The sequence below is a fragment of the Oncorhynchus nerka genome, linkage group LG23 (assembly GCF_034236695.1).
Source record: "Oncorhynchus nerka isolate Pitt River linkage group LG23, Oner_Uvic_2.0, whole genome shotgun sequence".
NCBI lineage: Eukaryota > Metazoa > Chordata > Actinopteri > Salmoniformes > Salmonidae > Oncorhynchus > Oncorhynchus nerka.
The window spans coordinates 18,705,300-18,758,114 of NC_088418.1; the positions used below are offsets into that span (position 1 = coordinate 18,705,300).

General features: G+C 43.7%; 2 protein-coding genes across 5 annotated transcripts; both read left to right on the forward strand.

The window, feature by feature from the left end:
- The first annotated feature begins 1,282 nt into the window (after window positions 1–1,282).
- btbd16 (BTB (POZ) domain containing 16) lies at window positions 1,283–8,788 on the forward strand. Its single transcript, XM_029628715.2, has 10 exons — window positions 1,283–1,561; window positions 2,657–2,726; window positions 2,930–3,060; window positions 3,142–3,261; window positions 3,475–3,566; window positions 4,336–4,418; window positions 4,536–4,610; window positions 4,712–4,813; window positions 5,140–5,328; window positions 5,622–8,788. Exons 1-10 carry the CDS (start codon window positions 1,407–1,409, stop codon window positions 5,688–5,690), a joined length of 1,086 nt encoding a protein of 361 aa, XP_029484575.1. The 5' UTR covers window positions 1,283–1,406; the 3' UTR covers window positions 5,691–8,788.
- Window positions 8,789–10,492: 1,704 nt separating this feature from the next.
- On the forward strand, window positions 10,493–48,430 carry plekha1b (pleckstrin homology domain containing, family A (phosphoinositide binding specific) member 1b). 4 transcript variants are annotated; one of them, XM_029629074.2, is made up of 13 exons: window positions 10,493–10,634; window positions 28,376–28,549; window positions 30,868–30,924; window positions 31,119–31,164; window positions 34,344–34,441; window positions 36,055–36,177; window positions 37,075–37,215; window positions 37,719–37,787; window positions 42,771–42,835; window positions 43,176–43,239; window positions 43,409–43,498; window positions 44,162–44,219; window positions 46,206–48,430. In XM_029629074.2, the coding sequence occupies exons 2-13, from the start codon at window positions 28,409–28,411 to the stop codon at window positions 46,595–46,597; spliced, it is 1,344 nt and encodes a 447-aa protein (XP_029484934.1). In that variant the 5' UTR covers window positions 10,493–10,634; window positions 28,376–28,408; the 3' UTR covers window positions 46,598–48,430. The 4 variants fall into 4 exon arrangements, with proteins under 4 accessions (XP_029484934.1, XP_029484937.1, XP_029484938.1 ...); XM_029629077.2 differs by having other exon boundaries at window positions 44,162–44,232; window positions 46,206–46,537; XM_029629078.2 differs by having other exon boundaries at window positions 44,162–44,202; window positions 46,206–46,537.
- The last annotated feature ends 4,385 nt before the right edge of the window (window positions 48,431–52,815 follow it).

Below are 52,815 nucleotides of genomic sequence, written 5' to 3' on the forward strand. Positions count from 1 at the left end.
GCTTTAGAAGCTTCTGATAGGCTAATAGACATAATTTGAGTCAATTGGAGGTGTACCTGTGGATGTATTTCAATGCCTACATTCAAGCTCAGTGCCTCTTTGCTTGACATGATGGGAAAATCAAAAGAAATCAGCCAAGACCTCAGAAAAAAATTGTAGACCTCCACAAGTCTGGTTCATCCTTGGGAGCAATTTCTAAACGCACGAAGGTACCATGTTAATCTGTACAAACAATAGTACGCAAGTATAAACACCATGTGATCATGCAGCCGTTATACTTCTCAGGAATAATGACCATCGTTATGTTTGGAGGAAAAAGGGGGAGGCTTGCAAGCTGAAGAACACCATCCCAACTGTGAAGCACGGGAGTGGCAGCATCATGTTTTTGGGGTGCTTAACTGCAGGAGGGACTGGTGCACTTCACAAAATAGATGGCATCATGAGGAAGGAAAGTATGTGGATATATTAAAGTAACATCTCAAGACATCAGTCAGGAAGTTAAAGCTGGGTCTTCCAAATGGACAATGACCCCAATCATACTTCCAAAGTTGTGGCAAAATGGCTTAGGGACAACAAAGTCAAGGTATTGGAGTGGCCATCACAAAGTCCTGATCTTAATCCTATAGAAAATATGTGGGCAGAACTGAAAAAGTGTGTCCGAGCAAGGAGGCCTACAAACCTGACTCAGTTACACCAGCTCTGTCAGGAGGAATGGGCCAAAATTCACCCAACTTATTGTGGGAAGCTTGTGGAAGGCTACCCAAAACGTTTGACCCAAGTTAAACAATTGAAAGGCAATGCTACCAAATACTAATTGAGTGTATGTAAACTTCTGACCCACTCGGAATGTGATGAAAGAAATAGAAGCTGAAATAAATCATTCTCTCTACTATTATTCTGACATTTCACATTCTTAAAATAAAGTGGTGATCCTAACTGACCTAAGACAGGGAATTTTTACAATGATTAAATGTCAGGAATTGTGAAAAACTGAGTTTAAATGTATTTGGCTAAGATGTATGTAAACCTCTGACTTCAACTGTATGTAATCTGATTACTTCAGAAGTACAGTAGTTGTAGCATGTGCCTCTTCTTGCATGGATCAGGAAGTGGTAAGAATGGGAAAGACAAGGCATACAGCCGACCTGGCAGCAGCAACTCCAGCAGAGACAAACAGAATGGGAAGAAACCCGCAGGCCCCCTGGTCCTCCAACTCTCTGTGAAAGAAGCCACCGTCACCAAAGAGGGTAGCTACAAGAATCATACACCCATGACATACATCCAAGACAAATTTTCCCCCTCGGGGACCAATAAGTAAATCCTAATTCCCATTGACAAACAGTACATTTGGTTCAATGACAGTTCATGTACCCATATCGCTCATAAAGTATACTCACGGCTGATGAATGAAATTAATGGTCAGACTGTTAACCCTGTGGTTTCCCCCAGCCCTCTCCTTTGCCCTCAGGACCCTCTATAACCCAGAGGCATGTCCTGAACACTGGGGAGAGGGGGTGCTCTCTACCGCCGCCCTGCTGGGCCTGCCACACCTTTTCCAGAGGTGAGCCGGACTACCACACCGCACTACTAGTCCTGGGGAACCCATAGGAGTGCATATTTGTAACACTAACACACCTGATTGAACTAATCAAGTGCTTGATGAGTAGTTGAATCTGACATGCTAGTGCTGGGTTAGAACAAGTACGTGCACCCCTGTGGGTCACCAAGTTCCATGTTTGAAGGTCGCTACGCAACACTGTCCAGCAACACCGTTGGGAGGATCACTGTGTTGTAAAACAATGCTGTGGCGTGCAACAACAGGCCACCCCTCAGCCAAAACGGGTTAATGCTCTTTTCAACAAAAACAAGGCCAAGGAGGAACAGGAATTCACTTTTCCCTGCTTGTATACATGTATGTCACATTGGATAACTTGTGATACTATGATGCCTCCAGAATACACGCCCATCTCTTGTGGGACCTAATTTGGCCCAGTTGAAGTGGTTGATTCATGTCCATGAAACTGGGTGGGGATGGGTTTGAATGAGATAAATCCATGTCGACATTGGCCTTATTTCCTCAGCTTGTCCTGAATGTACTGTAAGCTTGAAATCACCAACACCCTTACAAGAGTCGCACCCGGTCACTTAGTCACCCTGGGTGCCCACATAAAAAAAACACTACAGTTTACAATAGAATACTACACTACTTACTATAGAATTCTGTAGTAAACTGTAGTATACTGTAGAGTACTATACTACACACTGTAGTATCCCTTGTTCAGTACTTACTATTGAATTTTATAGTATACTGTAGAATACTATTGTAAATACTACAGTATTATCCACAAAAAAACACTGAAATTTCAGCAAAAATATTATAGTCCACTATAGTAAATACTACAGTATTTAACTGGCATATACCCATTCCCTTCCCTCATATCCCAATTTGTGCCACCTGTAAGTGAGAAACCTACAAGCCAAGTAAAGACCATATATTGTGTTTCTTATAGCAAACTGTAAACACTACAGTAAAGTCCACAAAAACACTACATTATTCCTACCATAGTATACACTATAGTATGTTTTCATGTGGGTGTATCGTAAATAAAGCAGAAGTTTATTATGAGGTGACAGACAATATGTCTGTGATTGACAGGTGCCTAACAGAGATGATAAATAAGATCAGCTCCTCCACTGTGTGTATCTTTCATCGCGTGTCCTGCAAGGTAAGCTGCACTAGCTACAGGTGTGTGAAGTAGTACTAAAAGTTACTGCTCAAAAATATACACTAGGGGGAGCCAAATCACCTCAAACACATAAATGCACTGCTGTCTGAATATGTCCATCCACGTTTGTCTATGTGACGTTTTGCATGATGGTATATGTTTTTGTGTGTGTGTGTGTTTGCCTATTTTTCCGCGTGGTTCAGTTTAAGGAGACCAGTCTTCAGAGAGCGTGTGAGCGATGGTTGGAGCTTTACCTGGTGACTGAGTTGACATGTTTCATCTACCTGAGAGACTTACCCTTTGAACTCCTCCACAAGACCCTAAGTTCACCCAGGTAGCTAGAGTAAGGTCCAACTTAAACAACACCCTATTCTAGCCATAACTCACAATGTTGGTTTTCTATTGCCTTCTCCAGGGTCTTTGCTGCCTGTGAGTACCAGCTCCTGAAGACAGTGCTATACTGGGTATTCCTACAGTTCAACCCTGCAGCTCAGATCCTTCCCTCTCATCGGTTCATTATGACCTTCTTCTCCAGGTACTGATCACACAGAGCTCAAGGTGGTAGTCATCAGGCGTAAGTTAAATTGTATGTCGTTCAAGTGGAGGGAATTCGTAGACTACTGTCCGTGAGTAACATGTTAGGCCTGTTTGTTTGAACATTGATTCTGGTAGACATATAACTACACTGCCCCACAAGCTTATCTCTCGTTATTTATCTCTCTCACGCTCTCTCACTCTCTTACTCCAGTTGGCCAAGGGCTGGCGTCTTCTTGGAACAGCCTGTGGGACAGAGGTTCACCGTTCTCTTCCGGGCCCTTCGCTTACATGGCATCACTCAGCGTGAGTGACAACGCTAAGTCCATCGACCTTTCAAAGCTCGATGACATAACACTAAAACCTAGAAAACATCAAGTCTGTTTTGCTATTGTTCCGTTCATTTGTTAAGTTTGTGCATTAGTTCATGTACACAAGGCCTTTCATAGTACAATGTGTTCATCATTACTATGTTGCAATGGTGTAAGGGGAAGGACTCTAAACTAAAGCCAGACCTGTTGGCCGTGGCCTCGGTATGTGACTACATCACTCTGGCACCCGTGTCCGAACCATCATGCAGCTGGAGACACATAAAATGTGTTGCTGCCTGTTGCCAGAAGACCAGCGGTCCATAGGAGAGCAGCCAGTTTTAAAAAACTGTTTGATATTAAAGAACCACGCAACGTGACTCTAACCAGTATGATTCTGATAAGCAGAACTGATCAAATCATACACAGTACACACCCTGGGCCAAGTGGGCATGTTCCCAGGCAAATAACACGTTTTCATCCTTTGCTTAGATGGAATCTGATTCATTCTGAAACTGCAGATGTCTTTTCCGTTTTTATTGACTTGAGGAACTGATTGTATTCGTTAAAATTAAATGCATCTCAGACGAGTTGCAATAGATTATCATTGGTGGGTTATGATTATGTTTAGGTATTAACTGTTTTCACGTAGTTACTTTTGAATTGTTAGGAATTCATTTGTGTTAGAGTGAAAGGTTAAATGTGAGTGATATTTTGGCGAGTGAGTGTTTGCTTGATGGCGAACCCTAACCTTTGACCCCCTCCAGGAGCCCATCTAGAGGAGATGCAGCAGATCCATGTCTTTCCTCAGTCCTGGCTGCTCCTCATCTTCTCCAAGCACTACTACACTGTGAGTTCATGTAGACAGGCACACCTAAGAATATAAGAGGATCATTGGTCAAACATACTGTTTGACAATCTGCTCCTGGACGTAGCCCTTTTTCTCCCTCGTTCGCCCCCATCCCAGCTCCACAGTGGAGGAGACATGCAAGTAACAGATTTCTCCCAACAAGCAGTGCGCTTCGGCATGGTCATTGAGAGGGTAAGCCATCTCACTTAACTCTGTAACTGCAAAATGGTGCAAGTTGAAAAGGAATCAGTTGTGTTAGTCATTGGCGATATTGTCTTGGTGTCGTCCTACAGGAGCCTCAATACTGCACGCGAACCATTGGACTGTATGGCTTCTACTTCCTGCTTAAAGCAGCCAGCATGGGAGAGCTGGACTCACATGGCTTCTCTCTGCAGGTCAGGGTGCATCAACGCTGCATCTCAAATCGGGACATTTGCTCTTGAGTGCCTATGGCATGGTTCAGAGGAGGCTGGTGGGAGGAGCTATAGGAGGATGGGCTCATTGTAAAGACTGGAATGGATTAAATTAAAAGGAATGGAAACCACATTTGACTCCTTTCCATTAATTCCATTCCAGCCATTACAATGATCCCATCCTCCTATAGCTCATCCCACCAGCCTCCTCTGGCAGGGTTATAAGTAATAACCAGCAGATACATTACACCAGTAACCACTGCAGAGACTGACGGGTGAATGGCTGTGTACCTGTGTATCCACTGCAGAGACTGAGACACTGGGACCCTGCCATGTCTGTGCGGGCGTGTGAGAGGCATCCTTTCAGTATGATGACAGAGCGGGCCTTGTCCTATCAGATCAACGTGCAGGCCCATGTGCACGGGCAGTGGCAGGAGTTCAACAGTGGTCCCATCAACCAGGAGTTTGGCCTGACCAAGCGCACCTGCAAGAGCCAGGTATGGAAGGTTGAGGACGGATTGATGCAGGAACAGGGAGGAGGGAATCGGTGGCTGTGTGATTTCAGGACAGGAGATAGGGTCTAGTACTTTAATGATATGAGAATTGCAATGTTGTGATTTTTCACATTCGTTGGATACAAGTAAATTGCTATTTCTGGGGGGAAAATGTAGCTTAAACAAAGAAACTTCACAAGGTTTGACTTGGATACTAGCTAACAGGGCATTACATTTATGTAGTATTTAGAGGGGTCTACTATCTGAACTGCTGTACCTCTTCCCTCTGTGTGCAGGTGTTTAAAGTGAGGGGCCTCAGCTTGCCCATCTTTGTGACCTTTGCCCTGGCCTTCGCTGCAGTCTGATCCCCTGCCAGACAGTCACCATGGTGCTCATTATCACACATAAACATCATACTTCCTGTCTGATTAAAAGTATCCAGGAGGACTTGTCTTAGTGAGGTAGCCTTGATAGCAAAGAAGAAAGCCACTTCAGAGACGATCTGTTAGGCACGCAGCCTGTTTTAATCCAAACCATGCTAAATGCTCTGCCCGTTGACCAAATCCGGTAAAATAGTAGTCTTGGACACTTGCTTCTTCCACTGAGACAGGTATTGGTCTGTCGAGGTACAAGGGACACAATTATAGTAATATGATTCATGCACTTTCACATCACTTGGCAGTATGAGGTTGTGTCCCAAATAGAACCCTATTCCCTATACAGTTTGACCTGGGTCCTATGGGTCCTGGTCAAAAGTAGTGCACTATAAAGGGAATAGGGTGCCACTTGGGATGCAAGCTATGCCAGCTGTAATGTATCCTAACCACAAGGGGTGTTGCAAACCCTGCCCTGGAAGAGAGCTCTTTGAAGGAAGTTGTTGGCCAGTAGGTTGTCTGGAGGCTTTATAACTGTTGCTCCTTGTGGTTCAGGTCTCTACTCAACCAGGAAGCAGAGTGATGAGTCTCTCTGTGTCCGAAAAATGCTGACTGTCAGTGGGCAACATTCTGAACAGTGGAGGTACTGTAGGGTCATGTACAGCTGAGAAAACACACAGGTAGAGTTGCCCAGAAAAGCAGAGGTTTATTGGCGAACTCTAGTGAATGATAAACATGGTTTGTATTTACAGTACCAGTCAAAAGTTTGGACACACCTACTCATTCTTCAAAGTAGCCACCCTTTGCCTTGATGACAGCTTTGCACACTCTTGGCATTCTCTCAACCAACTTCATGAGGTAATCACCTGGAATGCATTTCAATTAACAGGTGTGCCTTGTTAAAAGTTAATTTGTGGAATTTCTTTCCTTAATGCATTGTGTTGTGACAAGGTAGGGGTGGAATACAGACGATAGCCCTATTTGGTAAAATACCAAGTCTATATTGTGGCAAGAACAGCTCAAATAATCAAAAATAAATGACAGTCCATCATTACTTTAAGACATGAAGGTCAGTCAATCCGGAAAATTTCAAGAAATTTTAAAGTTTCTTCAAGTGCAGACGCAAAAACCATCAAGTGCTATGATGAAACTGGCTCTCATGAGGACCGCCACAGGAAAGGAAGACCCAGAGTTACCTCTGCTGCAGAGGATAAGTTCATTAGAGTTAACTGCACCTCAGAAATTGCAGCCTAAATAAATGCTTCACAGAGTTCAAGTAACAGACACATCTCAACATCAACTGTTCAGAGGAGACTGTGTGAATCAGGCTTTCATAGTCGAATTGCTGCAAAGAAACCACTACTAAAGGACACCAATAATAAGAAGAGACTTGCTTGGGCCAAGAAACATGAGCAATGGACGTTAGACCGGTGGAAATCTGTCCTTTGGTCCGATGAGTCCAAATGTGAGATTTTTGCTTCTAACCGCTGTCTTAATGAGACGCAGAGTAGGTGAACGGATGATCTCTGCATGTGTGGTTCCCATCGTAAAACATGGCAGAGGAGGTGTGGGGGTGCTTTGCTATTGACTCTGCCAGTGATTTATTTAGAATTCAAGGCACACTTAACCAGCAAGGCTACCACAGCATTCTGCAGTGATACGCCATCCCATCTGGTTTGCGCTTAGTGGGACTATCATTTTTTTTTTCAACTGGACAATGACTCAACACACTTCCAGGCTGTGTAAGAACTATTTGACCAAGAAGTAGAGTGACAGAGAGCTGCATCAGATGAGCTGGCCTCCACAATCACCTGACCTCAACCCAATTAAGATGGTTTGGGATGAGTTGGACCATAGAGTGAAGGAAAAGCAGCCAACAAGTGCTCAGCATATGTGGGAACTCCTTCAAGACTGTTGGAAAGGCATTCTTTGTGAAGCTGGTTGAGAGAATGCCAAGAGTGTGCAAAGCTTTCATAAAGCCAGAGGTTGGCTATTTTGAAGAATCTCAAATATAAAATATATTTTGATTTGTTTAACACTTTTTTGGTTACTACATAATTGCATCTGTTATTTCATAGTTTTTATGTCTTTGCTAGTGTTCGTTTAAAAAATATATATTTTTATTATTTAACCTGAGTCGGTGTGAGTCGGTGTGTCCAAACTTTTGACTGGTTCTGTATATACACCTGGCAGGAGCACATGCTGTGATTGGCTGTTTGTAAGATGTAAAGTTTTACACTGTCAGCAGGTCCTTAGCAGGGCCTGCCAAGACTCCGATCTCTCATTTCTGTATTAGTATGAGTGATGCCAGTTCAACTAAAATGCGACACGTACATCTCAATTCCAAATGCTTGTTTGATTCATTTACAAAACGTAAGCAGGAATGGCAAATTGCACCATTCATAAAACACTTATTGTTAAGCTGTCCACTGACCTAAACTTTCTATTGCTCAAAATAGAGTACAGAAACTCAGGCCCTTCAGCTCGCCAACTCAGGAAATACAGTATGTTCCATGCATGGATATTGTTTTCAAGAGCGCTCCAATTGGATGGGGAAAAGGGAAAAGCATGGTTTCTCTGTAGTTTATGTTTTTTCACATGGGCAGACTGCCCTGAAGGAAGCAAGAGTTCAATCCAGTAGCTCCTATCGTGGACCATCCCATCCCTGGTCCAGCACTGAGTAGTTGTTTCAGACCGGACCATTGCATATTCAGAAGTGGTTACTCTGCTGCTCCATGCTGCCTAAGGCTGTGCAAAATTTCCCAACCAACAACTCCACATGAACAAATACAATAGTTTACTATGGTATAAATACTGTGGTATTACTATATTTATATACTGTAGTGTTCCCTGTAGTGTTTTTGCAGACATGACTGTAGTATGCTGTAGTATTTACTATAGTGTTTTTGTTTTATTATTTTTGATATGGAAATGGTGTCTTTGTCCTTGAGGAAACCGACCTGACAAATACAAAAACAGCAAATTGTCCATAACCAGTAGGTAGGTCTGGAGTCTAAACAGAGAGTTTAGCACTTCTGGTCCTTTCAATGATCTTTAGGAAAAAAAATAAAAGATCAGTGTTGTCTATACTTGGCATGTATGTTTCTCATTCATGGGTGGCAGGAATTGGGGGAGGGGAATGGGTGGGGTATATGCAAATTAAATACTGTAGCATTACTATAGTAAAAAAAACTGTAGTGTTTTGATGGAAACTGTACTGTTTTTGCAGACATTTCTGTGGTATTTACTACAGTCTTTTTGTGGATAATACTGTAGTATTTACTATAGTATTCTACAAAATTATGTAGTAAGTACTACACATGATTAATGGACACTACAGTGTAGAGTATAGCATTCTACAGTGTACTACAAAATTATATAGTGAATACCACACATGATTGAGGAATACTATAGTTTTTTTTTACAGTATACTATGGTTCACTACAGAATTTGATAGAATTCTATAATACGTACTATAGTATTTTATAGAAAACTGTAGTATTTTATTTTTCACTCTCAACTACTGTGCAACACCCATCATGTCAGGAATGGATGCTGTGCATAATTTACTGACCACTTCGGTGAGCTAATTGCCATAGAAAAACGGGTGTCTGCAGTCTTTTCCTCAAATCACAAGGGACTGTCATGGACTGCTTAAGCGATGGCTCAAAAAACACATTTCAACTACAGTATATCCAGATCTCTTCTTTTGAACCTGTGATCCCATTTTTAGGTTAGAGAGACTAGAAATGCACTGTAGTGTAAATGCAGTGCACAGCTCCCACAGTGAGTGTGAGTGGGTACGAGAGGGTTGTAGGTCACACTGTCTGCCCATTTTAGCATGAGTGTGCATTTTGCTCACATCGTTAAACTCTCTTAAACTCACATCTTCACAAAGACCCTACTGTCTAAACGCGGAAATGCTCTCCATCCAAGAGCAACTCGCTGCACATTAAGGACCAGTTGAGGGCTAGGAAGTTCCCCTGTGAAATGTAAAATGGTAAACCAGATGTTGTTTTCTTTTTTTTTGCATTCATCCAGTCCCAGGTTCCACCCCAATTAGTGACAATAGAGAGGGATATATGGCACATATTTCCATCAAAGTGCATCTCCTCATCTGTCAGGAAAGTGTTGATCAGGAAATAACTGGGGTACTCTGGCCAAGGATCAAAGGATTGGATCTCTTGCAGGCATCCTCTTTTACTGGGAGGCTATGTGAAGGAGTTTATTTAGAGGGGATATAAGAGCCTTTAATAGGTTTGAATTCTGCTGGCAAATGACCTTAGTGGCTTTTCAGGGAACATAATAGAATATAAGGGATCAGAATGGAGTAGAGTAGAATAGAATAGAAGTCAATAGAATATAATATAATAGAAGGGATCCGAATGGAGTAGAAGTCAACAGAGTAGAATAGAATAGAATGTAAGGGATCAGAATGGAGTAGAATAGAATAGAAGGGATCAGAAATAGAGTAGTATAGAAGTCAACAGAATAGAATGTAAGGGATCAGAAATGGAGTAGAATAGAAGTCAACATATTAGAATAGAATATACCAAATATGCAAAAGTATGATAGGTTTGAATTAATCTGTGCCATTAGAAGTTTGAAATACAGTATATGCCATTCAACATTCAACAGACACTTTTTTTTTTAAATCCAAAGCGATTTACAGTTGAACTAAGGCAGTTGAATACAATTGAATAATGTGGCCTCACAGAGGTTGGCCTGCTGCATACAAATATTAATACTACTCCTACCATAATTCTTTGCGGCACCCAAAAAAACATTGTAATCGCTCTGCTCCACGCCCCTGCCCTCTACCTAAGCATTGGGATATGTAGGAAATATCCGTGGAGAGATGGGCTGAAACTCCTTTCGGTTCGTCCTAAAAGATCTCTCAAGCGACCTATAGGATTTCCGAAAGAACATAAATATGTAAGTATTCACAAATGTTCTTTATTGTGGGAGCATTCGATGTTGGGATACAATGTAGATTGATATGCGCATGTAGCGCGCGCGAGGCACTATGAACGCAGCCTGAATGTAAATATTCTTAGCCACTTTTCCAGTAGCGGACTTCAGTCGATCATACACAGTATCAAGACACGTATCAGCAGAATATATCTTTAGAATTGAAGTTACTTCATAAATCATCATGTTACACTCTTGTTTATTGAATGATATAAATCGATGTGTTGCTCGTCACATTCAGGAAAGTGTTACGGTTGTGTGGAATGCTGAACTATCCTCCGTCTGTTATTGTTACGAACTGCTATAACAGTAGACTGACTATACATCCTACACATTCACAAACAACACGTTCATGCGCTGTAGCCCAGGCTATTTAGGCTACTATACTTACAGTATGATCTGTGTTAGCTTATCTGATATCAATACCAGCCAGCCATACCTCAATCTGTATCAATATGCCAGATTCTCCCCCTTTTAAATGTCAATTGGTAGATTTGTTTCTCATAACAAGAGTTTGATTAAATATCATGAGCTCCAGATGTTTCACTTGTGTAATAGCATAGTTAGGCCTATTGTAGCTAATATTATTATGTTAAACATACAGGTAACTGCCAAAATAAAGGAAACACCAACATAAAGTGTCTTAATAGGACGTTGGGCCACCACGAGACGCCAGAACAGCTTCAATGTACCTTGTCATAGATTCTACAAGTGTCTGGAACTCTATTGGAGGGATGTGACACCCTTCTTCCTCGAGAAATTCCATAATTTGAGTGTTTTGTTGTTGGTGGTGGAAAATGCTGTCTCAGGCGCTTCTTTTTTATACAGGTCTCATTAACAAGTGAACATGACCCTAAACATTATGGGATGTTAATTTGTTAATTTGTTAATTAACTCAGGAACCACGACTGTGTGGAAGAACCTGCTTTAAATATACTTGGTATCCCTCATTTACTCAAGTGTTTGCTTTATTTTGGCAGTTACCTCTACTTGTGATGTTTTTCTAGGTGATTGGCCTTTAATGTTTATGGTGACACCAACCACCCACTCATACAACTGGTTCACATTCAAGGATGTGTTATTTCCCTTTCCTGTCACCGAATACAATCATTGGCTTAGTTGACTGTATAGGAAGACTTACTGCTACTACTGGCTTTGGAAGGTTTGAATTACCTCTAGGTGCTCTCGGGGCAGTGTGCTATGTAGGCCTTCATAAAGGGATGCAAATTCTGTGGTTTTCATTGCACCCAGCTCCATACAATGGCAGAGAATGTTAATCCGTTTCAGGTGATAGAGGATGGCTACACATAAGCCTTCTCATTGGTTGATTGCACACATTGTATGAATGTGTGTTTGTTTTTTCTTCGTGCCTAGCAACTCACCGTTTAATGTCTCCTATTTGTCAGAATGATGAGATGGTCTTTAGAATGTATGACATCTATTTCCCTATTGCTGTCTTGTTGTCATACAGCTCAGAGTCAGACCCATGTTTATTTTGGGTTTGTGGTTGGTTTGCCTAAACTCCAAACACTCACACCCTCTCCCCATGTTTATAATGTCAATACGGGGGGTGCTACTTTTGACCAAACCCTATAGTGCATAATGGGAAATAAGATGTCATTTGAGACAGGATTGCTTTCAGATTATTATTTTTATTTTTTTAGCTCACATTAGATTAGATCACATTAAATTAGATCACATGAAATTAGGTCACACATTTTGCAGTCCATAGACTTGTGTTTTTGCGGACATAACTGTAGTATACTATAGTATTCACAGTAGTGGTTTTGCGGTCTTTACTGCAGTATTCACTGTAGTGTTTTTGCGGTCTTTACTATAGTATTCACTGTAGTGTTTTTGCAGACATAACTGTAGTATACTATAGTATTCACAGTAGTGTTTTTGCGGTCTTTACTGCAGTATTCACTGTAGTGTTTTTGCGGTCTTTACTGCAGTATTCACTGTAGTGTTTTTGCGGTCTTTACTGCAGTATTCACTGTAGTGTTTTTGCGGTCTTTACTGCAGTATTCACTGTAGTGTTTTTGCGGTCTTTACTGCAGTATTCACTGTAGTGTTTTTGCGGTCTTTACTGCATTATTCACTGTAGTGTTTTTGCGGTCTTTACTGCATTATTCACTGTAGTGTTTTTGCGCTCTTTACTGCAGTATTCACTGTAGTGTTTTTGCGGTCTTTACTGCAGTATTCACTGTAGTGTTTTTGCGGTCTTTACTGCAGTATTCACTGTAGTGTTTTTGCGGTCTTTACTGCAGTATTCACTGTCGTGTTTTTGCGGTCTTTACTGCAGTATTCACTGTCGTGTTTTTACGGTCTTTACTGCAGTATTCACTGTAGTGTTTTTGCGGTCTTTACTGCAGTATTCACTGTAGTGTTTTTGCGGACATGACTGTAGTACACTAGTATTCAATATAGGGTTTTTGCGGACATGACTGTAGTATATTGCAGTATTCACAAGTGTTTTTGAGGGGGTGAATGTAGTATACTGTAGTATTATTATTTTCTGGTCCACAGATGCCACTGCTTGTCTTTGTACCAGCAGTGCACAACTAGCTAGGCCTAAACAGCAATGTAATCTCTTCAACATTATAAGCCTCCTCCTCGGCCAGAGGTGTGAGGATTAGGTTAGCCTCAGCAGAATTCAGCTGCATAGCGTGCCGTCTGTATGTAATGAACTACCAGTGTAGAATTGAACAGTATTAGAGCAGATATCCTTTTTCCTCTTTCTACTCTGTAACGGTATTTGGGGCAACCTCGCTCACAAGGAACGAACCAATGTGTTCACCTCAAAAGACAAGACTTGAGCATTCTGTTGTTTGTCTCAATTCAGCATTTTGTCATCTGAGATTTTGGGTGAATTAGCATTTATTCGATTCCGAATTGTTCAATTGTTTGTTGTATTTTAAAGACGCTTCCAGTTGATCTGGAAATACAAAACTTGAGGCACTATTCAGAGCAGAGGTGTCTTCTTCTAGACCCCAAACATGCACAATGCTATAACATAGTAGATGCACCACTGTTATGGTTTGGGGTTTTCAGTTATTCAAAGAGTCACTGTGTGTTTTTTGGCCAAAGAAAGGAGCAACATACTAGTGCAGGTATGAAGTAAGAGGAAATGGAATTTGGCCGAAATACCCTCTTCACTCCCTTCAGTGTTGCATTGATTGGCCCTGAGCTTATAGTATATACTGTAATTCATAAACCACACCTTTTATTGTGCTGTAATTCCTTTTCCCTTATACTGTCCCTATCAGTGACAAGCCAAAGTAAGCATGTGACAATGTAGGAGTGTGTGTGTTGATAGGTATTGGTTACAGAGCGGTTGGAAACAAGAACATGAGTAAAAGTTCAGTGTGTGTGTGTGCCTTGTACGTGTGCTGTGGGTGCGTGCGTGTGTGTGTATGGTCGACTATGAAAATGTGGAAGGTCACCTCAGCCACATATTCAGGTTCTCTATTTTCTTTTTCGCTCTCTCTCTGTTTTCTGGTCCTAAAAATAATACCAAAAGCCAAATCCCCTAGAGGGCATGTGTTCAGGCAACCATGAGATTTGGGAGGCTAGGACTGAGTCACAGCTGTACACACACACACACACACACACACACACACACACACACACACACACACACACACACACACACACACACACACACAGGCACAGACACACAGACAGACAGACAGACAGAGGTGTAAGTAGGGATAAAGTCAGAGGGAGGAGGGAAGCAGATGGAGAGAGGGAAGAAGTGAGCTAGCCCTCTGAGTGTATTGCCAAGGGAATCCAGTGAATGGTCCATTAACACCCGAGCTGTAATGGATCTGTGCTGTTAGCATTCATCCCCATATCCAGAGACCCAGTCAAGGAGCATCATGTCATGACTGAATGGACACATGGAGTGGTTTTATGGTTTCACGTATCTGTCCAAAAGCCTCAGACCTGTCTTCTTGACACACTAACCCCGTAGAAATGTCTGGAGAATGAGAACGACTGAGCTCTGGGCAGTTCCATGTGAAGGAGCCATGAGCCCCAACATGGGAAGTTCATAGGAGCGTATCTAATTGTGTGTCAAATGAAAGCTAAGAATTTATTTTGAGGAAATTAAGGCATAGATACATTCTTCAACCATTATACATCTTAAAAATGAGGCATAATTAATGGCTTTGATTTCTGGTTGAACAGATTGAAAAGGGTGTTGTGGAAAAATAGAAAGAGAACAAATGTGAACGAAGATGGTCATTGATTAAGATGAGTCTAGCAACTTGCAGGTGCCGAGGCCCAGCGTGAGGGTTCAATCCCGATTTATGGCATTGTCTGGATGGCAGACCATATGATGGATATCATAAAAGTTTAACACAACCTTATCCATGGCTTTCTCCGAGGCGGGAGGTTCCCATAGATCCCTGGGAGCACGGATATCTTCGGGTGTGTTAAGACCGATGAAAACTTGAATTGACTAAATGAATGTTACTTTGTGAATTAAATTGTCTTGTTTGGATTGTTTCAAGAGTTCATAAAGAGTTCATAAAGTGCTATGGATTTATTTTTGCAGAGTTACTGTGTTATTCTGCCCATCGGACAGTGGCAGTGGTGGAAACAGTACTCAATTGTCATACTTGACTAAAAGTTCAGATATCTTAATAGAAAATGAAAGTCACCCAGCGAAATACTACTTGAGTAAAAGTCTAAAAGTATCTGGTTTTAAATGTACATAAGTATATTGGCAGAAAAAAGTAATGAAGTGTCATACTTGAGGGAAAGTAAATGGTAATCAAATTCCTTATATTAAGCAAACCAGGTGGCAGTATTGTGTTATTTATTTTCATTAACGGACAGACGGGGGCACACTCCAACACGCAGATGTGATTTACAAAAGCAATATTTGAGTTTAGTGAGTCCACCAGATCAGATTCAGTAGGGATGACAACACGTTCTTTTAATAGGTGTGTGAATTGGACCATAATTCTATCCTGCCTGAGCATTCGAAATGTAACAAGTACTTTTAGGTGTCAGGGAAAATGTATGGAAGTAAAAAAAGGACATATTTTCTTTAGGAATGTGGTGGAGTAAAAGTAAAAGTTGTCAAAAATATAAATAGTAAAGTATAGTAGATACTAGAGGTCGACCGATTAATCGATTTAAATTTAAAAAATAAAGAATAAATATTTTTTATACTTTTTATTTAACTAGGCAAGTCAGTTAAGAACACATTCTTATTTTCAATGACTGCCTAGGAACTGTGGGTTAACTGCCTTGTTCAGGGGCAGAATGACAGATTTTCAACTTGTCAGCCTAGGGGTTTCAATTTTGCAACCTTCACAGTTAACTAGTCCAACGCTCTAACCGTTGCACTCCACGAGTAGCCTGCCTGTTACACGAATGCAGTAGAAGCCAAGGTAAGTTGCTAGCTAGCATTAAACTTATCGTATAAAAAACAATCAATCATAATCACTAGTTATAAATACTAATCCAGTTTAGCAGGCAATATTAACCAGGTGAAATTGTGTCATTTCTCTTGCGTTCATTGCACGCAGAGTCAGGGTATATGCAACAGTTTGGGCTGCCTGACTCATTGCGAACTAATTTGCCAGAATTTTACGTAATTATGACATACATTGAAGGATGTGCAATGTAACAAGAATATTTAGACTTAGGGATGCCACCCGTTAGATAAAATACCGAACGGTTCCGTATTTCACTGAAATAATAAACGTTTTGTTTTCAAAATGATAGTTTCCGTATTCGATCATATTAATGACCAAAGGCTCGTATTTCTGTGTGTTATTATGTTATAATTAAGTCTGATTTGATAGAGCAGTCTGACTGAGCAGCAGCAGGCCCGTAATCATTCATTCAAACAGCACTTTTGTGCGTTTTGCCAGCAGCTCTTCGCAAGCACAGCGCTGTTTATGACTTCAAGTCTATCAGCCTAATTGCTGGTGTAACCAATGTGAAATGGCTAGCTAGTTAGCTGGGTGTGCGCTAATACTGTTTCAAACGTCACTCGCTTTTAGATTTGGAGTAGTTATTCCCCTTGCGCTACAAGGCTTTTGTGGAGCGATGGGTAACGATGCATCGAGTGTGGCTGTTGTCGATATGTTCCTGGTTTGAGCCCAGGTCGGGGCGAGGAGGGGGACGGAAGCTATACTGTTACACTGGCAATACTATAGTGCCTATAAGAACATCCAATAGTCAAAGGTATATGAAATACAAATGGTATAGAGAGAAATAGTCCTATAAATACTATATTAACTACAACCTAAAACCTCTTACCTTGGAATATTGAAGTCTCATGTTAAAAGGAACCACCAACTTTCATATGTTCTCATGTTCTGAGCAAGGAACTTAGACATTAGCTTTTTTACATGGCACATATTTTACATAGCACATATTTTACACGACACACATTTTTACATGGCACATATTACTTTCTTCTCCAACACTTTGTTTTTGCATTATTTATTTGAGGCTAAATTGATTTTATTGATGTTTTATGTTAAGTTAAAATAAGTATTAATTCAGTATTGTTGTAATTGTCATTATTACAAACAAAACATTTTTATGAAAAATCGGCCGATTAATCGGTATCCGCTTTTTTGGTCCCCCAATAATCGGTATCGGTGTTGAAAAATCATAATCGGTCGACCTCGAGTAGATACCACAAAAAAAATGTCTAAAGTAGTACTTGAAAGTATTTTTACTTAAGTACTTCACACCACTGAATGGCAGTCAGTTCAATGGGGGAGTGACAGAGATGTGCGCCCCTATCATTCAGATAAGAGTTCTGCTTATTGTTTTGGCCTAGCATAGTGATGTTAATTAGACAATGGGAGATACTGAGATTTGGCGCTCTGGGGAAAATAAAAGATTGGTGGAAACTTTGTTCATGGAGTCATTCTAAACCAATCTCCAGTGTCTGCTAAATGACTAAAGAATATTTAGAATATTGTGTATTCTTTTGACATTGAAGACTTCTGTTATGCCATTGTATTCTTATTGCATAACTGTAATAAATCGGATTACTTTTAAATGGATACGAATTATTATTTTATGTATGATGTAATGGTAAAATACTACACATAGCATATATGCTCGGCCTCTAACTGTGCAGCTCTGAGCTGAGGTTAACTCAATCATTTAATGCTGGGACATTGATCGCAAGATATTAGCTCTTTGTCTCTCAGCCTGTTAATATTAGGGTTATCTTGGACACGTAACTTATAGTATTCCGAGTGGTGATGCAAGGCTCGCTACTTTGACTAGAACCTTCGGATTCACTTATGGGCCTATAGCATTCACATGATAATGGAGTCCGATTGAATATTATATTATGGTCTTATTGCTCCTACACTAATCTCTGTCATCAAATTCACTCTTTTACAGGGGTCTTAGAAAACATCGATCACAAAAAGTCATAAAAGGTATTAGAAGTACATCAAAATACAATAATGTGGAAGTAAAGAACCCTGCTAACTAATATCAACACTTATTATTTCGTTTTGGAGAAGTGTTTTGGAATATGGGTTGGAATAATACATTGTGGCCTTTCTCTTGCAGTTTTTTCTTCTTCTTTGTATTATCTTTAACCAGATCTATTGTGTTACATTCTACTACATTCCTTTCACGTTTACACAAACTTCAAAGTGTTTCCTTTCAAATCGTACCAAGAATATGTATATCCTTGCTTCAGGGCCTGAGGCTACAGGCAGTTAGATTTGGGTATGACGTTTTAGGCGAAAATTGAAAGAAAAGGGCGGATCCTTAAAGATGCAGTAGGCCCAGAACAAAGAGGCACGTCTTACTCTTCATTGTATTCAGAGGGTGAATATCAATAGTATGCATGCCAGTCTCTCTTGGCTAAGAGTTGAGGGAAGCCTGCATCGCTTCTTGTTTTGTATTAGAAACATGAATGTGTTGGAAATTCCAAATAGTTTGCATAGTCAACTTACACACATCACTGACACACACACTTACCCTACCAGACATGCCACCAGGGGTCTTTTTCACGGTCCCCGGGTCTAGAACAAATTCAAGGAAACGTACAATATTATAAAGAGCCTTGGATCTCCCTTTCATCTCATATTGCACAAGTGAACAGCAAACCTGGTTGCAAAAAACAAATAAGCATCACCTCACGGCACAACGCCTCTCCCCCATGTGACCTACTTGTTCTATGTATGTACTGACATGTATAATATACAATATAAGCATGGCCTTATACCTTGTAATTCCATTAGAAACTTCCTCATATCTTTAAGCTGAGGAGAGAGGATAATGAAAGTCCCAGTAACAAGTAAATGTAGACCTACCAATTAGTTAGTGTTTTTACATTTTATTTGATTAATTAGTAAAGATGCACTATGGAGAAAGCGCTAATTCTAATAGTTTGCCTAATTTCAGTTTGTGACTAAACAAGCAGCTATAGTGTAGAGAATCATTGTACCATCTAAACCGCTGTGAAATATATTTTCCATAACCAAAAACATTGTATTTTCAGCTGCTTGATGCTGGTGTACAAAACCAAAAGTAAAAGACGCAAAAACGAAACTTAAGCATGGGAAGCATAAAATAGAGCACATAGAACAGACCTACCACTTCTTAGACTTGCTTTCAATGACATGACGGATCTATAACTCACATTTCAATGTACATTTGGTTGGGTCGCCCAAAAAGTCACATATTGCAGCTTTAAGTGATTAAAACTCGTAATTGGTAACAGAATTTCAGAAAAATCTGTAATGGAATTACTGCAATTGAATTGGCTAAATTGTTGTAGTCACAAACTACAGTTGGGTACCTGCTGTCCTCTCTTCCACTGGCATACTGTTATGTTCAGCTCATAACTGTTTTCTTTCTCTATCTGTCATCTGTCGGTCAAAGCAAAACTGGGAAAACCGTATGAACAACCCCTTCCTCTCACTCTACCTCTCTCTCTCTCTCTCTCTCCATTTAATGTTACCTCTCCAGACTCGTACTGACAACGACCCATGAGCCTCCTCTCTTTCCATTTACTGCATTTCCGCCCACTGAGCACCAACCAACACCGGACGTCCATGGACATTGAAAGATAGTTTACATTTGATCAGTTCGCCTTGGCTTTGATTTCAATGTCGTCAGATGTTTTTTGGGTCGGATCGGCCTAGATTTCCATGTTCACCCATGTTGATTTTTGGTCCGTTCCGGCCTTGATTTGGTGCGAATGTAGACGTCCATGATTGGTGACCGGAACCAAATCTGAACCAATCATAGATGTCTATGTTTCACCAGTTTAGACATTAAAGTACAGCACAGCACACTAGAGTAGAGTACAGATAATGTACTGTATTGTACTGTACTCTACTGTATTGTTTTGTACTGAACGATACTTTACTATACTCTACTCTACTGTACTGTCCAAACTTGTGAAACATAGACGTCTAGGACTGATTCAGATTTCCAAATTCGGTCTTGTTTAGGGGCGGAGCTCATTAGAATAATACCCAAATATGCAAAGGAGGATATTGCATATTTTTACCTTTGTGGACCTATTCAGATACATCACCATGAAGAGAATGACATTCATATCCACAATTATACAGATCAGCGACCTATGATGTAATTCCTTTTCGTTAATTCAGTTACTGGGTGTAAATCCATTCCACTTACTGTAGTTCAATAACCAAAATATTTTTTTTTAAGCTCAAGGTGCCATGTCATAGCTGACACCCCATTCCTTCTACAGAAATCTTTGAATCTTAATTCGGAGCAGATATGGCCAGATGGTGCCGACAGAAATGGTCACCTCGCGTCTAGTCCTGAGGAAACTATGCAGTAATTTTGTTTGTTTATGTATTATTTCTTACATTGTTAGCCCAGAAAATCTTAAGTGTTATTACATACAGCCGGGAAGAACTATTGGATATAGAGCAACGTCAATTTACCAACATTACGACCAGGAATACGACTTTCCCGAAGCGGATCCTTTGTTCGGACCTCCACCCTGGACATGGGATCTAATCTCAGAGGCCGACCAAAAACAACGTTGTCACCGCAGGATAAGCAGATCGAGCGGCCTCCTGGTCAGACTGAGAAGGCGAGCACACCACCCACCGCTTCCGAGCATATTAGTCGCCAATGTCCAGTCTCAAGACAACAAGGTGGACGAAATTAGGGCACGAGTTGCCTTCCAGAGAGACATCAGAGATTGTAACATTCTCTATTTCACGGAAACATGGCTCACCTGGGATATGTTGTCAGAGTCGGTACAGTCACCGGGGCTCTTCATGCGTCGCGCCGACAGAAACGAGGGGTGTGTGCCTCATGATTAACGACTCATGGTGTAACAATAACAACACACAGGAACTCAAGTCCTTTTGTTCACATGACCTAGAATTCCTTACAAATACATGCCGTCCACATTATCTCCCAAGAGAATTCTCTTCAATTATACTCACAGCCGTGTATAGCCGTGTAGAACTTCCCTGGACTCTATGTAAACTGGGTGCATTTGTTGTAGCTGGGGATTTGAGCAAAGCTATTTTGAGAACAAGGCTACCTAATTCTACCAGCACATTGACTGTTGTACCCGCTCGAGCAAAACAATGGACTACTTCTACTCTAACTTCCGCAATGCATACAAGGACTGCCCCCGCCCTCCCTTCGGCAAATCCGACCATGACTCCATCTTGCTCGTACTGTCCTGTAGGCAGAAACTCAAACAGGATGTACTCGTGACTAGAACCATTCAACGCTGGTCTGACCAATCGGAATCCACGCTTCAAGATTGTTTTGATCACGTGGACTGGAAAATGTGCCAGGAAGCCTCAGACAATAACATTGATTTATACACTGACTCTGTGAGTGCATTTGAGATGTTGTACCTACTGTGACTATTAAAACCTACCCCAACCAGAAATCGTGGAAAGACGGCGGCATTCGCGGAAAACTGAAAGCGCAAACCACCGCATTCAACCATGGAAAGAGTTCGGGAATATGGCAGAATATAAACAGCGTAGCTATTCCCTCCGCAAGGCAATCAAACAAGCAAAATGTTGGTATAGGGACAAAATGGAGACGCAATTCAATGGCCCAGACATGAGACCTATGTGGCAGGGTCTACAGGCAATTACGGACTACAAAAAGAAAACCAGCCACGTCAAGGACACCAACGTCTTGCTTCTAGACAAGCTAAACACCTTCTTTGCCCGCTTTGAGGATAATACAGTGCATCCGACACGACCCGCTATCAAGGACTGCGGGCCCCCCCTCTCCTTCTCTGTGGCTGACGTGAGCAAGACATTTAAACGCGTTAACCCTCGCAAGGCTGCTGGCCCAGACGGCATCCCTTGCCGCTTTCTCAGAGCATGCGCAGACCAGCTGGCTGGTGTGTTTACGGACATATTCAATCACTCCCTATCCCAGTCTGCTGTCCCCACATGCTTCAAGATGGCCACCATTGTTCCTGTACCCAAGGCAACGATAACTGAACTTCTGTCATCATGAAGTGCTTTGAGAGACGAGTCAAGGATCATATCACCTCCACCTTACCTGCCACCCTAGACCCACTTCAGTTTGCATACTGCCCCAACAGGTCCACAGACGATGCAATCGCCATCACACTGCTCACTGCCCTATCCCATTTGGACAAGAAGAATACCTATGTAAGTATGCTGTTCATTGACTACAGCTCAGCATTCAACACCATAGAGCCCTCCAAGCTCATCATTAAGCTCGAGATCCTGGTTCTCAACCCCGCCCTGTGCAGTTGGGTCCTGGACTTTCTGACGGGCCGTCCCCAGGTGGTGAAGGTAGGAAACAACATCTCCACTTCACTGATCCTCAACACTGGGGCCCCACAAGGGTGCATGCCCAGCCCCCTCCTGTACTCCCTGTTCAACCATGACTGCGTGGTCATGCATGCCTCCAACTCAATCATCATGTTTGCAGACGACACAACAGTAGTGGGCTTGATTACCAACAACAACGAGACAGCCTACAGGGAGGAGGTGAGGGCACTCGGAGAGTGGTATCAGGAAAACAACCTCTCACTCAACATCAACCAAACAAAGGAGATGATCGTGGACTTCAGGAAACAGCAGAGGGAGCACCCCCCATCCACATCAATGAGACAGCAGTGGAGAAGAAATTTTAAGTTCCTAGGCGTACACATCACGGACAAACTGAAATGGTCTAACCACACAGACAGCTTGGTGAAGAAGGCTCAACTTTTGGCTTGTCACCTAAAACCCTCACAAACTTTTACAGATGCACAATCGAGAGCATCCTGTTGGGCTGTATCGCCGCCTGGTACGGCAACTGCACCGCCCACAACCGCAAGGCTCTCCAGAGGAACTACCTGCCCTCCAGGACACCTACTGCACCCGATGTCACAGGAAGGCCAAAAAGATCATCAAGGACAACAACCACCCGAGCCACTGCCTGTTCACCTCGCTATCATCCAGAAGGCAAGGTCAGTATAGGTGCATCAAAGCTGGGACCGAGAGACTGAAAAACAGCTTCTATCTAAAGACCATCAGACTGTTAAAACAGCCATCACTAACATAGAGAGGCTGCTGCCAACATAGAGACCCAAATCACTGGCCACTTTAATAAATTGATTTAATAAAGGTATCGATAATCACTTTAAATAATGCCACTTTAATAATGTTTACATATCCTACATTACTCATCTCATATGTGTGTATACTGTCTTTCATACCTTCTGTTGAATCTTGCCTATGCCGTACGACCATCGTTCATTCATATATTTATATGTACATATTCTTATTTCATCCCTTTAAGGTAGTTGTATGAAGTAGTTGTTGTGAATTTGTTAGATTACTTGTTAGATATTACTGTGCTTTTGGAACTAGAAGCACAAGCATTTAGCTACACTCACATTAATACCTGCTAACCATGTGTATGTGACAAATACAATTTGATTTGATTTGATATTTAAGTTTTTGGAAAATGTGGTCGCATAAGAAACTGAGGGAGATTTTACCATAGTTCTCTTACCAAACTTTTTATCTCCACAGTTCTTCCAGTCAATGTGTTTTTATGAAATGTTCTGTGCACATTGTTCAAAATAGTCCTTGTGCATAGAGTTGTATGGTTGTTAAACTTTGAAATCAATAGCTTTTGTTTGGAATGCATTTTAAAGTGGAATTGCCCTTCTCTTTCTCTTACCTCTTACTACACGTGCCTCTGCTTCCTCATCTCACACACACACACACACACACACACACACACACACACACTGAGCTGCATTGTTTGTAACCTCACTGCAGACTCTTTCTTCCTCTTTTTCATCATTAACTTCACCCAGTGGTGGAAAAAGTACCCAATTGTCATACTTGCGTAAAATTAAAGATAACTTAGAAAATTACTCAAGTTAAAGTGAATGTTACTGTCACGTTCTGACCTTAGTTCCTTTGTTTTGTCTTTGTTTTAGTATGGTCAGGGTGTGAGTTGGGGTGGGCAGTCTATGTTCTTTTTTCTATAATTTGGGATTTCTGTGTTTGGCCTGGTATGGTTCTCAATCATAGGCAGCTGTCAATCGTTGTCCCTGATTGAGAACCATACTTAGGTAGCCTGGTTTCACCTTTGAGTTGTGGGTGATTGTTTTCTGTTGAGTGTTTGTGTATTCACCAGACAGAACTGTTTCGGTTTCGTTCGTTCATTTTGTTGTTTTTGTTCAGTGTTCTTTTACTTTATTAAAAAGATGGACACTTACCACGCTGCGCATTGGTCCTCACCTTCTTCCACCGACGACCGTTACAGTTACCCAGTAAAATACTACTTGAGTAAAAGTCTAAGAGTATTTGGTTTGAAATATACTTAGGTATCAACAGTAAATGTAATTGATGAAATATACTTAAGTATCAAAACTGAAAGTAAAAGTATAAATCATTTCAAATTCCTTTAAGCAAACCAGACAGCACTATTTTCCTGTTTTGTTATTTACGGATAGCCAGGTGCACACTCCAACACTTAGACATCCTTTACAAACAAATAAGTTGTGTTTAGTGAGTCCGCCAGATCAGAGGCAGTAGGGATGACCACTGAGAGTTGTTCTCTCGATAAGTGTGTTAATTTGACCATTTTCCTGTCCTGCTAAGCATTCAAAATGTACTTTTGGGTGTCAGGGAAAATGTGTGGAGTAAAAACTACATTTATTTTCTTTTGGAATGTAGTGAAGTAAAAGTTGTCAAAAATATAAAAAGTTAAGTACAGATAACACAATTTCTTTTTTTACTTACAGTGCATTCGGAAAGTATTCAGACCCCTTGACATTTTCCACATTTTGTTACGTTTACAGCCTTATTCTAAAATGGATAAAATAGTTTTTTCCCCCTCATCAATCTACACACAATAGCCCGTAATGACAAACAAAAACAGTTTTTTTTAAATATCACATTTACATAAGTATTCAGACCCTTTACTTAGTACTTTGTTGAAGCACCTTTGGCAACAATGACAGCCTTGAGTCTTCTTGGGTATGATTCTACAAGCTTGCCACACCTGTCTTTGCTCTCCCGTTCTTCTCTCAAGCTGTCAGGTTGGATGGGGAGCGTAGCTGCACCTCTATTTATAGGTCTCTCCAGAGATGTTCGATTGGGTTCAAGTCCTGGCTCTGGCTGGGCCACTCAAGGACATTTAGATAGGCCACTCCTGCGTTTTCTTGGCTGTGTGCTTAGGGTCGTTTCTCCTGTTGGAAGGTGAACTTTCACCTCAGTCGGCGGTCCTGAGTGCTCTGGAGCAGATTTTCATCAAGGATCTATCTGTACTTTGCTCCGTTCATCTTTCCCTCGATCCTGACTAGTCTCCCAGTCCCTGCCTCTGAAAAACATCCCCACAGCATGATGCTGCCACCACCATGCTTCACTGTAGTGATGGTGCCAGGTTTCCTCCAGGCATGACACTTGGCATTCAAGCCAATGAGTTCAATCTTGGTTTCATCAGACCAGAGAATCTTGTTTCTCATGGTCTGAGAGACTGAGGAGTGGCTTCTGTCAGGCCACTCTACCATAATGGTCTGATTGGTGGAGTGCTGCGGAGATGGTTGTCCTGGAAGTTTCTCCCATCTCCACAGAGGAACTCTGGAGCTCTGTCAGAGTTACCATCTGGTTCTTGGTCACCTCCCTGACCAAGGCCCTTCTCCCCCGATTGCTCAGTTTGGCCGTGTGGCCAGCTCTAGGTAGGGTCTTGGTGTTTCCAAACTTCTTCCATTTAAGAATGATGGAGGCCACTGTTCTTGGGAACCTTCAATGCTGAAGAAATTATTTGTGAATGGTGTTGTAGAATAATGTAATAAGATACTGTAGTATGATGCTGTAGTAGGATGGTGGTGTGTGTGTGTGTGTGTGTGTGTGTGTGTGTGTGTGTGGCATCTCCAGGGTGCCTGACCAGGATTCATTTGTTAATCCCAGGGTGTTAACTTACCAGCACTATACTGTTCCTGTCCATCAGCCTGAAACCTCAATCTTAACGCTGCATGTTAGTTATTCCCCCTGGACCAGAGGTCACGTCATTACCTAGCAGAACCTCTGAACAACAAACTCTCCTCCAATGTGGGGGGGCTACATGGGAAACTGGCCTTGGAGTGATCCCATGGAGCGGCTTGTTTGTATATAGGCCCAGGCCTTAGCCATGCTCACATTTCCTCCCCCTGGACGGACCAAGGCGGCAGGAAATGTGGACCTTTGGTCTGTGTGCCAACGTTGTGTGTGTGTGAGTGGGTGGCTGGGACTAGCTTTGAGTACCATTAACCTCTCAACACCACAAACAGGAGCTGGGGACTCAGGGGCCTGGGCCCTCTGATGTCTAAAGGCTTTGGATGGTTTGGCTATACAGGGCCACATTGGTACACAACACCACAGGGACACCATATAGCATTTTTTAAATTGTTTTAATCATTTTCGTTGTTGTACATAAAACACTGTAAAATCACCAGGAAATTAACTGTGAAAGGAGATCTGAAGTGAAAGGAATTCTGTTCCCAAGTATTCCCACGCATAAATAGAGAGGCATATGCGATCGTATCCCAATGTAATCACTAATCAAGGTTAGAAATGATTCTGTTTTTGTTTCCGTTGTAATTGGGATTCTTGGAGTCAATTTTCAGTGTACAAATATTTATAACTATGTTCCGACCCCTCAACCATCCGCTCAAGGCAAAATCAGTCCACGGCTGAATGTAATTGGGGATCCCTGCCATAAAGGCTACCCCACCTGAATGGCCTCACTACAGCACCATGGTCATGTTCTTGGCCACATAAAATGTTAAAACGTTTTGCAACTAAAATGAGCATGTCTTATTGGACAGTTCCAGGTAGTCCCTCCCAGTTTGGTCTGTTTTCTTCCATTTGGTACCTAATGAACATGACACTGGTTTGGACAGCCTCTGGTATTCAGAGTGTCATTTTAAAACCAATGCATTTTTTGGGGAATCTAATCACCAACATATCATCAAGATCATCAGCAAATGCACTTCTTAAATCTTTACACAGTGAGACAAGGACAAGGACTGTGCCGGGAGAAGTTGGGCCGTAGTTCGTTCGACTAACCTAAGGGGGAAAGTGGAGAAGGTCACTGAATGTTACCACATTAACATTTAGATGACCTGTTTTTCCTGCACTTCCTCTATACTTTATGGACAGAAACAACTTTTTCCAGAGAGGAAATTATAAAGATAGTTGGGCTTAGCCTTTGTTGAACTCATCAGTGGGGTGGAGTGATGGAGGGAGGTAGAGTCTGATGGAAGTGAAGGAGGGAGGGAATGTTGACTGTGCATGTCCCATAAAGAGTAGGAATGATGTAGTAGGATGGTCTTGTAGAAGGCGGTTGTAGAAGGCGGTTGTAGAATGATGTAGTAGGATGATGTAGTAGAAGGCGGTTGTAGAATGATGTAGTAGGATGGTGTTGTAGAAGGCAGTTGTAGAATGATGTAGTAGGATGGTCTTGTAGAAGGCGGTTGTAGAATGATGTAGTAGGATGGTGTGGTAGAAGGCGGTTGTAGAATGATGTAGTAGGATGGTGTTGTAGAAGGCAGTTGTAGAATGATGTAGTAGGATGGTCTTGTAGAATGATGTAGTAGGATGGTCTTGTAGAAGGCAGTTGTAGAATGATGTAGTAGGATGGTGTTGTAGAAGGCGGTTGTAGAATGATGTAGTAGGATGGTGTTGTAGAAGGCGGTTGTAGAATGATGTAGTAGGATGGTCTTGTAGATGTCGGTTGTAGAATGATGTAGTAGGATGGTCTTGTAGAAGGCGGTTGTAGAATGATGTAGTAGGATGGTCTTGTAGAAGGCGGTTGTAGAATGATGTAGTAGGATGGTCTTGTAGAAGGCGGTTGTAGAATGATGTAGTAGGATGGTCTTGTAGATGTCGGTTGTAGAATGATGTAGTAGGATGGTCTTGTAGAAGGCGGTTGTAGAATGATGTAGTAGAATGGCGTTGTAGGACGGCGTAGTAATTGTGTACCCCTGACAAAAACTGTAGACGACTCACTCATCTCTTCTTTGGCTGCTTAGCTGAGAGACAGACTCTCACTCCTGCTCGCTCTCTTGTCTCTCTCTGGCTCTCGTCTATCTTTCTTCCACCCCCCACCCCCACTCCTCTTACACTTATCGTCTCATCTCTCTCTCTTTCTCCACGTCCACTTCTCTTTCTCTCATCTATTTATCTCTCTCTCTCCTCCTCTCCTTATCTCCTCAGCATACAGTGGAATGAGCAGGCTGAGGTGGGGAGATGCCTTACGTGGATCGGCAGAACCGGATCTGTGGCTTCCTGGACATCGAGGAGAATGAGAACAGTGGCAAATTCCTCAGACGCTACTTTATCCTGGACACCAAGGAGGGTAGCCTGGTGTGGTACATGGACAACCCACAGGTAGGACAGCAGGGTGGTAAACACACACACACACACACACACAGAAGCTGACAGAAGCACACGCACAAATATGCAGAACAGACATAGTGTAGTTATTGACTACATACAGTACCAGTCAAAAGTTTGGGCACACCTTTATTTTTACTATTTTCTACATTGTAGAATAATAGTGAAGACATCAAAACTATTAAATAACACATGGAATCATGTAGTAACCAAATAAGTGTTAAACAAATCCAAATATATGTTATATTTGAGATTCTTCAGCCACCCTCTGGCTTGATGACAGCTTTGTACACTCTTGGCATTCTCTCATCCAGCTTTATGAGGTAGTCACCTGGAATCCATTTCAATTAACAGTTGTGCCAAGTTAAAAGTTAATTTGAGGAATTTATTTCCTTCTTATTGCATTTAAGCCAATCATTTATGTTGTGACAAGGTAGGGGTGGTATGTAGAAGATAGCACTATTTGGTAGAAGACCAACTCTATATTGTGGCAAGAACAGCTCAAATAAACAATTACTTTAAGACATCAATACTTTAAGACATAAAGGTCAGTCAATCCGGAAAATTTCAAAAACGTTGAAAGTTTCTTCAAGTGCAGTCACAAAAACCATCAAGTACTATGATGAAACTGGCTCTCATGAAGACCACCACAGGAAAGGAAGACCCAGAGTTACCTCTGCTGCAAAGGATAAGTTCATCAGAGTTACTGGCCTCTGAAATTGCAGCCCAAATAAATGCTTCTCAGAGTTCAAGTAACAGACACATCTCAACAATCAACTGTTCAGAGGAGACAGCGTGAATTAGACCTTCATGGTTGATTTGCTGCGAAGAAACCACTACTAAAGGACACCAATAATAAGAAGATAATTGCTTGGGCCAAGAAACACGAGCAATGGACATTAGACTGGTGGTAATCTGTCCTTTGGTCTGATGAGTCCAAATTTGAGATTTTTGGTTCCAACCACTGCGTCTTTGTGAGACGCATAGTAGGTCAACGGATGATCTCAGCATGTGTGGTTCCCATCGTGAAGCATGGCAGAGGAGGTGTGATAGTGTGGGGGTCCTTTGCTGGTGACACTGTCTGTGATTTATTTAGAATTCAAGGCACACTTATCCAGCATGGCTACCACAGCATTCTGCAGCGATACGCCATCCCATCTGGTTTGCATTTAGTTGGACTACCAGTTGTTTTTCAACAGGACAATGACCCAACACACCTCCAGGCTGTGTAAGGGCTATTTGACCAAGACGGAGCATGATGGAGTGCTGCATCAGATGACCTGGCCTCCACAATCACCCGACCTCAACCTATTTGAGATGGTTTGGGATGAGTTGAACCTCAGTGTGAAGGAAAAGCAGCCAACAAGTGCTCAGCACATGTGGAACTCCTTCAAGACTGTTGGAAAAGCATTCCAGATGAAGCTGGTTGAGAGAATGCCAAGAGTGTGCAAAGCTGTCATCAAGGCAGAGGGTGGCTACTTTCAAGAATCTAAAATATTAAATATATTTTGATTTGTTTAACACTTTTTTGGGGGTTACTACATGATTGCAAATGTGTTATTTCATAGTTTTGATGTCTTCGCTATAATTCTACAATGTAGAAAATAAAGAAAAAACATTGAATGAGTGGGTGTGTCCAAACTTTTGACTGGTACTGTACATTTCACGGAGGAGATCATGAGTTAGGCTATGATGCTCTCACCTCCCTCAAGTCATCAGTCTCTCATGTCTGTGTGTTTAATCAACGCATGCCTTTAGGCTGATGTCATTTCTTGAGTGGGCAGCAGCTGACACGGCCCTATGTACTTACAGTATGCACTGGAGTAGAACATTAGCGGTAGGATGAATTTAATAGTTGCTTCTGTTTGGACTGACCTAATCTCATAAAGTATTGCACTGGATTGATCCGTCTGGTCTGGCCAGACCACTCTGGGCCATCAAGAGGAAATGTGTGTGTCGTCGGCTGGGGAGATGATGCTACGTCTGGGGAAACCGAGTCGAGTTACACGTCTGCCCAGACGTCCGTCCGTCCGTCTGTCTGTCTTTCCCTCCCCCAGATATTGGTGTGAACAGAAACAATCAGACTTAATGTTTTACAGGTCTATTAAATGCATGTAATCTGTTTGGTGGGGAGTGGGAGCTCAGTGAGGAATACCTGTACAAAGACAGACTGGGTTATGCCCTCAAAAAATGATATCATTTATTGATGCTGCCCTGGGCTCTGAATTAATAATTTCAGTTTAGTTTCCATCTCCTTCTCCAAGACTTGAAAATCATTTAATGTCTTTATCACTGTTGAATCCTCTGTTTAGAACCTGCCCAAAGGAGCTGAAAATGTTGGCTCCCTCAAACTCACCTACATCTCCAAGGTCAGTCAAGTTGTCCAATAATGTTATTGAATTAAATCCTGTCTGACAGACACAGACATGGCCAACCACAGTCTTAGGTGTGAACATCTGTCTCATTCTCTCTCTCTCTCTCTCTCTCTCTCTCTCTCTCTCTCCCTCTCTTGCTCTCTCGCTCTCGCTCTCTCTCTCTCTCGCTCTCTCTCTTCCCCCTCTAGGTGAGTGATGCCACAAAGCTGCGACCAAAGGCGGAGTTCTGCTTCGGTAAGTCCTAAAACCTTTGGATTTGATTCAGTGTTTGTAAAACATTACTGCTAGTTGTGTATATGAGTATGTTTATGTATTGTCCCTCTAGGAGTGTGCTGTCTGCTGGGTTCTGTGAAAGAGGAAGCATTGGGAGGAAAGTGGGGGGGCACTGGGCAGGGAGTGTGGGGGGGGGGGGAGTAGGGGGCAGCTTGTAGCAAAGACACCGTTGACCTTTAGCTATTGAACTAGAATGATTTTATTTAGTTCACTAAGGTCGATGATGTGAGCCCCCCGTCAGTAATTGTTTCACTGTTCACCTGTCCCCTCTTTCCATAGATTCCCTCCCCCCTCCCTCCCTCGCGGGGGTTTGAAAGGGACCATTTTCTGTATGACGTGCTGTTGTTCAACAGTCCCTTTGTCCCTCAGCGGCCCCAGTCAAGAGTATACAGTAGCTCCCCCACTCAATAGAAGGAAGCAGTAGGATGACCCACCAGTGACCGCCAAGAGCTGGCTCGACCCAACCATGTTGTTCGATGAGCGGGGGTGTCGAGTTTGGGTCATGGGTGGGGGTCTTTCCTGCATGACAGGATGCTGGAGTCCAAATCGGAACCCCCCTCTCTAAAACTCTGGGATATTTTTAACCTAGGTATTTGCATGATCCAGGTCCACTTTTGGATAGTCTCATCAATCTATTCCAGTACTGTAGTTTTACGATTACCTGACTGTCCAAATATGAGGAAAACCTACCTCAGCCCTGACTGAGTCTAGTGTGTGTATACACGTGCATTTGCATTTGAGTGTGTGGGTTGGTGCGCTTTGGTGAATCATTGTGAGGATCACAAAACTGAGACATTGAATAGGACGGTGGAAGACAGTCCACTGGTATTATGTCTCCTTGAATAGGACGGTGGAAGACAGTCCACTGGTATTATGTCTCCTTGAATAGGACGGTGGAAGACAGTCCACTGTTATTATGTCTCCTTGAATAGGACGGTGGAAGACAGTCCACTGGTATTATGTCTCCTTGAATAGGACGGTGGAAGACAGTCCACTGTTATTATGTCTCCTTGAATAGGACGGTGGAAGACAGTCCACTGGTATTATGTCTCCTTGAATAGGACGGTAGAAGACAGTCCACTGGTATTATGTCTCCTTGAATAGGATGGTGGAAGACAGTCCACTGGTATTATGTCTCCTTGAATAGGACAGTAGAAGACGGTCCACTGGTATTATGTCTCCTTGAATAGGATGGTGGAAGACGGTCCACTGGTATTATGTCTCCTTGAATAGGACGGTAGAAGACGGTCCACTGGTATTATGTCTCCTTGAATAGGACGGTGGAAGACGGTCCACTGGTATTATGTCTCCTTGAATAGGACGCTGGAAGACGGTCCACTGTTATTATGTCTCCTTGAATAGGACGGTGGAAGACGGTCCACTGGTATTATGTCTCCTTGAATAGGACGGTGGAAGACAGTCCACTGGTATTATGTCTCCTTGAATAGGACGGTGGAAGACAGTCCACTGGTATTATGTCTCCTTGAATAGGACGGTGGAAGACAGTCCACTGGTATTATGTCTCCTTGAATAGGACGGTAGAAGACAGTCCACTGGTATTATGTCTCCTTGAATAGGACGGTAGAAGACAGTCCACTGGTATTATGTCTCCTTGAATAGGACGGTAGAAGACAGTCCACTGGTATTATGGCTCCTTGAATAGGACGGTGGAAGACAGTCCACTGGTATTATGGCTCCTTGAATAGGACAGTAGAAGACAGTCCACTGGTATTATGTCTCCTTGAATAGGACGGTAGAAGACAGTCCACTGGTATTATGTCTCCTTGAATAGGACGGTGGAAGACAGTCCACTGGTATTATGTCTCCTTGAATAGGACGGTGGAAGACAGTCCACTGGTATTATGTCTCCTTGAATAGGACAGTAGAAGACAGTCCACTGGTATTATGTCTCCTTGAATAGGACGGTGGAAGACGGTCCACTGGTATTATGTCTCTGTTAGGGAGGGGAAACATAATACTGCCGGACAAAGGTTGTGTTCCAAATGCCACCCTATTCCTGATAGGGAAAATGGAAATGTCTCTCTCTGGATTCTGAACATGGGACTCAGCCGAGCACTCTAAACAGCATGTGTCAGACTACTTAGCAGAAATATGTTAGTGAAATACAGAGATGCATAATTAAACTCTGCTAATGGGCCTAACTGACAGAAGTGCTGCTGTGGCGCTTAAAGGCGCTGCATGATCAATCCAACGTCTGCATTGGCCATGCAGCGTTTACGGTGATAGTGCCTCTGCAGAAGGCAGGGCAGAGGTGTTGTGAAGGAAGTTGTCAGGGAAGTGAGGCTGTGTTTATACAGGACCTCCCGCCCCACCTACAGTCAACCAGTCATGTCAATGCGGAGCTATTGATTTGGGTGGTGCACGGCAATGCAGTACGGAGCACAATTTGGCCTCTGGAGGCGCCACAATTGTGTCACACCATCCATATGGCGGCCCGAACACATTTTGGGACACACACCTTGACTTTTCTCACATTTAGTTACATCTCTGCCCCTCATCTCTGACCCTCTCTCCCACTCCCTCTCTCTGCCCCTCCCCTCCTCTCTCTCTCTCTCTCTCTCTCCTGACCCCCCTCACTCTCCTGCCCCTCTCCCCCCCCCCTCTCTCTCTCTCTCTCTCTCTCTGCCCCCCCCCTCACTCTCCTGCCCTCTCTCTCTCTCTCTCTCTCTCTCTCTCTCTCTCTCTCTCTCTCTCTCTCTCTCTCTCTCTCTCTCCTGCCCCCTCACTCTCCTGCCCCTCCCCCTCTCTCTCTCCCCCTCCCCCTCTCTGCCCCTCTCTCTCTCTCTCTCTCTCTCTCTCTCTCTCTCTCTCTCCTGCCCCTCTCTCCTCTCTCTCTCTCTCTCTCTCTCCCCTCCCTCTCTCTGCCCCTCCCCTCTCTCTCTCTCTCTCTCTCCTGCCCCCCTCACTCTCCTGCCCCTCCCCCTCTCTCTCTCCCCCTCCCTCTCTCTGCCCCTCTCTCTCTCTCTCTCTCTCTCTCTCTCTCTCTCTCCTGCCCCCCCTCACTCTCCTGCCCCCCCCTCTCTCTCTCTCTCTCTCCTGCCCCCCTCACTCTCCTGCCCCTCTCTCTCTCTCTCCCCCTCTCTCTCTCTCTCTCTCTCTCCCCCTCTCTCTCTCCCCAGTCATCAATGCTGGTATGAGGAAGTTCTACCTCCAGGCCAATGATCAGCAGGATCTGGTAGAGTGGGTCAACGTGCTCAACAATGCCACCAAGATCACAGTGAGTCCCCTGCCCTGTCTCTTGTCATAAGTCTCCCGTAGTACAATACCGTTTCCATCTCAACACCGGCTAGGAAAGGACCTGTGATTCAGAATTAGGATGTGTTATCCCAGTTCAGCTGGCGTGAGTGAGTGGGATGGAGGAGGATGACAAGGCCGGCATACCTCACGTGTGTCTACTGTCAAGTCAACAGTGGAGAGAAAGACATTATGAAGCACTCATCTGCTGGACCCAGGAACCCCTGTTTGTTCCCTACAGGGCATCCAAACCCCTCTGGGCGGGGGATCTTTTCTCTTACTGTGTCACTGAGGGCCCATCTGACTGGCCCTCACAGATACAGACACACACACGGACACACACACAGGCAGGCACGTACATAGACACACACTCGCCTTGCACAAATGTAAACGCAAACACACACACAAGCAAGCAAGCACACAGGCACGCACACACACACACACACACACACACCAAAGCACACAGGACAAAGGGGAAGGCGAGTGCTCTGAGTCACGGACTGTTGCTACAGAAAAGGAAGTAATGGGACAGCACAGAACAGGGCAGAACAGAACAGAACAGGGCAGAACAGAACAGGGCAGAACAGAACGGGGCAGAACAGAACAGGGCAGAACAGAACAGGGCAGAACAGAACGGGGGAGAACAAGACAGGACAGGGCAGAACAGAACAGGGCAGAACAGAACGGGGGAGAACAAGACAGGACAGGGCAGGACAGAACAGGGCAGAACAGAACGGGGGAGAACAAGACAGGACAGGGCAGGACAGAACAGTGTGCTTTCACTGGGATTCACTGGAGAGGATGTTCCTCTCTAATTCCTCTTATAAACTGGGTGGTTTGAGCCGTGAATGCTGATTGGCTGACAGCCAAGGTTTATCAGACCGTATACCACGGGTATGACAAAACATTTTTTTTATTGCTTTAATTATGTTGGTAACCAGTTTATAATAGCAATAAGGTACCTTGGGAGTTGCGTCGTGCCTAAGAACAGCCCTTAGCCTTGGTATATTGGCCATATACCACACCCCCCGTGCCTTATTGCTTAATTAAACCACATCCATGTATGGAACATGGACTGGGCGTTAAGTATAAAGTAACATAATAATAAGTTATGTAATAACTTCACAATATACGCACTGTATTGAAGTTTCATCAAACTCTGTTGACTCATGTTCTCTTTACTGAGTTTAGTCCTGCCGCTGACACTGTAACACAGTCTCACAGTCCACTCAACAAGGTCACGCACACAGACGCACACACACTCACACATATTGTACCACACACTTCTACAGACGGCTGTCAATGTTTGACTGTGTGTGTGTGTGCACTGGAGTGTGATACCTGGCCTGAGCGCACACACACACACACACACACACACACACACACACACACCAATCGATTACCCCAGTCACCACTCAGTGTAGCAGTTTCTCTCTTGAGCCCCCAGGCTAGAGTTGATGGAAAATAGACTAACGAGCAGGCAGGGAGTACATCATCATGTCACTACAGAGACCGCTGAGGGACACATCTAACAAGGTTTTGGGGCATGTTGGCCCGATGCACTCTGGGAGTTGATGTTTATTTGACATGTTCCAGGTGCCAAAGTCGGGGGATGGCCAGCCCAGTGCAGAGATGACCCAGGAGGGGCTGGGTGCCACAAAGCAGATCTCCTATAAGACAGAGATCATAGGTGGAGTACCCATCATCACTGCCACACAGGTAAGGAAGATGCACCAGTCTGGCCCAGCACTAACCAGGCCCTAACCAAACATCAGTAAGGTTGCAAACATTCAGGAAACTTTACCAACATTCTCAGATTTTCCAGATGTCCCAGATGGGATATTCCTGGAATCAAGAAGGAATAAGCAGGATATCCTGGATTCCCTCACCTGGGATTTCTGGAAAACCTGGGGGAGTTTCTGAAAATCTGCAACCCTTAACACGAGTAAATAGACATATCTGACATATGTTTGAAGGCCATTTGCTCAGCTGTGGCTTGGAACAGTTCAGTCCAATCTGTCAAATTGGGACAGTAACAAGCAACATTCCATAACTGAGTTTTTGTTCCCTTAGTAACTTGATTTCAGCCATGTTAATCAGCTATATAAATAGATGGTCTGACTGAATAGAAATGTCCATGGATCAGGCGATCTTTTAGATAGTGACAGACATTGAACTTAATGTTCCTCTGAGGAGGAGCTCACTGTGTGGTGTGTTTTCTGGTACGTATGAGCGGTACCAGTCATATCCTGTCTTGTGCTGGTATATGGTATGTAGCAAGGCCTCTTAAAAAACACGGGCTGAAAGTGAAAAGTTACATCCAGATGCACAAGCTATGATGTCACTTCCTGTGTGGGCAGTGGCGGTGCAGTGGTCTGGCCTCAACTTCAGATTATGGAACAGCCAGTGAATTCGCTATCATTATTGTTTGCTGTAAACACACATTTATAGTCACTGGAGATGAAGATATGGTGGGGGGCTTGCCACACACACGTATGGGATTGTGTGTGTGTGTATTTGTGTCTGTCTGTCGTGTGTGTGTGTGTGTGTGTGTGTGTGTGTGTGTGTGTGTGTGTGTGTGTTTGTACACTTACCTGTGTGTGTCCTGCGGTGCAGGAGCAGGGCGACGGGGGGCAGAACGGAGCAGAGCGGGGGGGCCAGCGGAAGGCCCACAGCCAGCTGCCCTACTTCCTGGGGCGAGGGGCGCAGGACCAGGCGCTCATCAAGGCTGGATACTGTGTGAAGCAGGGAGCCGTGGTGAGTAGAGACGGTACAGACAGTGGGCGAACTCTTCCCGGTGCTGTAGCACTAGAAGCCCGCACTAGGACCATGGTCGCGTTCGTAACGGAACTCAATGGAAAACGTTTTTGCCGTGTGGTTCCTAATGAGTACACCACAAGCTCAGAGGGATTCTCCCTCAGCTACAAGCTTTTTATACTAGCGGAATTCCTGGCTGTGTGTGTGTGTGTCGACCTATAGGATTATGATGTGTTGGAGTTGGATAGCAGCAGGCATCTGACCAGCTGTTTCATAGGGTGAATTATATCCCTCATCGTTGTCCTGCCTTTGACCTAACTTCTCTTAGCTAATCTATTAATGGAACATATTAACCACAGTAATCCAGACATTCTAAAGCAACCAGTGGCCCTATACAATGTCGGAATAGCTATCAATTAGCAGAATTCTTAGCAAGTCAAAAGGATTTGGAGGAGCTGGAAATGTTGACTGCCATCTGTGATGTTTTCCTTTCTCTTCCGCAGATGAAGAACTGGAAGAGGAGATACTTCTTACTGGAGGAGAACGCAGTCAGCTACTTTAAGTCAGACCTGGTTAGTGGGAATGTGTCTCTGTCCTCTCCTCCTTCTGTGGGCGGCTGTGATTAAGGTGACACACACTCCACACAAAATTACCTTGAGCCACCCACGCCAACACACACCCACACACAATTCAAAGGAGCTGCCTGACCCCGTTGGCTAGCAGCTCGTCTTTGTTTTGCACCTGTGTTTCACAGACCCCTAGAGCTCCGGACAGACACACACAGATTAGATAAGAGCCGACTCCAGGTCTGTGCATTGTTGCAGGCTCCCAAAGCTCTTGGCACAGCTACTAATAAATAGGACTTCCAAATGGACAAGCTGGGTTTTGATTCATCATCCATGCTGGCCCAGATTCTCAGCATTTCTATTCTGTACTGTAGCTAGATGAATGCAAGATTGTTGATAAATCTGTTTGTCCCACTCACATTCTGCACCTCCTCTCTCATGGTCTGAGAGGTAGAGAACGAGTTCAGACAAGAGGGACAAGTTTTCTCCCTCCTTTACTCCCTACGTTTTTAGGATAAGGAGTGGATTGTGTAGTGAATGAGCTTGTCTCCCATTGGCCCTAACAGATTTTTGGACAATTTAGAATGTTACACACCACGTATAGCCACGGGTATGCAGCATAAGGGCATAAGGCGAGACCCAGATGCAGACATGGGAGGCAAATGGTTTGAGTCTTTGATATTTATTATAATCCAAAATGGTAGGCAATAGAATGGTCATGGATAGGCAAAAGGTCAAAACCAGTTCAGAGTCCAGGAGGTACAGAGTTGCAGGCAGGCTCGACATCAAGGCAGGCAGGTACAGAGTCCAGAAACAGGCAAGGGTCAAAACCGGCAGGACTAGCAAAAAGAGAATAGGAAAAGTAGGAACACGGGAAAACCACGCTGGTTGACTTGAACATACAAGACGAACTGGCACAAAGAGACAGGAAACACAGGGATAAATACACCGGGGAAAATAAGCGACACCTGGAGGAGGTGGAGACAATCACAAGGACAGGTGAAACAGATCAGGGCGTGACAAAATTGTCAGAAAATCTGAAAATGGTGGTGGAAAATTGTGTTTTATTAAGACATAGTGGTGGGAAAGTATCCAATTGTCATACTTGAGTAAAAGTAAAGGTTTTAATATACTTAAATATCAAAAGTAAATGTAATTGCTAAAATATACTTAAGTGTTAAAAGTAAAAGTATTTATAATTAATTAAATAATTCATAATTAAGTAAACCAGATGGCACCATTTAAAAAAATACATTTTTACGGATAGCCAGGGCACACTCCAACACTCAGGCATCATTTATAAATGAAGCATTTTTTTTAGTGAGTCCCCCAGATCAGAGCCAATAGGGATGACCAGGGATGTTGTCTTGATAAGTGCATGAATTGGACCATTTTCCTGTTGTGCCAAGCATTAGAAAGGTAACAAGTAATTTTGGGTGTCAGGAAAAGGCCAAAACGGCATCCCCAGCCACGTCCTCAGAGAATGCGCAGACCAGCTGGCTGGTGTGTTTACGGAATATTCAATCAAGCCTTATCCCAGTCTGCTGTTCCCACATTCTTCAAGAGGGCCACCATTGTTCCTGTTCCCAAGAAAGCTAAGGTAAATGAGCTAAACGACTACCGCCCCGTAGCACTCACTTCCGTCATCATGAAGTGCTTTGAGAGACTAGTCAAGGACCATATCACCTTCACCTTACCCGACACCCTAGACCCACTCCAATTTGCTTACCGCCCCAATAGGTCCACAGACGACGCAATCGCAACCACACTGCACACTGCCCTAACCCATCTGGGCAAGAGGAATACCTATGTGAGAATGCTGTTCATCGACTACAGCTCAGCATTTAACACCATAGTACCCTCCAAACTCGTCATCAAGCTCGAGACCCTGGGTCTCGACCCCGCCCTGTGCAACTGGGTACTGGACTTCCTGATGGGCCGCCCTGGGGGTAGGTAACAACATCTCCACCCCGCTGTTCCTCAACACTGGGGCCCCACAAGGGTGCGTTCTGAACCCTCTCCTGTTTCTCTGTTCACCCACGACTGCGTGGCCATGCACGCATCCAACTCAATCATCAAGTTTGCGGACGACACTACAGTGGTAGGCTTGATTACCAACAACGACGAGACGGCCTACAGGGAGGAGGTGAGGGCCCTCGGAGTGTGGTGCCAGGAAAATAACCTCACACTCAACGTCAACAAAACAAAGGAGATGATTGTGGACTTCAGGAAACAGCAGAGGGAGCACCCCCCTATCCACATCGACGGGACAGTAGTGGAGAGGGTAGTAAGTTTTAAGTTCCTCGGCGTACACATCACGGACAAACTGAATTGGTCCACCCAACAGACAGCGTTGTGGAGAAGGCGCAGCAGTGCCTCTTCAACCTCAGGAGGCTGAAGAAATTTGGCTTGTCACCAAAAGCACTCACAACCTTCTACAGATGCACAATCGAGAGCATCCTGTCGGGCTGTATCACCGCCTGGTACGGCAACTGCTCCGCCCACAACCGTAAGGCTCTCCAGAGGGTAGTGAGGTCTGCACAACGCATCACCGGGGGCAAACTACCTGCCCTCCAGGACACCTACACCACCCGATGTCACAGGAAGGCCATAAAGATCATCACAACAACCACCCGAGCCACTGCCTGTTCACCTCGCTATCATCCAGAAGGCGAGGTCAGTTCAGGTGCATCAAAGCAGGGACCGAGAGACTGAAAAACAGCTTCTATCTCAAGGCCATCAGACTGTTAAACAGCCACCACTAACATTGAGTGGCTGCTGCCAACATACTGACTCAACTCCAACCACTTTAGTAATGAAAATGGATGTAAAAATGTATCACTAGCACTTTAAACAATGCCACTTAATATAATATAATGTTTACATACCCTACATTACTCTTCTCATATGTATATGTATATACTGTACTCTATATCATCTACTGCATCTTTATGTAATACATGTATCACTAGCAACTTTAACTATGCCACTTTGTTTACATACTCATCTCATATGTATATACTGCACTCAATACCATCCACTGCATCTTGCCTATGCCGCTCTGTACCATCACTCATTCATATATCTTTATGTACATATTCTTTATCCCCTTACACTTGTGTGTATAAGGTAGTTGTTGTGGAATTGTTAGGTTAGATTACCCATTGGTTATTACTGCATTGTCGGAACTAGAAGCACAAGCATTTCGCTACACTCGCATTAATCTGCTAACCATGTATATGTGACAAATAAGATTTGATTTGATTTGATGAAGGATGTTTTATGTACGAGACGGTCCACGGGGGAAACAAGTGTATTACCGGGAATACACATTAATCCTAGACGATAGTGCAGATCTAGCGAGCACTATTGGATGTCTCGGCTAGGCCTGGGTGTGTTCTCTCTCCAGACCACTTAATCTCTCCATCCTCTCCTACTAAAGTACCATTAGGGCCTCTAACCCAGGGCCAAAGACATGCAGAGATACGTCTCTTATAGAGATTATGCTGTAATTGAGCCAGTGTGTGTGTGCGTGCGTCCGTGCGCGGTGTTATAGGGAGACAGGGGTGTTCCCTTTAGGGATTTTGCGTCCAAACCGTTCAAAAGTTTGGGGTCACTTAGAAATGTCCTTGTTTTTGAAAGAAAAGCAAATGTTTTGTCCATTAAAATAGCATCAAATTGATCAGAAATACAGTGTAGACATTATTAATGTTGTAAATGACTATTGTTGCTGGAAACTGCAGATTTTTTAATGGAATATCTACATAGGCGTACAGAGGCCCATTATCAGCAACCATCACTCCTGTGCTCCAATGGCACATTGTGTTAGCTAATCCACGTTTATCATTTTAAAAGACTAATTGATCATTAGAAAACCGTTTTGCAATTATGTTAGCACAGCTGAAAACTGTTGTTCTGATTAAAGAAGCAATAAAACTGGCCTTCTTTAGACTTGTCGAGTATCTGGAGCATCAGCATTTGTGGGTTCGATTACAGGCTCAAAATGGCCAGAAACAAAGACCTTTCTTCTGAAACTCGTCAGTCTATTCTTGTTCTGAGAAATTAAGGCTATTCCATGCGAGAAATTGCCAAGAAACTGAAGATCTCGTACAACGCTGTGTACTACTCCCTTCACAGAACAGCACAAACTGGCCCTAACCAGAATAGAAAGCGGATTGGGAGTCCCCGGTGCACAACTGAGCAAGAGGACAAGTACATTAGAGTGTCTAGTTTGAGAAACAGATGCCTCACAAGTCCTCAACTGGCAGCTTCATTAAATAGTCCTCAACTCTTTCTATTCTGGTTAGAGCCAGTTTGCGCTGTTCTGTGAAGGGAGTAGTACACAGCGCTGTACGAGATCTTGAGTTTCTTGCAAAAGGGTTTTATAATGATCAATTAGCCTTTTAAAATGATAAACTTGGATAAGCTAACACAACGTGCCATTGGAACACAGAAGTGATGGTTGCTGATAATGGGCCTCTGTACGCCTATGTAGATATCCCATTAAAAATCATCTGTTTCCAGCTACAATAGTCATTTACAACATTAACAATGTCGACACATCAATTTGATGTTATTATAATGGACAAAAAATTTGCTTTTCTTTCAAAAATAAGGACATTTCTAAGTGTGTGTGTGTGCGTGTGTGTGTGTGTGCGTGCTGCCGTTGTGCCAGAGCCTCTGGAGGCTTCCCCTGTGTAACTCTACCCTGCTTTATGGTTTAGCAGGATGAGAGAAAGAATTGCATACAGTTATTAGGCTTCAATCTGGACAGGGATCCTATTAGTATAGCATAATGCCAATGATCATGAATACTCCCCTTCTACCTTCTCTGTGTCCTCTCTATTCAATGAACATCAGGAACTAGCACTTGGGTTGTCATGCTCCATTAGGCTTTACTTTTAGTTGTTGCCATGTTGTCATGTTGTCAGGTGAATTACGTCTTGTATAAATGTTCTGTCTCTCGCTCTCTCTCTCGCTCTCTCTCAGGAGAGGGAGCCTCTGCGTGTGATCCCGCTGAAAGAGGTTCACAAAGTTCAGGAGTGCAAACAGAGGTCAGTGTCTTTTTCACGTTAGTCACTGAGCTGAACAGGTTGGCTATTGACGTTGACAGGCATAGTGCCAAAGTGAACGGGACATGGCATGTCTCCCAAATGGCACCCTATTCCTTATTTAGAACACTGCTTTTGACCAGGAATAGAGTGCCATTTGGGACGCAGACATGGCTAACAACTGTAGCGTGCTCACCGATAGGAATACATGTTGGACATGGACCAACAGAGTGGGCTTACCGTCGCCCTTTGATGGCGATGCACTCTTGCATTCACACCCAGTGATTCCTGTCACTGGGATGTTGGAATATTATTGAAAGTGGTGTCATCTCTTTCCATCCAGTGACTTAATGCAGAGGGACAATCTATTTGAAGTCGTCACAAGCTCAAGGACCTTCTACATGCAGGTGGGACATGTTCTTTCTCAGGGTAATAGATGAACATATAGATTTCATTCCAGCAAAACTGACGAAGAGATACAGTCAGTGTTCCTTGCCATTGTCACCCAGTGACCTCCTCCTTTTCTCTCTGTTTCCTACGTGTCTCCTCTTCTTCCTCCCCCTCCTCCCTTTCTAGTCGGACAGTCCAGAGGAGATGCACAGCTGGATCAAGGCCATCTCAGGAGCCATTGTGGCCCAGCGGGGGCCTGGACGCTCAGCTGCCTCTGTACGTATTCAGTCTGGGGCTGGGCCTGAGCCACTGGTCCTGCATACTGGTTCTGCATGACCAATGGGGTGTCGACACTTTAGTTGTAGCCAAGGGCTTGATGGTTAGTTGGATCAGGTGTGGGTCAGAGTAAAAGCCTGCACGTCCTGTAGACCAGTATTGGAGATCTCTGCTCGGAGGGGAGATACTTTACTGTCTTTGGAGGAAATCCATGTTTGAGTCTACATCCGTGTCTCTAGTTTCCAGATGTTTCTGTCTGTTGAAGAGCAAACATTAAAATCCGGTTTGGATGTAACCCATTCACCCACCCACCACCCCAGCTTACAAACTGGACATCACAGTTAGATTTCTGTACCTGTGTGCCGCCTTGATTTTCCTAATTGTTTTGTTGGTTTCCATGTTCTATTTTTGCATTGACATAATTATAGTACACAAGGCAGTATTCAATCTCTACTCACAACCAGGTGATGCAGCTAGATCCACACTTCAAACCCCCAACCAACGGGTACCCTAACACACACACACCTACACACACACACACACACACCCCAGCCCCTCTCCTGTTCTCTCTCTAATCCCTTCCTCTCTCAGCCGGAGTGTCCTCCCCCTCCTCCTCCCATTCTTTCTCCTCTAATGAAGATGTGCACTACTGTGTTCTTGCAGATGCGTCAGGCCCGTCGGCTGTCGAACCCTTGTATACAGAGGTATACATTCCGCAATGGTGAATGCAGCACGTATGTGAGCCCCCGTGTCAGTCAAGCAGCTTCCTCTGTTTGTTTTGCAGACGTAGTCCTAGGTTGCATCTGAAATGGCACCCTTTTCCCTATTTAGTGTACTGCTTTTGACCAGGACCCAAAATAAGTGCACTATATACGGAATAGGGTGCCATTTCGGACACAGCCCTAGTCTAATGTAGTGGAATGGAGCTTTGATGATTGCTTAATCCCCTCTGAAACTCTCAAGCAAGCCCATTTAATAGATAACTTCCATATCATGCTTGAGTGCTGATCATTAGCCCCTCCCCCTTCTCCATCCTAACCTGTCTGGACAGGCATAATCTAATCTGCCATTGATTGGTCAGACTAACTCGCCTGGTCCACATGACCTCACTCCTCCTCCTCCTTCCGGAGCTTAGTATGGTCTGGTCCTGACCAGGCTTCTTTGAAAACCCCCTCTATGTCATTGTTGGTTTTCAGTACCTTCTGCCTCTTCTTCCTCCATCCTCATCCGGCAGGTAGCCTAGTGGTTAGAGTGTTGGGCCAGTAACCGAAAGGTTGCTACTTTGAATCCCCGAGTTGACAGGGTAAAAATCTGTCGTTCTGCCCCTGAACAAGGCAGTTAACACACTGTTCCTAGGCTGTCATTGTAAATAAGAATTTGTTCTTAACTGACTTGCCTAGTTGAATAGAAAAATCCCACTTTAATGCATTTATAACTGATTTTGTGACCTCCAGTCTGCGTGTCTGTTCCTTTATACAGATAATACAGTCATCTGGCCTCCATATAGAACCGTCTTGCGTCACTGGGTTCCAATGTAGCTTGGGAAGCTGTAGTGAAGTAGCCTGTAGTACAGTTACCGGTAGCTGCTAGCTAGGTCTGGTAGCTGCTAGCTAGGTCTGGTAGCTGCTAGCTAGGTCTGGTAGCTGCTAGCTCGGTCTGGTGATACATGTTCCCCCACCTCTCCTAGAAACACACACAGCAATCCTCAAGGTTGACCATTATATCTTCATTCATTCATTCATTCATTCATTGGCTTCAACATCTTACACTTGCCAACTTTGAGACTTTTTAACATTGCCACATTGCTTTTAGAGTCTCTTGTTACTAGCACTGGCTGCTAAGGGGAGGACGGCTCATAGTATTGGCTGAAATGAAGTGAATAGAATGGCAACAAACACATGGAAACCACATGGAGTTCGATTCCATTGATTCCGTTCCAGCCATTACTATACCATTCCGTATAGCCCGTGCTCCCCATTTAAGGTGCCACCAGCCTCCTGTGATGTCTAGTAGTTTGAAGCCTCTCATGTTCTCTAATGACCCAGTAATACTGTGATTTCATGTCAACATGTCCTCATGCACCCCACCCCTTCAACACATACTTATGTTCTCTGAGCTCTACCCATCTATTCTAAATGTCATCCCTCTGCCCATTTTTCCTGGATTCTCGTGCTGTGTCACTTTTTCCATCTATCACTTCCTCATCATCTACTATTTTCACGCCCTTGCTAAAACTAGATACTCCTAAACAGTTTTTTCGCTCGCTGTAACTGGTTATCTTTTCACTAACTTTTGGGCGTCTGTTTTCGTTGTTGTGTCTTTTCTCCCTGTCGTGTTTTTCAGAGATTAAAATGTGACAGTGAGTTACTAACATTCCCCAAGTGAGCTCTACTGTACCATCCCTTCTGCTGCTGCTGCTATTCTGCTTCCTCTTCCTCCAACTACATCTGCTGCCTTTGTTTCACTCCTGCTTCCACTACTGTAACCCTTTGCACCAGCACCACTGTAGATACTACTACTATTACTACTACTACTACTGCTGCTGCTGCCCTGCCCTGCCCTGCCCTGCCACCCTGTGCCACTGCCCTCACTACAGCACTGTGACTGACCTGACTGAGTCCCCTGCGTCCAGTGCTTCTGAATCTGAATGACTTTGTCCCCCTCCTCCGTCCGTTCCCTCAACCCCTCCCTCTCCTACACTATGCAGGAGCACAGCGACCACTCTACCACCAGCATCCCTTCCAGCTTCTACTGCAGCAGCAACCACGGGGGACCCCCCGCCCCTCGCTCGCCAGTCCAGGCAGAGCCACCCTACCCCCAGCCTCAGGGGGGCCCGGGCCCTTACCTGGGACAGCCAGGACTTCATGGGCCTGCTGCCCTGGCGAGGCCACCCGGGGGCACCACCCCGCTCCCGCCTCTCCCTCCAGGAGACCCCCCGCCTGTCCAAGTAAGCGCCTCGTCCCTGTACCACACCAACGCCGACCTGGAGGACCTGTCGCCATGGAGACGGCGCAGCGAAGTAGAGGGCGACCAACCGGAAATCTCCACCCTCAGCTTCGAGGACTCAGACCTGCATGTCAGCCAGGTGTGAGCCTCTAGTCTAACCCCTGACCTTTGACCCCTAACCCCTGCCTCATAGGACACCGCAAGCTCTCACCCATAACCCCACTCCCCTATTCCCTCCACCACCTGACCTTCACTCCCCATGCACAGAACCTGCTCATTGGATGTGGATGCAGGTGGATTCACACTGACACAAGGCGGACTGGACAGTTATCACCAACGACAAATGGAAAGCCAATCAGAAGTTACCAAAAAATGGAGCTGAACCAATCAGAGCCGACCTGGCCCTCAGGAACACAGGAAGTGGTCCCTGGTTGTGATTGGTGATCGTCTACTCTACCCCTGTATCGAGAGCTTCTCTTAACACAGCCAATGGCGTGATGTGTCAGGGCAAGGAGACCTCGTCAGGTGTTTGGTTTTAGTTCAGTCTCTTTTGTTGTTGATATTTCTGTTGGGTGTTGCTCTTTCTCTTTCGTTGTTGATATTTCTGTTGGGTGTTGCTCTTTCTCTTTTGTTGTTGATATTTCTGTTGGGTGTTGCTCTTTCTCTTTCGTTGTTGATATTTCTGTTGGGTGTTGCTCTTTCTCTTTCGTTGTTGATATTTCTGTTGGGTGTTGCTCTTTCTCTTTCGTTGTTGATATTTCTGTTGGGTGTTGCTCTTTCTCTTTCGTTGTTGATATTTCTGTTGGGTGTTGCTCTTTCTCTCTTGTTGTTGGCATTGTGTGGTATGATTCAATAACATCATCCCCTGTCCATTGGCTAAAGAGGTTACTGATTTGGCTTACTCTGCTGAGAAACTCACTGCTCACGTTTCTCCACCTTCTCCTCCTTCTCCCTGACGTCACGTGATTTACTGTTATCAGGGTTGTTGGGCCTAATTTAAAGAGGCGCTAGATGTTATTTTTATTGACAGTTATGTAAACTAAAAATGTGTAACTGTCGACAATGAGACAACCCCACTCATACACACAATGGTTTAGATTTGTATGTACTTTTAAAGATGTTAAATATATTTGATTTTAAGCAGACCATTTAGTTTTTATCCAAAGCATGCCGTTATGGAAGCACCTGATGAAATATGAAACCGGAATCTTAAAAATAACCTGTCGAAATTCCGTGCGCCATTCTTGCTTTCAGGTGTTTTTTGGAGTGAGTGGGTCTTGTGTATATTTATGTTTTCAGTAAATCCTTTAGAAATGCTCTGAAGTCCTTATGTTCTAATGAAAGTTACACCTGTTGTGTTCGTTCAGACTCTCTCTTTCTCTCTCAATCAGTCATACACACACACACACACACACACACTGTCACACCTATGTGTTTTGCCAAATGTAAGTCCTGAACTGTAATGTTATGTGCCTGTCAACGTGAGCATGCATTTGTATAGTGACTTCTCCCTCAGGAGGACAGATATGCACAGGTACAGTACATCTATAGGCCTGTGGGTAGGGCCTTTTAACTGGCACTTTGTGGATACAATATGGGCAGATAATCTGCCCGCTACACTTGATCTGTTTTATGGGTGTTTCTTCGACATCCTCTTCTCTTTTCTACTGTATGAGTACTATACTACTTTTCTCAATGCTGTGACGGTTTGTTTGTGTGTCTGTGGGGGAGACATAGGGTACCTGCGTTGCCAATATGGTGGAAGACGGGAGGAGGGTTTGACCTTTGGCCTCAGCTGTGTGCTCTTCCTGTTTTTACTGTGTTGCACAACTCTTACTGTAACAGCTGCTAAAGTGCCTGCGTTCTTTCTATAGAGGAAAAAAAACAACAAGAAGCTATTTTGACCCTTTTAATTGTGTACCTGATGTTCTTAAATCGTGTGCATTATTTATTAAGTGGAGTTTGAAAATAAATCAATGGATTCAAGTTGGTGTGACTTTTTGCTTCATGTTTGATTTGACTCAAGTCATGTAAATAGTGTAATTTTTGTGTTGGCTGTAGATTGACACCATGTACTGCTGAAGGAAATAACTACATGTCCTTATTTGATCAAATATTTTTATTGCATTCAATACAATGTCTGCTATGTTCTTTTGTAACCCCACATTTTCCAGCGTGTAACTAGATTGCATTTAGAGGTGTCACCAATTTACAGCGTCAACAGTTGCCATTTCAAGGCCTGGTAAGACCATAGGAAAGAACCCGGCAAAGCAGGGTTCTAGCGCCATCTATTGGCATTGTTTATAGGCATCTATGGTCAACTGAGATGGTTGATAGAGGTTTACTGTCAATTGGAAATATTTGTATTATTGATACATCTTAACCTAAGGTAGCAGGCTTAAAAAAAACGCCTGAGCGGCATCGTGACATCCGTTTTTTAGGAGAAACGGAAGTAAGGTTGAAAATACTGTATCCCTGAAAACCGGAAGAATCCTCTTTCTACTGACCCCATGGAGAGTGAATACATCTAAATGTTTAGTAAATATCTATCTCATTCACCACCGTTTGGTCTTCTGAACTACCCACTGTGGTCTTAATGTGAAACCTATCGGTATGAATGATTACGGCGACATCATGGCAGCCTATTCGCGGCGGCAGGTAGCCTAGTGGTTAGAGCGTTGGGCCAGTAACTGAAATGTTGCTTGATCGAATCCCCGAGCTGACAAGGTGAAGATACGTTGTTCTTCCCCTGAAAAAGGCAGTTAACCCACTGTTCCTAGACTGTCATTGTAAATAAGAATTTGTTCTCAACTGACTTCCCTAGTTAAATAAAGGTTCAATTTAAAAAATGTAAAAATTCCCTTTATGGTTTGACAAGAGCCCATAGAGATCTGAGGGAAAGTAGTCCACAAAACTCTGCCTAAACCTGGAGATGGCCTGTCCCTCACACTGAGCAGTTGGCGAGAGCTGTCTGTTGTGACTGAGAGGCCCCTGGTTTCTCGTAGGAAAAAACAGCTGGAATACATTGTGCCCTCGGAGCAGGCCAGGCATGACTCATGGTCACAATGTTATGATGCGTAGGTATAATGAAAGAAATCCTGCTCTGAAGCTCTTGTTTGGATTGGGAACAAAATGGCACTCCTCTTCTGCTCCCATTTGAGACTCGTTAAACGAACATACTTCCAATAAAAACACAGAAATAACAAACTGCTTAAACATATTGGAACAGGTTTCCGAGAGTTTGGATGTTACTGGGAGGGAATGAGTTCAGCCAGTGCTTGTTGTTGCAGCAAATTAGATTCAGGACCTAACAATTGGAATCTGTCTCCATTGTTGAGTTCATGTTTGAATAACTCTGACTTTGATTCAAAGGGACATTCGTAGTGCTTCATTAGATCTCATAAGTTCACACTTAATGGGCTTATATTGTCAGATAGTGTCACTCTAAAGAACACAAACTGGAATGAAACCTCTGGGAAATCTATCTACAGTATATTGATGACTGCAGTGAATACAGTTGACCTTGGTCAGGACATGGGGAACTAGGGACCTAGACATGCAGGCTGGACACCACAGTGTAATGATGCTGCGAAGACCGCAGGTCTCTGACCACTGATCCCAGGTCTGTTCTGCTGGCCCTTGGCTGCCAGGGTCAGTTGTACGCATCAGGTGTGTTCTGATCCCAGGGCCTGTGCCGGGAAGTGATGATGTCAGCAATGATGACATGGCCCCTAACGGAGGCCTCTAAGTGAGTTGAGGATAACATAAACAGCTGGAAGAACTCTGTAACCAAAGCAGAGCCTCCATGGTCCAACCCAGTGCCTATCAATGGCTGGGTCCAGCTCTAGATCATCCTCATTTTTCTGGGGTGCTGAGGCTTTCTCCACACTGGTTCTGGGTGCCTAATGGAGATCTCACTGAGGGAGTGGTTGGAGCCTAACATCTGCACAGCCAGAGAACACAGGAAGCTTCCCTCCCTCCCTCATCGATTCATCGCTGTGCCAGAATATGTTAAGTAACCACAGTTATTTGTGTGTGTGTGTGTGTGTGTGTGTGTGTGTGTGTGTGCGCGTGTGTGTGTGTGTGTTCCAATGTAATGGTCCAAAAGTGCAACTGAATATTATAGATATACTTCTACATCTTTTTCAGAAATATATGCATTAGACTGGTTCTGAGAAACTCCATGCATTACAGTATATGTGACATAAGCAACTGTGGATCCTTGATAAGCACTATATAAAGTGTGTTATTATGTTATTAAATGTGTTATTATTATCATCATTATTATTAGACGTTTCCTGCTCAACCAATCACTGCTTTGCATGCCTGGCTTCCAGTTTCTTTTTTCACATCTCCCATGATTCAAATTAGGAGAAAGACACAAACAGCCCAAATCCCCCACCACCAAAATAATGTATAAAACAAAACAGAGTAGTTCAATTATCCTGAAATGGTAAACTCTCCACTCTGTCATTGCATTGCTGCAATTAACTTAATTCCCCCCACATGTATTATTTATTTCCCGCTGTAAAAATAATAAGCACTCCCAGATTAAATTGAAAGTGAACAATAAATGTTACAAGAGATGATGTAAGTTTGGCAACAATGTCAGGTAGTCTAGCGAGTGGGTAGTTAGCCTTGTGGGTAGTTAGCCTATCGGGTGGCAGGTAGCCTAGCAGGTGGCAGGTAGCCTAGCGGGTGGGTAGTTAGCCTAGCGGATGGGTAGTTAGACTAGCGGGGAGAAGGTAGCCTAGCGGGTGACAGGTAGCCTAGCGGGTGACAGGTAGCCTAGCGGGTAGCAGGTAGCCTAGCGGGTAGCAGGTAGCCTAGCGGGTAGCAGGTAGCCTAGCGGGTAGCAGGTAGCCTAGCAGTTAAGAGCGTTGGGGTAGTAAACAAAAGGTCACTGGTTCGAATCCCAAAGCCAACTAAGTGAAAAATCTGTTTGTGCCCATGAGCAAGGCACTTAACCCTAGTTGCTCTGGCTAAGAGCAACACAAACCTTTAAACTTCCAACTGCACTGCTGTCTCCCTGTGCAACTTTAGACTCACTTCCATAAGAAATAACTACATTTGCTTCGTCAGCACTTGGTAGAAGCTTCTTAATCAATTTAATAGACCAGCAACACTTCAGCACCTAATAAGATAAATGGTAGAGCTCAGCTGGATCTTTTGCCCACTAGTACGGTTCAGGATAAAGAACAATGTGTTCCCACAGAAAGATGGCTCTCTACAGCCAGCTGTGGTTAACCAACACCCCCAACCACTGCCAATATATTTTGGGGACAGGACAATGACGATTAGGAGTGTTGTGGTCAGATTTTAATCAAGTAAAGAACATTGTCTCTTGTGGCTAATGTGGCTTTCTTTGACATCCAGCACCTGGATGCAGTATTACTGTACATCTTTCTCCCTCAAACTGCTGGTGGTTCTTGTTTCTCAGCTGTAATGGGGATGTACTGTAGCACTGGCAGCAGCATGGCATGCACCAGGAACGTGGAGGGTGAACAGGATATGTCCTGGACAAGGGTGGGGAACGAGATAACTGTTTTTGACACCACACTCCAAAAAGCAAGTTCTGCAGGCTCTAGTTTTGTCTAATCTTGATTATTGTCCAGTCGTGTGGTGCAGTGCTGCAAGGAAAGACCTAGTTAAGCTGCAGCTGGCCCAGGACAGAGCGGCACATTTTGCTCTTCATTGTAATCAGAGGGCTAATATTAATACTATACATGCCAGTGTCTCTTGGCTAAGAGTTGAGGAGAGACTGACTGCATCACTTCTTCTTTTTATAAGAAACATTGTGTTGAAAATCCTAAATTGTTTGCATAGTCAACTTACACACAGCTCTGACACACACACTTATCTCACCAGACATGCCACCAAGGGTCTTTTCATTGTCCCCAAATCCAGAAACAAATTCAAGAAAATGTACAGTCCTTTTTGCATGGAACTTCCTTCTATCTCATATTGCTCAAATAAACAGCAAACCTGGTTTCAAAAAGCAGATAAAGCAACACCTCGCGGCACAACGCATCTCCCCTATTTGACCTAGATAGTTTGTGGGTATGCTATGTAGGCTACGTGTGCCTTTTTAAAAATGTATGTAGTTCTGTCCTTGAGCTGTTCTTGTCTAATGATGTTCTGTATTATGTTTCATGTTTTGTGTGGACCTCAGGAAGAATAGCTGCTGCTACTGGGGATCCTAGTAAAATACCAAATACTTCAAGTCAAAACCCTGTTTGTTCTGCTTGTGGTGTCTCGGCTGGCAGAAATATCATTATAAACTGGGTGGTTCGAGCCCTGAATGCTGATTGGCTGAAAACCGTGGTATATTGGCCATATACCACATCCCCTCTGGCCTTATTACTTAATTA

Excerpts from the sequence above, each read along its gene's own strand:
- btbd16 (XM_029628715.2), top strand. The coding sequence starts at position 1,407 with ATGAAATTAATGGTCAGACTGTTAACCCTGTGGTTTCCCCCAGCCCTC. Across the intron at positions 3,567-4,335 it reads CTTACATGGCATCACTCAGC|GAGCCCATCTAGAGGAGATG; the intron begins GTGAGTGACAAC and ends GACCCCCTCCAG. Across the intron at positions 4,419-4,535 it reads TCTCCAAGCACTACTACACT|CTCCACAGTGGAGGAGACAT; the intron begins GTGAGTTCATGT and ends CCCCCATCCCAG.
- plekha1b (XM_029629074.2), top strand. The coding sequence starts at position 28,409 with ATGCCTTACGTGGATCGGCAGAACCGGATCTGTGGCTTCCTGGACATC. Across the intron at positions 37,788-42,770 it reads GCTACTTTAAGTCAGACCTG|GAGAGGGAGCCTCTGCGTGT; the intron begins GTTAGTGGGAAT and ends GCTCTCTCTCAG. Across the intron at positions 42,836-43,175 it reads GTTCAGGAGTGCAAACAGAG|TGACTTAATGCAGAGGGACA; the intron begins GTCAGTGTCTTT and ends CTTTCCATCCAG.